Source organism: Lontra canadensis, unplaced genomic scaffold (genome assembly GCF_010015895.1).
Source record: "Lontra canadensis isolate GAN:19392208 unplaced genomic scaffold, GSC_riverotter_1.0 scaffold66, whole genome shotgun sequence".
Taxonomy (NCBI): Eukaryota; Metazoa; Chordata; class Mammalia; order Carnivora; family Mustelidae; genus Lontra; species Lontra canadensis.
This window is the reverse complement of record NW_022631060.1, coordinates 10,468,951-10,537,909: the sequence shown is the minus strand read 5'-3', so window position 1 is coordinate 10,537,909 and position 68,959 is coordinate 10,468,951. Positions and strand designations below refer to the sequence as shown.

At 61.4% G+C, this 68,959-nt stretch overlaps 2 protein-coding genes across 2 annotated transcripts; both read right to left on the bottom strand.

Moving 5' to 3' along the window:
• Positions 1 to 20,619: 20,619 nt before the first annotated feature.
• IFITM10 (interferon induced transmembrane protein 10) lies at positions 20,620 to 31,742 on the bottom strand. The gene is made up of 4 exons (XM_032879924.1): positions 31,658 to 31,742; positions 28,238 to 28,449; positions 26,923 to 27,375; positions 20,620 to 21,246 (listed from the first exon to the last, which is right to left on the bottom strand). The coding sequence occupies exons 1-4, from the start codon at positions 31,740 to 31,742 to the stop codon at positions 21,097 to 21,099; spliced, it is 900 nt and encodes a 299-aa protein (XP_032735815.1). The 3' UTR covers positions 20,620 to 21,096.
• An 842-nt stretch (positions 31,743 to 32,584) lies between these two features.
• CTSD (cathepsin D) lies at positions 32,585 to 41,754 on the bottom strand. The gene is given in 10 exon segments (XM_032879788.1): positions 32,585 to 33,001; positions 33,080 to 33,178; positions 33,260 to 33,404; positions 33,768 to 33,890; positions 35,515 to 35,741; positions 36,936 to 37,054; positions 37,497 to 37,620; positions 39,499 to 39,609; positions 39,611 to 39,659; positions 41,589 to 41,754. Coding segments are annotated over 10 exon segments (1,233 nt in total). The 5' UTR covers positions 41,657 to 41,754; the 3' UTR covers positions 32,585 to 32,833.
• Positions 41,755 to 68,959: the final 27,205 nt, after the last annotated feature.

Sequence of the window (68,959 nt, the reverse complement as noted above, 5' to 3'; positions counted from 1 at the left end):
GGCTGTCTGTCGGCGGCCGTCGGTAACACTAAGGCTCGTCTGTGTCAAGAACCGGTGGCTTCCTCCCAGAGAAAGTTCTAGAGGAAAAGCAATGCTCGGGCGGGCGGGAAACTGTGATTCTGGATGTGTAGGGCCGATGGCTGCTGCCGGGCTGGAAGCCCTGTGCGACCCCCCCTCCCATGGCCCCCGCCCTGCCGTGGCCCAAGAGCAAACTGCCAATCAGCTCGGGACATCGTGACCACCTCTAGGTCCTGGCCTGGTGTCCCCCCTCCTTGGTGGCCCCAGCCCGGCTCTAGGCCTGCCGAGGAGTGGAGCTGGCTAAGGCCCGAGGGTGGAGAATCTGACACTGCCTTCCCATGCCCACGGTGCCCAGGCCCAGGTGTGCCTGTCCTGGGCTGTGGTTGCCGGGCTTCCAAGGGTCCTGACCCCAGGGCTGAATCGGGCCCTCAGGGCACAGTGTGCGTAGGCGTTTGGAGCAGAGACTTTGTCCCCTGGCTTTGGCCACAGAGATCATGTCCATCGACCTTGTCCCTCTGCTGTTCACCCACTCCTCACATCTAGCATTTATGTGGCACCAACTGTGTGCAGAGCCCGGGATGGGGGCTGCAGAGAAACATGGTTTCCACCCTGGCAGAGGGGCGTGTTGCACGCCGGGGAGTGAGGGGCTGGCCCCAGCTCTCGGGCATAGTCTGGGACCCTGCTGCCTGGGACCCTGCTGCCTGCCCCCCTGGGGCCTGATCTGCCGGGGGCTCGCTCTGGACGGAACCGTGTCGTCTGCAATCACCCACAGGGTGTTGGGATGTGGGGCCTCTGGGAGGTGATTTGGGCTAATGAGGTCAGGAGGGTGGGCCCTGCCATAGAATTAGTGTCCTTGCAGAAGCAGAGACCACCGCCTCTCCTCAGGGAGGACCCTAGAAGTAGGAGGGGGCCCCCTCCGGAGCCTCCCTCTACTGACACCCTGACCTCGGGCTTCGACCTCCAGGACTGTGAGCAGTGGACAGAGGGTAGGGCCTGTCTGTGGCATCTCAGCCGGGAGAGCTGCTGGGACCACGTAGCCGGCGCCAAAGGTGCTGTCCGGGGAGGGAGAGCTGCAGCGGGCCTTGTGAGGGACCAGGGCCCGGGAGGCAGGGGTGCACAGCAGCAGCGGACGTCACGCGGCCGCCATCTTACGAAGAGCCTCTGTGTGGCCGGCAGGTGTCTTCGTGACTGTGACTCCCCACGGCAGCCCCGAGAGGAGGCCGTCCATCCTGGGTCGTCCATCAGCAACCGAAGCCAGAGGCTCGGGCCCTCGTCAGCGTCACCCAGCTTGGAAAGGGCCCTTTCTCCATCCGAGCAGGCCGCCAGGCGCCCACGGGGTCTGACTCCATGTTTGTTGGCCCTCGGAAAGAGTAAATTCTCCAGTCCGTGGGAAAGCTCGGGAGGGAGAGAGGAGATGGGGAGGGAAACCCCTCCTCCCCAGGGCCTTTCTCCAAGTCGGCCGTGGCCCACTAAGTTGATGGTGGAGGAATGCCAGAGAGGAGGGGACAGACACCCATGCCCTTAGCAGGCCGGACCCCGGCAAGGGAGCCCCCATGGCAGTGGGAAGCAGGGGAGCCCACCCCACGGGGTCAGGGGCTGGAGGGAGGCTCAGCGCTGAGATCTCAGCCAGCCCCACACAACCCCTACCCGGGAGGCCACGGACACCCTGTCCCACCACCATCGGGGTCCTCGAGGTCCCACCTCTCACGCAGCCCACTGCCTCCCACACTGAGCAACCCCGAAGGGCGGGTGAGGCCCACACTTGCCCGCAGTCATCCTCGCTGACCTCGACCAGACCTCTGGCTGCGCCGGCTCATGGGTGGCCCCAGGAAGCGGAGCCGCAGAAACCACATTTTAAGGATGTGCTTTTAGTTCCCAAGCAGCCTCAAAGGCGCTGAGATCGGGAAGATCAAAACCTCCCAGCACCCATCTGAGCGGTTTTGGTTCCTTGTGTCTTGCCTGGGTCGGCCAGCAGAGGAGAGCCTCCAGGCACGTCCGTCGTCCCTCCTGGCCACCCGGGGACGCGGCTTCTTGGGAGGCAGGGGCACTCCCGCAGGCCCCAGACCCCAGAGGTCACCCTCTCCAGCCAGAGCCGGTGCAGGGAGAGGAGCTGCCGTCTGCCTCCGGGACCGCGCATGTGCAGGTGCTGCCACCAGGTGGCGCCCTCCGGAGCGCGCGAAGCCCGCCCTGCACCTGCCGGGAGATGCGCACATTCACGGCGTGGGGGGCGGGGCGCGAGGCTAAGGTGACTTTAGAGTGGAGAAAAGGAGGCACAGAGAGCGTCGGTCACTTGGCGACAGTCACGGTGGGGACCAGAGTCTACCCAGGACACAGCCCCCGAGTGATGGGGATGGGGAGCTTGGGTGTGGGCACCCGGCCCAAGAGGGCAGGGACGGGGCTGGGGGGGCACCCAGAGACGGGTGAAGGCCTGTACCAGGGGCCCGCGGCCAGTGCCCGGGGAACCCAGGGTAGCCCCAGAGGGGTGGCGGGTGCTGTGGTGACCCAGAGGGCAGACAGCCCCCCCGACAGCCCAGGGCGCCTGCACAAGGAGCTGGCTGCCTGACCCGCAGTGGGGGCTTTGCTCTCCCCACACTCCCCTGCCCCATCCCTGCCTGGGGGAGCACAGTCAGCCCTGGGGGAGCACGGCAAGGTCAGCAGGCCTCAACACCCAGCTTGGCAGGAAAGGGGACGGACCCAGTGGGGCTACCCCAAGCCCTCTCCTGGACGGGGGATGGGCAGCTCCGGGCTGTCCTAGTCTCTGAGCCCCTGGCAGGCCTGCTCCCCCTCCCTGAGTGTGCCCAGGCCCGTCCTCACGGGCACCAGGGGGCCAGCATGGGGCTCGCACGCCTTCTGCTCCCACCACTTCTTCCCACCCGCCGTGTTCCTCCAAGCCCCCCGCCCTCAACCCTCAGGCCTGCTGAGGATTCGGGGGGAGTGGGGGGCAGCTGTGCCAGGGGAGCGTGGTGGGCACTGGGGACTGGACAGTGCTCTAGGGGGGCGTTGGAGGATGGGTTGTGCTCTGGGGGATGCAGGTTGCGCTGGGGGGGGACAGGGACCATGCCAGAACGCGGACCCCAGAGTCCACGGAGAGCAAGGGTAAGCGGACACCTGCGCTCCTGCTGGGAGTCTGGGGCTGGCGGCTTTATTTTCGTCTCATTCACTGGCACCTGGCAAACTCCCCTTACCTCACCTAGTCCCACCTTACGGACAGAGGCCCAGAGAGGGTCCAGGATTGCTCAGGTCTTATGGCTAGAAGGAGTGGAGATAGAGATTTTACTGTCTGTGGTTCTACAAGGGACTGCGGTTCCAGCCATGAGGCCTGTCGCCCCCATAGGACATCCTGTAGCTCCTGGCCCATCCTGAGAGGCTGTGGGCAGGGGTGGGGCACGGGCAGGGCTTGCAGACACCTCTGCTGGGGGCGGGTGGACGCACAGGTGGTCAGATGGATGAGGCCTTGGTCTCAGCTCTCCTGCACCCCTTGGATTCTGCATTTCTCTGTCTCACCGACCCCTCCCCCCACATGGAAGTGAAACCATGAGGTGTTTGTCTTCCTCTGGCTCATCTCAGCACAATGTCCTCCCAGTTTATCCGCGTTATAACATGGGCCAGAATTCCTTCCTTCTTTAAAGGCGAGTGACCTTCCCTTGCGTGCACATCACACTTCCTTTACTTCCATCCACCAACGGGCACGTCGGTGTGTCCGAGTCTTGGCTACTGTGAACCATGCTGCAGTGAAGGGTGCCGCAGACCTCGCTGTGAGAGGGAGGAGGTTTCCCTCCCTGCGGGTGCACACCCAGAAGAGGACCCGGGGTCCTAGGGCCGTCCTGGGCTTGCCAGGCCGCACCGGTTTGCATCCCCACCAGCCACACCCCTGAGCCCGTCTCCTGCACACCCTCGCCAGCACGGGTCGTCTCTTGGCTTTTGGACGGCGGCCGTCCCGACAGGTGTGAGGTGACCGCCGCTCCTGACTTCTTTAAAGATTTTATTCATTTGACAGAGACGCAGCGAGAGCAGGAACACAAGCAGGGGGAGGGGCAGAGGGGGAAGCAGACTCCCCGCCGAGCAGGGAGCCCAATGCGGGGCTTGATCCTAGGACCCCAGGATCACGACCCGAGCCAAAGGCAGATGCCCGACGATGGAGCCCCCCGGGGACCCCATCTGCTCTTGAATTTCCTCACTGTTTTCGGATCAGGGGCTCTGCAGTTCCCTTTCGCAGAGGTCCCGCGAATTTGGAAACTGGTCCTGAGTCTGTGCCCCCATCGGTGCGGGGACCCTCCACGTCTGCCCTCTGCCCTTCTCGCCTATCGCTGGTCTCCAAGGACACCTCACTGGCACGCCTCTGCCCCCCAGCATCTGAAGGACGCCGTCAGCGACAGCATGTCTGGCAGTCATGTTGGGCTGCCCAGGGTGGTGTTCCTGGGCTCATGGCCGCCGTCCTGCACCTGGGGTGGGGGCAGGGCCTCGTCCACAGTGTGGGCCCCGCTTGCCAATCCAGCCTGATGGAGCAGGGGCCCGTCAGCGGCTGGGCGCCGTGGCATGCTGCCGTGGCTTCCCCACTCTACGGGCCCACGTGCAGCATGTCCGATCTTGCAAGAGGTGAACAAAATACCACCTCCAAGCCCTAAACAAGAGATTCCTGAGTCGGCCAGTCCTGCCGCAGTCCTGGGCCCTGTCCTGACCCTGAGCCCTAGCCTGATTCTGAATTCTGTCCTGATCCTGACTCTTTTCCTAGTCTTGGGTCCTGTTCTTCCCAGAAGTGACAGGCAGGGTGGGACTGACCGTTCCAGAGTATTTCCCTGGACTCCATCCCCCTGTGCCTTCTGTGGACACTCCCTGGGCTTTCACGGTCAGGGCAGCACCAGGGGCGACGTCAGGAACGTGATGAGACAGTGCAGGGGTGGAACCGTGTCCTCCTGGGACTTCAGAATACGCCCTTACTGGGAAATCAGGTCTTTGCAGGCGGAGCCAAGCTGAGGTTGTCCCGGACCAGGTGACGACCTAACTGAAGGCCGGTGTCCCAGTGAGAGCAAAGAGGAGAGGTGAGGTGCAGACACACGGGGAGAAAGGCCACGTGAAGAGGGGTCAGGCTCCAGCACGATGCAGGGAGCATCAAGGATGCCAGCAGCCCCAGGAGCCGCAGGAGGCAGCAACGATCCTCCCCCAGAGCCTTCAGGGAGCCCACGACCCTGCTGACTCCATCGCGGACCTCCAGCCTCAGGCTGCGGGAGCAGGAATGTCTGCTGTCAAGCCTCCACCTGTGGCCGCCTGCTCTGGAGCCACAGGAGACCAGTACAGGTCGCTGAGATGAGCACGGCCTCAAAGCCAAGAGCCCTGCTCCCAACACCTTCCGCGGACACAGAGACGGACGGCTTTCTTGTCTGTCAGGGAGCACATGAGGGGAAACGGTGGACTGAAGGAAAAGTGCAAAACTATGAGAGCACTGAGGTTATTTTAAGACTAAAAACAAACAAACAAATACGATTTCCCTGGGGGAGTGGCACAACAGGGACCAGGAAGTGACTGTGTGTCCAGCATCTCACCTGACCCTGGGCAGGTGTATAAAGGGCTCCCGGCCCAGGAGGCCCCACACCTGAGCACCTGTCCTCTGTACCTGCTCCTCTGACCTGCTCCACTCTCAACCCACCAGAACCATGGGCTGCTGTGGCTGTTCCGGGGGCTGTGGCTCCGGCTGTGGGGGCTGTGGCTCTGGCTGTGGGGGCTGTGGCTCCGGCTGTGGGGGCTGTGGCTCCGGCTGTGGGGGCTGCGGCTCCGGCTGTGGGGGCTGTGGCTCCGGCTGCTGTGTCCCCGTCTGCTGCTGCAAGCCCGTGTGCTGCTGTGTGCCAGCCTGTTCCTGCTCCAGCTGTGGCTCGTGTGGGGGCTCCAAGGGCGGCTGTGGCTCGTGTGGGGGCTCCAAGGGCGGCTGTGGCTCCTGTGGGGGCTCCAAGGGGGGCTGTGGCTCCTGTGGGTGCTCCAAGGGGGGCTGTGGCTCCTGTGGGGGCTCCAAGGGGGGCTGTGGCTCGTGTGGCTGCTCCCAGTCCAGCTGTTGCAAACCCTGTTGCTGCTCTTCAGGCTGTGGGTCATCCTGCTGCCAGTCCTGCTGCTGTGTCCCCTGCTGCTCCCAGTCTTGCTGCTGTGTCCCCTGCTGCTCTCAGTCCAGCTGCTGCAAGCCCTGCTGCTCCCAGTCCAGCTGCTGTGTCCCCGTCTGCTGCCAGTGCAAAATCTGAGATGCTGACCACAGACTCAGGTGAGCTCAGGGTCCCCAGGAAGACTTCCGTCCTCATTTCCGCTCTGGACTGCTCTCAACCCAGGGACAGTTTTCTCTGAGTCCTAAGGATGGAAATGACCCTGTCATAGTCTTTGGTTTGTCCTGTGACCCCCTTTGCAGTTACTTATCAGGAGGACCTCGTCCTCCTCACCCCATCCCTCCTGGCACCCAACACCTACACCCTGAAATTTCCTCCATGAGCACTTACCTCCGTGTCCCTGGCTCCTGGTGACCCTCACTCTTTGTCCCTTCCCGTCGTGGCCCCATGGAGCCAGTCCTGCAGCCAAAATCAGAACTAGGGGTGCAAACTCTAGCTGAGACTCTTAGGGTCCAATTGGGTCTTCAATCCCTTTAAATAAAATGTTCTGCACCTGCCAACCTTGTTCTCATCGTGGTTCTTTCCCTAATGTCTTCATCATTGGACTCTGCTTGTCCATTGTCTTGCACCTGCTGTGTCTCAGGCTCTCTACTCCGCCCGAGGTGCACAGCAGACAGGGAAACAAAGACCCTCGGCCCCACTCCCTGCTCAGGGAGGGGGTGGCCCACTGTTCTCCAGCAAGGTTGGTGCTGTTTCCACATTTCCAGGGCTGAGCACGGCGTGGAGCTGGCACACACCTGGGGGAGACCCAGGGCGCAGGTGGCACAGCTTCACTGCTAACCCCTCCCTCTGGCGGTACATCCTGCTCGTGACCAGGACAGAAGCTCTGGCTGGTGCCAAGGGCTTCAATTTATACAAGACGGCGGGAGGGCAGAGGTGTCATGGCAAGGGCGCGTCCTCCGTGCTGGAAGGCGACAGCTGCCCATGTCTCGAGGACCAGCCTTGGGTATCAGAAACGACGCATCTTTCTGCCTGGCTGTCCTCGGCCGGGCGTGCTCTGTGCAGGCCAGAGGTGCCCGCTTCATCTGGACACGATGCAGCATCTCCCTTCACTGAGAACCGCGGTCAACCAACACGTAGCCGACTTCTGAGTGTCCTGCGCTGGGCCGCACGTGAACAGTGAGAGCTGACTTATTGAGCGTCACGTGCCGAGCCGGAGGGAAATGTTTGCATACTGTGTCCCAAATGTATCATTAAAACAACAGGCAACCAGGACGTAAAGGAATTTTCCTGAAGCTGCAGAGCCAGTAAGCCTGTAGCTGGCTTCTAAGGTGTGTCACTCTGTCCCCAAGGCCTGATGCTGGCCTGACTTGCTGGGGTGCTAGCGGAGGCACCCAGAGGGTGCAGATTATCTCAGACGGTCTGCAAGAGTATGACCCCCAAAGGAAAGAAAGGCCAGAGAGCTCCAGGATGTCATGGTCCCGGGTCCAGCGAGACGATGGTCGAGGAGCCCGGTTTTTGCTGTGATCTCCCCAGCAACCAACAGGTGCCACGCAGGCCTTATCGCCGAGGAGAGGGAGCAGAGAGGTTCACAGGGCATCAACCTCATGACATGTCGGAGTGAGGAGTCACACGGGGTGATGCGCCCCAGAGTAGAGGGCACCCTACAGGGCATGGGGTCCCCAGGCCGGCTTCAGCGAGACTCGGAGGACCAAGTCACAGGCCTGATTCGGAAGAGGAGCACTTCTGCAAGGCTAAAGCTGGATGGTTCACACGCAGGACAGTGGACTTGAAGTCAATGTCCCCGCAGTGTGTGACTGGTCAGACACAGAGCAAGGATGTGACTTACACATTCCCGAGTGTGATGCTTAATTTTATGTGTCTGCTTGGCTGGGCCATGGCGCCCAGATATTTTGGTCAAACATTATTCCTGAAGCGTCCATGAGAGTGTTTTGGGATGAGATGCTATTTCAGTCTGTGGACTTTGAGTAAAGCAGGCGATGGGCCTTGGTGTGGGTGGACCTTGTCTAATCAGTTGAAGGCTCGCATAGAACAAAAGGCAGACTTCTCCAAGCAACGGGGAATTCTGCCAGTGGGCAGTCTCTGGGTTCCATCAGCAGTTTTGGCTCCTACTGGTTTGCCAGCAGAATGCCTTCGTGCTCGTACCCCACTTCCCACCTGAGTCTCTGGGGCTGGTCTTCCCGCCTAGACTTTGGGCTCGCCCCGCCTCCACAGCGCCATGAGCCAATTCCTTAGAATAAGCGTCTTTCTCTATCCATACATCCTGTTGGCTCCATCGCTCTGGAGAACACTGGCCAGCACACTGCCCGGTGGCCTCAGGGATGCTGCCCGCAGACAGGTGTGGCCAGCCCGAGCCTCTTCCACGGGACGCCATCCAGGACAGGGAGGCCAGAGTTCAACTAGCCCGAGCTGGGAAGGATGCCCGTCCCATGGGAAGACTCGGACACTTCCCCTCAGCAGGTGTACCCGCCTGGCGGGACCACGCTGGCCTCCTGGGGTGCTCGGCCAGGGGAAGATGTCCGTGAGCTTCAGAGAGCCCGCGGGAGAGGCGTCAGCCTCAACATCAAAGTCTCCGCGGGGGCGTGGGAAAGGGCAGGTCCACTGCCTCCCAGCCCTCGGTCTTCCTTGCCCTGCCCCCCGGGCGAGAGGGCGCAGCCTGGGAAGTCTGCGGAGGAGAGCAGGGGGGCGGGGAAGGGGGACCTGCCGCCCTCACGGGGAAGACCTGGTTCTTGCAGGCTGCGCCCCAGAAACACCAGAAGGCGCACAACCTGAAAAATCCTGGATCCTTAAATCTTTAAAGAAATGTAGCTGTGGGGTAATAAGCAAAATCCTTTTCAGTCCTCAGCTGGACGTATTAAAGTGGGGCGGTCACAGTGAAGCAAACGCGGGGTACGGAGAAGAGTGACCACCTGGTCCCGGACATGCGCAGGCGCTCCTGGGGACCCGAACATGTTTGCTTCTTGCTGCTGTGCACCGTGTGGAAGTGAAGCCACGGGAGACAGGGCCCCGGGCAGTAGAGCTCACTGGGCTTTCCCAAGCCCTCCTAGAGCCGCCCTCCAATCAGGAACATTCCGGCACCGCAGGAGTCACTGCCCTCAGCCCCGGAGGACGGCCCCCTGACTTTCCTAGGTGCTTGTGGGCGCTGCCCGTTTGCTACTGAAGGTCAGTGCAGCCGCAGGGGGCCGCGGGCGCTCCCCGGTGACCCCCACGGGCTCGCACCCCAGACTTTGGAAGGAGGGCCGGAGGCAATGGCCCTACACGGTGGGCTCCTACGGGCTGCTGGCACTCCCAGGGGCAGGTGGGCTAGGACCCCCACCCACTGTCCAAAGGAGAGAGCGGGAAACATCTCTGCAGTGAGTCTGAGGTCCGGGTGTGAGAACGTGTCCCCTATCCTCCCCCTTCTCTCCCCACCAAAGGGACATCTCAGGTCCTACAGGTGAGACCTGAGGAGGAGGGGGTGCCCCCAGCTCTCAGGCACACTCACCTAGAAGGCAGCCTTGAAAACCAGGGGCTGGGGGCAGGATGAGGGGTGCGGATAAAGTGTGGAGGGCGACCCGAGTTCACTGCCACGGGGCAGGGTCCAGAGCGGAGCTGAGCCGGGACGGGGAGGGAGGGCACCCGTCTTGGTTCAAACACCCCAGACTCACAGTTTGTACCAGCTTTTAGTAGATTTTTATTGAACAAACGTCACTTCATTTGAGATGACAATTGAGCCATTGCCAAAGACTGAGTGACCGTTGATATTTTCTGTTTCCCCCCAGGGGCGATCTGTGGCGCTCCAGGGATGTCCTGCTGAGGGCAGAGTCCTGTCCCTTTATTACTAAGTGACCTTTTAAGATCACCATGAGCTCCCCAAAGGCTAGACATTTGGTGAAGAAGTTGAAGAAGACAAACATCCGTTGCAAAGGGACAGGTCATGTGACACCCCAGGCTTTCCATCCTGCCTTCGGCGAGAACGAAAGGACGGATGGACGGATGGACGGAGTTACCTTCCCCCGTGTGTCCGGACGCAGCGACTCCCGCCGGCTCCTTGGTTCTCGTGCGCGCTGCGCTTCCGACTCGGGGTCACAGAAGCGTCTGCGGCTCCGCTCCCAACGCGCCGCCCCTGCACGCGCTGCGCATTTGGGTCCATGAGGGACCGAGCTTTCATTTCGTACAAACGTGAGATTCCAGTCTCTGCGGTGCGGCTGCGAGCTGTTCCCGTCCCCCAGCGGGCTGCCTTTGTGCCTCCGTCGGAGCTCGGGCGACTTCAGGGGTGTCCGGACCCTGCGCCCCCGCCCCGCACCGCCCTGCACAGGACCGGCCAGGGCCCGTGTAGCTAACGCGGCTTAAAGGCGGGGAACACCTTCCTCCCACTTCATTACCATTTTCAGAGTTGTTTTGGCTTCCCACCACACGTGTCACCAACAGACTTCATTCTGTCTTTATCCACCAGAGAGTTCTGCTAAGGTTTTTACTGGAATCCCACTAAATCTGCCCACGAGGGTGGGGCACGTGGACTCGTTTCTGGTGTTGGATCTTCCCACCCGCACCCTCGACCCTGCAGCCACTTCGTGGGGGCGTCTTTGGTTTCCTTCATGTCACATATAGCAGACGGATTCTGAGTGCGTTTAACTGGGTTTATACCTAAATATTTCATTTGGGGGGCTATTTTTCTTAAGATTTTATTTATTTATTTGATAGAGATCACAAGTAGGCAGAGAGGCAGGCAGAGAGAGGGGAAGCAGGTTCCCCGCTGAGCAGGGAGCCCAATACGGGGCTTGATCCCAGGACCCTGGGATCATGACCTGAGCCGAAGGCAGAGGCTTGACCCACTGAGCCACCCAGGCGCCCTGAGGGGAGCTATTTTTAAAGATAGACGTTATTTATTTTAAAGTAGACTTTCTTTTTTAGAGTAGTGTTTGGTTCGCAGCAAAATTGGGAGGAAAGTGGACACGGGGCCATGTACCCTTCTTCCCGCACAAGCCCCCCACTTCCCACGCCCCCACCACGAGGTATGCCCGCGAACCTGCACGGACACGGCGTCCTCACTGGAAGCCCACGGTTTGCACCAGGGTTCACTCTCGGGGTTGCATGGGGGGTTTTTTGTGGGGAAAAAAAAGAGTCAAATTTTAACTCTAACTGACCCAACTGCATCCAGGAACATCTCCAAACCACGAGATGACAGGAACATGAAGAAATGCTCCTGGTAAAGGAACAAGCCTGTACCAGCCCCGGTGCTGCTGAGGGTCAGGCTGGGAGCAGCCCGTCCGCCAGGCTGGTTCTGTCTCCCACGCGGGGCTCTCATCCCAAGGGGACGGCTGGGCGTGTGCCCCCAATGCAGGGGACTCTTGGGAAGTCACTGATGGGGAAACCGTTGTGGACTGGGCTGTGTGTGTCCCCCAAATTCACGTGTTGAAGCTCTAATCCCATGGCCTCAGAATGTGACCTCATTTGAGAGATAATCAGGTGAAAACGGTCACTGGGATGGCCCTGATCCCATGTGACTGGAGTCCTTATAGGAAGAGGGGATCAGGACACAGACACGCACGAAGGGATGACCCTGTAAGGACCCGGGGGAGCACGGCCGTCCGCACACGAGGAGAGAGGCCTCGGGGGACCCCGCCCTGCCCGCCCTGCATCCCAGGCGTCCGCCTCCGGGACCAGAGGGATAACCCACGGTGCTGGGGCGGCCCCCATGACAGGGAGCTGCCTGGCCCGCAGCATCACAGCGCCAAGGCCAGGACAGCACGCGGGGAGGCAGGGTAGCCCGAACGGAGGGTCTGAGGACGGGCTCCCAGACGAAAGGACAGCGGACAGTGTTCTCAGCAGAAGGTGTGGGCGGAGGGTGGTCCACGTGCGAACGAGGGCTTGGAGGCACGTCCTGAGCCATATGCAGAAATCCCTTCCACGCGGGTCCCGGGTCGGAATGCATAGTGTGGAAGAAAATCTTCATGACCCAGGGTTGGGCAAAACATCTCCGATACGGTGTCCGCCAACGGAAAACGGGAACCGGGCCGCCTCAGAACGCAGTCCGGGCTGGGAAGGCACCGCCGGGAGAAGGAGACGCGAGAAGACGCCTGAGAATGGACGCCTCCGCGCCCCGACAACATGAGTTCTCAACCGTCGGCAAGAAGGAAGCAACGGTATGAAAGCGTGGGCTGAGGACGTAAAGGGGCCCCTCCCCAAAGGGGCCACGTGGACGGCCAGACGCGGAGGGGGCCCGACGCGGCCAGTGAGGAGGGACACGCACGTGAGAGCTGCGGGAGGGGACGTGCTGCGGACTTCGCAGAGTGGCCGGAATGAAAGCAGCCCACGCCGGCTTGAGAGAGGACAGAGCCGCTGGCTGGGGCGCAGCGGGGACTGTGCCTTGCGGGATGCCCTGGGCGGATCCTTCTAGAATGAACACACACGCATCGTGACTCAGTCCTGCTCACAGACACTGATCCGAGGGGAGAAGAAGTCCATGTCCACTCAAAACCTGCGTGCAGGTGTTGATCTGTGATCGCCGATGGGCAGGGGCGGTGGGACGGTCCCTCCGCCTGGGGGTGGACACATGGCGGGGCAGCCGCATGGGGACACCACTTTGTGGCACCTGCCACAGTGGGAGGGGCTCAGGGGCATTATCGAGACCGAGAGCAGACAGACTAGAAAGGGTATGGGTTGCATGATGCCATTTTGATGGTGTTTTGGAAAAAGCAAGGTTTTGGGGACAGAAAAGTCATCAGTGGTTGCTAGGGCCTGGGGTGGGGGACGCCCTGGGGTGGGGGATGTCTCTGGGGTGGGGGACGCCCGACCACAAAATGGCACAGGGGGATATTTTTGTGATGTGGATCTGCTCTGTATCTTGGTTCTGGTAGGAGTTCTCGGTCCATAGATGTGTCAAAACTCAAAGAACGGTGGATTTTACTGTATGTAAATCATACATTAATTTTTTTATGGAAAAAGAAGTCTGATCCCAAGACAACCCCCCGGGCCCCACCAGGATGTCTGCTTGTTGGGTGATTCTACAGGGGTACGGTGTCCCCTGCCTTATCAGTCCCCACACATCCCTGACAGCATTACATGAGAATCGGCCCCTGTCACCTGGCGGCCAGGTGACAAGATGAGGACACGTTTGCGGGGACAGGCATTGCCCAGTGTGGGAGGGACCTCGACGGCATCCTCCAGGGTCCGGGAGGGCTGGCTCCTACCTGAGAGGGAGTCCGCCTCCGAGGTGGCCGCCGAGTCTCCGTCCTCGGATGCATCCATCCGTGTGTCCCCGTCTCTCTTCTCAGGATCCCTCACATCCTGGTTCTTTGTCACTGGATGGGACGTAGCCGGCCGACTCTGCTGTCTCTGGGACCCTGTGCCCTGAGCTCCCCAAACACCTGCGTCGTCACACCTGCCCTGGGCTCTCCTCCAGCTCGACTTCTGCCCATCGTCACCCGTGAAACCCTTAACAACGGGTGCCCGTCCATGCCCATCCAGCAACCGGAATGGGGGCGCCTCAGTCATCGCCCTCCCCGCCCCCCATCCTCTCGGACCCTCTGAGTGCCCTCCTGTGAGTCTGGGTCTTCCAGGGAACGGACCTCAGGGGGGATCCCCCCAGAGGACGTCCCCGGGGAAACGGCTGTGAGAGAGAAGGTGGGAAGGAGCCCTGGGACGAGACAGCGCGGGACGGGCGCGCTCCTGACCCTGAAGGAGTGGAGGGCGCCGGCGACACCGGGCTGCGGACACAGAGGGGCTGAGCACGGTCTTTGGGGCGCGGAAGCCGGCGTCTCCGGCAGAGGAGGACGCCCGGGAAGGACCTGCCCCGCCAGACCCTCAGCGGCGTCAGGGCCAACAGGGTGAGGCTTCAAGGCGCAGCTGCCTCTGGCCAACCGCTGCCCCTTCGCGAAGCCCGCGGGCGCACGGAAGACCCAAATCCGACCCGCAGGTCGTGCCGCAAGCCCGACTCTGACGCGGCGAAAGTGCATGTTCTGAAGGACGTTCCACACAGAAGCAGGAGGGCGGCGGTGAAGGACACAACGATTCCGAGGACTGAAACCCTGTGCCCTCGCGCTCGGCTCCCGGAGAACTTGGTTCTAGAACATTCCCCGGCATGGACAAGCACGCAGCGCCATCCCGGGGCTGCAGCTGCTGACGCCCAGTCCAGTCTGAGGCTGAAGGTGGGACCTTTGGCTCCTTCTACCCACAAAACAGCCGTTTCAAATGCTTCCATCAAATGCAGCGAGAACACGCCGAGGCCGGGGAGTGAGGTTCACGAGAGCCGCAAAAACCCCGGCTCGAACGCGCACCTGACCCCGAGACGACTCGGCCGTCCGGCGAAAACCCTGCCGTTGGCGACGAACCGGAAGACAAAGTCGTCGTCCCAAACACCAAAACTGCTTTAACAGACAGGAACTTGGAACTCGCAGCTCGGAGACAGGGCGGGACGGCGGGGCGGACGCGGCGCGCCGGGCAGTTCCGAGCTCTGCCACGGGTGGGACGGAGGCGGGGAGCCGGCCCTGTCGCCCTGCCGCGTGGCGCGTCCCCGTGTGGCGTCCAGGTCACAGTGTATGACATCACACACTCTGACCCCACACGGTCGTGCTGAACAAGGAACATGCGTCTCTGAACCCCTAACGACGAAATACCCTTTCTCATATTTATTCGTTCAGCGCATCGGAGGGTGAGGAGTGCAACGGAAGTGGTTGCACTAACGGTGGCAGGAACGGTCAGCGGCCTTCAGGGGCCGAGTCCCAGATCGGACGGTGGCTGGTGTCTAGGCAGAAGTGAGGGACCATGGGCGTGAATGACTTAGGGATTTGCGGTGAGAGACCAGAGGTGGGAATGAGGAAACGGGGCACCAAGTAAAACAGGAACTACTGAAGACACTGAAACTAACTCAGACCTCCCGACGCAGAAGACAGGGCCCCATGGCTTCACCGGCTCATGCACCGGATACGAAATAGAAATAAAACCCCTTGATGGAAATCCAGACTAGCGTCACCTTGACGCCCAGACTGACCAGGACGGTGTGGGGCAGGGAAGCGGCGAGTCCGCCGCACTCCCGGGCCCAGAGGCAAAGAAGAAAAATCATGACACACAGAGCAGTGTTTTTAAAATGCGACCACAAAAGGAGCGTTTTAGATTTATTTCAGGCCTGCCAGGTTGTTTGAATATTGGGGAGAATCAAATGATGTACCTTGTGAGTGAACTTATTAAAAGTAGGAAGTCACGCAATGAAATGAAAAGGCACAGAAAACGACTCGATCGTATGCGGGACTCGCTTAATAAAATCAAGCCATTTCTGCTAAGATGCGTGCGCACAAGATGTGAGTTGGCCCCGAAGCGATGGGTAAGTAAAGAGCTTTTGGTCAGGAGCAAGGACCCCAAGTGTGCAGACCCGCTTTCCCCCAGCATCTCAACGACGTCAGATTATCGAGGTTACCATGGTCACGGCAAGAGAGGAGGTCTTGGGGGCCATGAAGACCGTCAGGGGAGCCTGGGGCGTCCTGTGCGGGAGACGCCCTGGTGCGGGTGGGAAAGCGGAGAAGACACTGCCCTCGTGCTCAGGAAGTCTGGAAAGGGCTCTGCTCTGGGTCGGGTGATTCAACTGGGTGAAATCTGGAGCGACGCCCTTAAGGACAGGTGGAAATAAGCGGCCGTGGGGAGGGGCGCCGCTGGGGGCGCTGGCCGCCCGCCCTGGGGGACCGTGGGCAGCTGCTGCCTGCTGTGGGCCGGTTGCAGAGGTCCACGGGGTTTGAGCCGTCTGCCCCCAAACCCGTGTTCCTGTCGCTCTCTCACTCGTAGTCCATGCTTTTGCAGAATTTGCAAGGTTTCTCCTGTCTGTGGCATTACGGCAGAAATGCCAATATTAGCATGTTGTGGACAGTCCTTACTGTCGTAGCGGCGGCCGACAAACGCCTAGAGCAAATGTCATCCCGAGCCGTGCAGCCTGGAACGGTTTATCTGCGAGGCAAGGACGGCCTCTGTTTCACGGCGGGATGCAAGTCCCAGGGAAGTAAGGAGAGCGACGCGGCGTCTGCGGATTAGAAGGGAGCGGTGGGAGCTGCACGTCTGCAGGCGAGCAGACGCCGGGTCTGGGTGCGTGGGAAATGCAGAAGTTCCAAAAATATGTCCTGAAAACAAAGATCGTCTTAGGAAGGACGCCCAATACGGGATCGAGCCTTTTACACCGGCAGCAGACGCCTGGGAGGGGGACCATGTCACGCGGTAGCCCGTAGGACGGCATCAAAGTCAAATATCTGCACACAAATCTGACAAATTCTGTGGAAGCCCTCCATGCGGGAGACTGGAGTGTCCTGGGGAGAGCGTCCAAAGGGCTCGAGTGGGGCGGCCCGGAGACTCGGGCTGGGGTGGGCCCCTGGGCGGGCTCCTCGCTTAACGGAGTCGGTTAAGCGTCCGACTTGGTTTGGGCTCAGATCTTGATTTCGGGGTCGTGGGATGGAGCCTGCGTCAGGCTCTACGCTCAGCTGGGAGCCTGCTTGACTTTCTCTCCGTCTGCACGTCCCCCGCCTTCTCTCCTGAATAAATACATAAACAAATCAATCTTATTTTTTTAAAGGACTTAAATGCAAGAGACTTGATGACACGCTTCCAGATTTGAAAAACCCAGGCTTATAAAAATGTCAGTTCCTCCCAAATGTGTCTCTGGACTTGATCAGAATCCCAGTGCGGCTTCCCCCCGCTTGATAAGCTGATTCTACAATTCCGGGACTACGAGAAGCAGAATTGCCAGGAAGTTCTGCAGACGTCCGCTGTAGGAGCCCCGGGGGTTGTGGACTCACGACGAAGCTACAGTAATTCGGGTTCCAAGGTCTCAGCGCAGCCCGGAGACGGTCCCCGGCAAGAGGGACACCTGCTAGGTGGCAAGAACCAAGGAGTGGCTCTCGAAACCTGGGAGGGAGCGGTGAACGGGGAGGGCGGGCAGCAGCAGGGGTTGGGGTCCCTGGGGGGCTGGTCTCCGCGACGACGAGACTGGGTTAGAAGCCTACGTGGAGGTCGAGCGTCCAGGCAGGAGAGCCTGGCGAGGCTTGGGGAGCCGGGGCCCGGCCCCCTTCCGCACACCCGGGCCTGGGCGTGTCCTGCATCTGGTGCTGGTCCATGTGCCCTGTCGTGTCCTTCTGTCACAGGAGCTGGTACGCGCCAAGTGCACGCTTTCCCAGAGTCCTGTGAGCGTCTCCCAGGCCCCATGGCTTGTCGCCGTCAGGCTCCTGCCCAACCCGTGCCCCCATCTGAGCCGGGGTCTCTGGTCTGTGGGATCAGGAGGGGAGCTGAGAGCTCATGGTGAAGAGAGCTTGTGGGTTCCGTGTCCGGAGAAGAGGGTCAGGCTGGGTAAGAGGGGCTGGGGGCGAACCGCACAACACCCCCTCAGCACACATGATCACACGCGCGCACACACACCCGTGCACACACCCGTGCACACGCACGCTCACCCGTGCACACGCATGCACACACCTGTGCACACGCACACCCTCACGCACACCCGTGCACACTTGTCGACACACATGCGCACACATCTGTGCACGCGCATGCACACCCTCACACACACCCGTCCACGCACACACCTGTGCACACGCACACCCTCACGCACACCCGTGCACACTTGTCGACACACATGCGCACACATCTGTGCACGCGCATGCACACCCTCACACACCTGTCCACGCACACACCTGTGCACACGCACACCCATGCACACACACCTGTGCACATGCACGCTCACCCTCACGCACACCCGTGCACACCCACCTGTGCACACGCATGCACACCTGTCCACACACCTGTGCACACGCACGCACACCCTCACGCACATGGCCTGTCTCGGCCTTTAGACACACTTTCCATTCAGCCACTTGGTCTCGACCCTTTGAAGCTGGACAGTGGGCTGGAGGTCACGAGGTCAGTGGCAGGCCCGTCAGGGCAGCGTGGGGGAGGGGGAGGGCAGGGAAAGGTGCCCCCAAAGACGCAGGGACTACGGGCACGTGGAGGACAGGAAGCTCACTCGTTCCTACAAGTATTTTCTAAGCGGACACTGCTGGCCCAACGTTGAGCAAAACTGGATGAAAGCAGGGAGGGGAGTTGTGGGGAGGGGTGGGGTGGGGGAGGGCACAGGGAGGGCTGGAAGCTCAGGGGGGAGCCCCGAGGGGCAAAGACACAGACCTGGAGGCCAGAGACCGAGGCCAGACCCCGTGCCCGCCCGCCTGCTGGGGTGAGGGGCCACCAGACCCTGCCAGAGAAACCCCCCAAGCGAGGGCCAGCCCCTCTCCTGAGCCCACGGGTTGGGGAGACGGCACCTCTGGGCTTCGGCCCTGAGCTGCCTGCGAGGCCACTGGGCCGTTTTGGCAACAAGAGGCCCAAAGCCTTGCTGGGTGGGGCACGGCCCAGGGAAAAGCCAGCAGAGGCCTCCTTCCCCGGGGTGCATTTCCTCCAGGGACCGTCCCAGAGGGTCAGCCCGCCGGTGGCGGCAAAGGCTTAGGGAAAACGAGCAAAGAACATTTTACCTCTATGTTCCCGGCCCCACCAGGCATAATAAAGCCCCCAGGACCGCAGGGTAGGGCCTAGGTTCATGTAGTCGCCAGCTTCCCAGGTGCCCTCTGCATGGCATTCTGACCCTACGTCCTCCAGAAAGCTGCTGGGCAGTGATGGGAGCCCACCTGGGGGTGACCTTGGAGGCTCTGGAAGACCCCGCCCCAGCCACCCTCCTGGGGACCATCTGGAAGGCTCCCTACTCCCCTCCACGGGGTGGCCACATGTAACTCCATGCAGGGGTCCTAGCTCCGCACCCCCTAACCTGCCGCTGCCTGGGGTCAGGGGTCATGCCATGGTATTCCCTCCTCACCCCTCCTCCTGGGCTTCTGGGTCAGGCCAGGGGCTGGAGTCCTGCCCACTCACCCACGCACCTCCCTACCACCCAGGTCCTCTCACCTGGGAACCATGTCTCCAGACCGGATCTGCTGCTCCCGGGACCCCTGCCAGACTGGCCCTCACAGAAACACCAGCCTCTCTGCGCAGCCTGACTCGGCGCTCGGAGCTGTGGACCCACCAGGACTCAAGTCCCAGAAGCCCGGCCTTTTGGGGATTGTCCGGCACCCTGCCGTCCTCACTGGAGGCTCAGCCTGGTGTCCTGCTCTCCAGCCCTGTTGATGCCTTCCTCCTGGTGAGTCTGCCACAGCAGGACACCACGTGAGAAAACTACGGGGCCCCGGGATGCACGCATCAGCTGACCCTTGCCCAATCCAGAGACCAAGGTCACAGGGCCCCTGCCCAGTTCCTTTGCCCAGAAAAGACCCCAAACATCTCACTACCCACTGAGCCCTGCCTTGCTCCTGGCTGGCCCCCTTCTCCCAGGGAGATCGGAGAGGAACCCCAATTCTTGGTCCCACAGCGCCTCTGCCTCTGTCCTGGGGGAAGGGGTCACTCTCCTGTTGTCTGGATGCCGCCAGACAGGGCCCCATCTGCACCCTCTGAACTCCGACACCTGGGACCTCATGACTGCCGTGGTCACCAGGCCTGCTCCCAGTGGCTCTCCGTCACCAGCAACCCCGAGCTTGGCACCCTAGGCTTGGCACCCCTCGGCCTCTCTTCTCCCTTCATGGACACTCACTGCTACGTCCTCACTGTTGCTTCCTCCCCCAACACAGGCCCCTCAACCCAGCTGGCACCTCTGGCCTTTCCATCCTCAGCGCCCCACACTCTCACCTTTCCCCGGGGATGCCCGTCTTCCTGCCAGCCGTCCTACAAGTGGCGGTGTTCCTCGGGCTCCGCGCTGGCTGGCACTACTCAGGCCGCCTGGGCTCCCTGCAGAGCCTCCAAACCCATGGCTTCAGCCCAGATGGCTTTTCTGCTCCCACAGGGCCCTCCTGGGGTCCCCATATTAGTGTAGTCTGACCTGCAGGGATCCCCCATCTCCTCCCTGCCCGCCTCACCTGCACACCCAGCCTGTCCCCAGAATCCCTCAACCTCGCCTCTGAGACATAGTAAAGACCCTCCCCCAACACCCCCAGCCCTGGCCCACATGCCACGGGCCGTGCACCCCGCCTTGTCCCCCCCCAAGAGGTCCTGACGCTCCCAAAGCACCATCCTCAAAACCCACAAATCACGCCTGATCCCCGCCCTGCTGAGCATGCCCGTAGGCCGGGGGTCAGGTCTGCAGACCGCCCTCCTTCCTGCTCGGCACCTGAGCTGCCTGGAGCACGACCTCGTTCCCCAGACCAGCCCGACCCCGTGCCACAGAGGCCTGTCCCCTCCGGGGGGAGGCGCTGTTTTTCTTTGTTCTAACTTACGGCCAGATGGGCAGCTGTGCTCGTGCTGCCAAACCCTCCGGGGGGCTCGTCTTTGGGGCTCCCGCTGCCAACGCCCAGCTCAGTCCGCTGGCCTCATGGGCAGAAGACTGCCAGGTCACGGAGCAAAACTTCCTCGGCAGGTTCAGCCCTGGGGGCCTGGACCACCAGGCAGCGCCAGAGTGGGGTTCCCAAAGCCGTCAATTCCCCGTGCCCGCTCGGCTGTGGGACAGAGGCTGGGCTGGGGCCAGACAGGTACTTTATTGACAGTTCACAGACACAGAGCTCGAGCGGGGTCACAGCTCAGAGAGGTGGGGTCAGGGAAGACAGAATGAGTCCCCAGAGGCTGGCAGTACCCCCCAAACTGGGAAGCTCCCACAGAAGCCCTTCTTGCTAGGTGTCAGGTCAGAGGGGCCCCAGGAGCCTTGGGGGGGCACAGGAGGCCAGAGAGGGCAGCCAGTGGAAGCCAGGGTGCAGCCGCACAGACCCCAGACACGGGCAGAGGCGGAGGGTCAGGAGGCAGAGAGGGTGGGCTGGCCCCGAGCTCCTGCCCCCGTAGTGCGCAGAGCTTCTGACAGCCTCGATGCCCAGGTCACAGCTTTAGGGGGGCTCCAGGGCACGTGCCCTGAACTGCCCCAACCACACAGCATCCCGTATCACGGCAGGCATGACAACGAACATGTCTCAGTGCTTTGTCTCCACGGCCGGCGGGGCCCGGCGGGGCCCTAGTAGTCGGAGAGCGGGTACCGCAGGAAGATGAGGACAAGGATGATGCAGGACGCCGCCAGGGCGGAGCTGGTGATGTTGAACAGTCGGGCCGTCTTGGCGTCTTCCACTGCTCCGTTCAGGTCGTTGAGAAGCTTCTTGTCCCGGACCTGAGGCCAGAGGGAGGAGGTGAGGCCAGTGGCCAGAGAGAAGGAAAAGGCTAGTACCGGGGACTTCTGTGCAAAGGACACACAGGAATTCCTTGTATTTCTTTTTGCAACTTTTCGGTAGGTCTGAAATTATTTAAAATATAATGGGATTGTCAACAATGCTCTATGACTTGACTGAGTGTTGCTGAGAGTGCATCTGAAGTGTTCTTACCACCAAAAACCTACAGACCTCAAAAACAGTAATTGCGTGTGGTGATGGACGTGCTAACGAGCCGCCTCACTGCAGTCATCACGCGGCAGGTGCGCGTGTCAAATCGCCACGCCGTAGACATCATCGGACTCACGCAGTGCCGCATATCAGCTGTATCCCAATAAAGCTGGAATCCATAAGTGAACACATAAGATACAGAAGGAAGCTGGTCTCAGAGTTTTATGAGCAGACAATGGAGGATGTAAGTGTGCTCTATTCTGAACGAGGCCCCTAATCTAAAATTAATAGGGATTACCTGAAAATAGGCACTACGCACAGACAGAATAAGTGGTAGTCCCTACAGTCTCTAGGAAGGGATGTTAAGATACAGGGAGTAAGCTGGAGCCCAGGAAGTCCTGGGAAGACAGTGACTGTGGGCAGAGCTGGACCCACTTCCAAGATTCTCTGGTTAGGAAGAGAAGTTCCTGAAGAGGAGGCCACCCTCACCCAGGATAAAGCTTAGGATTTCCTTCTCTTCGGCACTTTTTTCTTCCACAAAGTCCAAAGAAGTGTAGCTGGGTATGTGGATAGATGAGAAGGAGGGAGAATAGAGAAAAAATAGTGCATGGATCTCATGGATGGAGGAGACGACTTAAGGGGTAAAGAGTGCAAGTGAGCAAGGATGAGTGTGAAGACAGGTACATGATGACGGATGCGCATGGCTCAGCTATAGGAGCAGAAGGGATGGCAGAGGGCGGGAAGGATGAGTGGGTGTATTGATGTGTTAGGTCAGAGGATGGACGGATGGATGGCTGACAGGTAGAGCTGGTAAGTAAGATGGAGAAAGTTACTTAGAAGTTGAGGTTAGATTAATAGTTACGTGCATTGATACGTAAAATGGTGGGATGAGATGGGGAGAAGTAGGGAAGGGAGGAGGAAGCATAATGAACTTATATAAACACAGATGAATGGAGGGCTCAGTGATTATATGGTTGGGTTGAAGACAATAAAAGATGGTGGATCGATGTATAAGGGATCGTGGGTGGATTGATGGATGGATGGATGCATGGACGGACGGGTGGGTGGCTGGGTGGATGGGTGAATGGGTGGATGATTCGATGGGTGTTGGATGGGTGGGTGGATGGGTGGATCGTTGAATGACTGGATGGGTGGGTGGCTGAGTGGCTGGGTGGGTGGATAGTTGGGTGGATGGGTGGATGGAGGGATGGGCGGGCAGATGGATGGATGGGTGGATGGGTGGTGGGTGGATGGTTTGGATGGTGGTTGGATTGTTGGATGGGTGGATGGGTGAGTAGATGAATGGATGGTTGGATGGGTGGATGGTTGGGTGGGTGGGTGGATGGATGGATGGATGGTTGAGTGGGTGGTTGGATAGTTGGATGAGTGAATAGATAGGTGGGTGGGTTGGTGAATGGAAGGGCAGGTGGATGGATGGATGGGTGGATGGCTAGATGAGTGGATGTCTGGATGGGTGGGTGGACAGATGGTTGAGTGAATGGATGGTTGGATGGGTAGGTGGATGGATGGGTGGGAAGATGGATGGATGGGTGGATGGGTGGTGGGTAGATGGTTTGATGGTTGGATTGTTGGATGGGTGGATGGGTGAGTAGATGAATGGATGGTTGGATGGGTGGGTGGCTGGGTGGRTGGGTGGATGGTTCGGTGGATGGGTGGATGGATGGATGGTTGAGTGGTTGGATGGGTGGATGGGTGGATGTGTGGGTGGGTGGATGGGTGGGTGGATGCATGGATGGATAGGTGTAGGATGGGTGGGTGGATGGGTGGTTGAGTGGTTGGATGGGTGGATGGGTGTATGGATGGGTGGGTGTGGGGGTAGGTGGATGGGTGGATGGTTGGATGGCTGGATGGGTGGGTGGCTGGGTGGGTGGGTGAATGGATAGATGGATGGTTGGTTGGATGGACGGTTGGATGGTTGGATGGATGGATGGATGGGTAGATGGGTGGGTAGATGGGTGGGTAGATGAATGGATGGTGGGATTGTTGGATGGGCAGGTGGATGGGTGGGTGGGTGGATAGATGGGCAGGTGGATGGTTGGATGGGTGGGTATGGGTGGGTGGGTGGATGGATGGTGGGGTAGTTGGATAGGCAGGTGGCTGGGTAGGTGGGTGGGTAGTTAGATGGGTGGGTGGGTGGATGGACGATGTTGATATTCAGAAAGCAAGTAATGGGGAAATATGTATATACAAAAATTGGCACGGTACTGCCCCTCCTAACCAACCTCTTTTACTTTCCTGTTACCGGGAAGTCCATAATCTCTTAGGCCAGATTGAGCAGACACCATGTCATTGTATCTGCTCCTCCTCTCCTGCCCCCCATCCTTCCCCTAACTCATGCCATGCACTCCTTTCCTGGCCACCACACTGGGACCCTATCTGTGCTCTGCCCCTGGGCTTCTCTTGTCCCTTTCCTCCACACTCATTGCAGGTTTTATAGCTCTGGCCATATCTTTCCCTTCTGTGTCTTCCACACAATGAAATCCAAATTCCTCACATAATTTTTCAAATCCTCCCTGCATGGCCATGTCCGGCTTTCCAGGACCATCTTCTTGTCCCCCACAGAAGATGGGGGCCCTGCACCCCTCCCAGATCGCCCCACCCTCATGTCCTGGAACACCTGTCTCCTTATCCCCCTTGCCCGGTGAAAATGATGCCCCCTCCCGTCCGTCTCCCACACCCGGCTCCAAATTCGTCCCAAATCAGGAATGAAATATTCTTTTTCTGAAACACGGGGGCACTTCTTCCGTCTCGGAGGGGTCCTCCATCCCTCCGCCCGTTCATACGGCACCCTCTGACCCCTGCCGTGGCCAACCCTGCCTTGGCACCCGCGACAGCACGATGAAAGGATGGCTGTGGTTGGGTCGGTGGCCATCCCTGCGGCGGGGGATTCTCTGCTGGGAAGCGGGGGCTCGGCCAGAGTGAGTCAGTAGAGCCTTTGCGGATGGAAAGCCCTGGGGCTGCGGGAGCGGCCCGGGCTGACTGAGGTGTGCTCCGGGGGGCTGGGGCAGGGCACGGGCAGCGAGGGTGAGCTATGGCGGAGGATGGATCTTGAAGAGCCTTGAGTGGTGAGATGAGGACTCTGGGCTAACGGGGCGGGGGCGGACCGGGGTCATTAGGAGCCGCTCGTGCCGACTGGACTGCAAGCGCAGAGCTGACATCCTGTGTCTCTGCCTTCCCCGGACACGGGGCTCCGCAACACGAGGCTTCACAGTCCGCGCGCTGCACGCCCAGCTGCCCCGAACCGCCCCGGCCCGTGTGGTTGGAGAGGGCGGACAGACAGCGTGATGGGTGGATGGACAGTCACAGGCAGACAGGGACACAGGGTTTTTCACAGCCACCAAACGCCAGCCTCAGCCCTGCCCAGGTGTGCTTACTCGAACGCTGCTCCTTTTCGGTTTGGTTTGTGAGCGGATGAGGGAAGCCGCTCAGGTGAGGCGCCTGTCAAGAGCCCACCGCCCGCAGGGACCCGGCTGGCACTCGGGCCCAGGCCTTCCCACCCCAAGCCCGTCAGGCGCCCTCGGAAGTGGCCCTGCCTGGCTACACATGGGGTGGGGTGCAGCGGGCTGGGGGACATGCAGCGGGCTGGACAGAGGACGCGTTCCCAGGGGCAGGAGTTGGAGCCAGCCCGCCCCGTCCCCACCCCCCACCCCCCACCCCCCGCCACTCAGGCCAGAGACAACTCACCTTGCACCCCCTTCCCTGCAAGCCTCAAGCTTTTCCTGCCCTGGCTGTCCCCCAGGAAGGACGTGGGGGAGCAGCCCCGGGGGGGAGTCATTGTGGGCTCCCGTCTGCCCCTCAGAAGCACTAATTCCTACCCACCCCCACCCCAGTGCAAATCCGGCACCATTCAGAAATCTGTGACCTACCTACAACCTGCACCAGATGGGCCGGCCTCATGCCAGCCGGAGCCCACAGCCAAGCCAAGACGGGGAGGGGACAGCTTCCGGACAGGAGCCCATGCCGCCAGACCCGTGTCTACAGGCCGCTGTCAGGGCCTGGCAAGGGACCTCCGGGGTAAGCAGAGCCCTGCCAGCTGCCCCCACAATGCTGCCCCCATGGAGCCAGAGCTGAGGGCGGTCTGGGGCCTCCACCCCCCAATCTCTAGGGCCCCCCTCCCTTTGCGGCCTCCACAGCACACACAGGCACACACACTCGTGCACGCACACGCACACACACAGTCACACATACACCCACACATGCACACATACTCACACACACAGCTGCACCTAACACGCACACATGTTCACACATGCAACTATACTTCCACGTCCACACCCGTACACACTCACGCTACAGGGGCACACACGCTCGTGAATAATGCACACTCACACTCACTTGGGCCCCGCACGGCAGAGCCCAGAGCCCAGTGCACAGGCCTGGAGGCGAAGGTGCGCCTGGCGGCGGGTGACCCTGACGGTGAGTCAGGAGGTGGGGAGAGCCAGGTGGCTGGGGCGCAGGAGGCTGGGGGTGGGGGCGCTCAAGGATGCACAGAGGCAGAGCCGGCCAGGCTTCTGCCCTTCTTCCTGGGCCAGCCTCCCTGGCCTAGACCCTCCCCTCCCTCCGGTCCCCCATTCCGCCCCCACCTCACTGGGCGTCTGCCATCGGTGACGTGCACCTGGGCTTGGACCCGCAACCTGGGGACAGTGACAATCTGGCCAGACATGAGCCGGTCCCTTCCGGAGTGACAGGGAGATGGGTCCTGGCTGTGGGGCCCTTCAGTCCTTACACATTTGCACAGAGCTCCCCACTTCAAATGTGAGTGGGTCACAGCCTCTCTCCTGCAATCTTGGTCCATTGCTTTTTGCCTTGCCCTGGGGACATGAGGCCCGTCTTCCTGGCACCCTGCTTGGCTCCCAGCCAGCTCCTCTCACAGCGGTGAGGGGCTTTTGGAAATTGTACCCACTCCAGGTTGGGCGTCAGGGGTGTATGGGACATGCTTGTGGCTCTCTGTCCCTGGCACTCCGGCCACCAGGAGAGACTATCTAGAAACCGTGTGGGAGAGGGAAGGCAAAAAGCAGTGACTTGATCGAGACCCTGTGTACCGTGGGCTCTTTCTGAACGCCTGCCTGATTTCAGGGCCCCAGGGAGGGTCTTGGAGAGGAAGGTCTCCATGCTGTCCTCCTGTCAACGGGGAAGGGCTCCAAGGGTCTTCATCAGGGAGCTGGCTACATCCCCGCCTCCCCAGGGACAGCTCGGCGACCCCCACCCAGAGGATAGGACATTGAGCCCTGGGTCTACTCTGCAAGGAGGAAGCTGGCTGGGTAGAGAATGCAGGCCCGGGGCCCCCAAGCCTGGCAAGGCAGCCTGGAAGCTTCCGCAGCTCAGGACTGGGAAGGGCAGCCCCTCCCTGCCGGCTCAGAGCTAGCCAACAGCTATGTGTCTCTGGATCCCACGAGGTGCCCCCGCCTGCCCCCCATTCCTCCGGCCCCTTCCCCTGCCCCACTCACTTTGAGGGAGTAGGCAAGCGCGATGAAGCCCAGGCAGCAGAAGTTGAGGTAGACGAAGTTGAAGATGGACCACAGGTAGTAATCGTTGACCTCGGTGGTGTCTGGGTAGACTTCGATGACCGTGGTGGGGTTTGTCATGGTCTTCTTCTCGGCGAGGTGCTTGCAGGCCTGGGGGGCGCCCGAGGCCCGCACGCTGTCCGCCTTGCTGCTCTTGGACTCCATGGGGAACAGGGTGGGTGCCATGGGGGGCGACGCTGAGGGCTCAGGGGCTGGGGCCGCAGGAGCCTGCAGGGCTGGGGGCTTGGACACGCAGGCAAAACAACCCTTGGGTGAGCCTGCCGGGGGCCTTGGAATCCAGAAGGCCCCGTCCAGGGGGACTCGGGCTTCCTGGGCGCCGTCCGTGGTGCTGGCCGGGGCTCCCAGCGGGGCTGGGCACTGGCCGGGGCCCTGGGCCTGGAGGGAGGGGGAGAGGAAGAACGTGCTGGGTCCTGCCCGCCCTGCAGGGCTTGCCCCGGTGTCCTGCAGCATCTCCTCTGCAGACTCACAAGCGGCGCCAAAGGAGACGGAAATCCCCACTGAGGCAGCCAGCTGCCCGCCTGCCACCTGCCTCACCCACCCGCCCCAGCCACCCCGATGCCAAAGCCCTTCCCAGCAGCCTTGGCAGGAGCACCGGGGGCTTTTCCTCACTTTGCCGTCTGCGCACAAACACTCACCCACTGACACACAACAGCAACACCCCCCTATGCCCAGCAATGCCCCAGCCGACAGGCTGTGCAACAAACAGAGCACACAGAGCCCCGGCACACACAGGACATGCAAACCCACAATGACAGCGTCTCAGCCACGGTCTGGCAGGATGAGCAGAGCTCTCCCAGCACCGGCAGGCACAGCTGACACGTTGGACCCCAAGGCTCTCCAGACCCCGGGGCACACCCCTGCGCTCAGATGCTTCCAGGTAAACAGCTCTGCACTGTGACACGCAGCGTGGACACACACAGCCACACAGGCTCGGACGCAATCGCCGGGGGATGGAAATGGCCACTGCGGGAGCCCCAAACCCGTGTGCTTTGTCCCCGCCCCCAACCGCTGGCCCAGAGCGGCTGCTGGGACCCCAAACGCTTGCTCGCAGGGAGCCCCCAAGCCCGCGCCACAGACAGACGCACAAGGACACTCAGCAAAACGCACACTTCTCCAGGCAGGCACCAAGGCACCCCAGCGCCCTGCGCCCTCCCCCCACCCCGGGGGGTCTGCGGTCACCTGGCTACCCGGCCCAGGGCTGCTGAGGCCGCATAGACGGTGCGCCCTGCGCCCTCACCTGCTGGTGACTCCTTGGCGGCTGGGCCAACCCCTGCGCCGCGGTCTGCGCGTCCTTCCGCCGGCCCGCGGCTCGCTGTCTGCCCCGGCGCTCCGCGTCCCGGCAGCCCAGCCTCGGCGGGGGGAGCGCTCCTGGCTGGCGGCGCCGCTGTCCCCGCTCCTGCGCTCTCTCCGCAGCGCCAGGCCGGCCGCGCCGCTGCAGCCGGAGCCTGACTCACGGTGCCGGCGGGCGCAGCCACCTCCCCGCCTCCTCCCGCCCGCAGGGTGGGGGCCGCGGGCACCCGAAGGAAGCCGGACCCTCGGGGGCTACAGAGCCGGGCGGGGATGGGTCCTCCTACAGTGCCACCCGGTGTCCCCATGCTGAGCCTCCCCTGCCTCCCTCCCCCTCCCTCTTGTTGGCCCCCCAGCCTCTCTCCCCACTGTCTCTCCAGGAGGAAGACCCTTCATCCTCCCGCTGTCCTCCCCGCCCCACCCGCATCCACCAAGACGGCTGTCTGAACCCCTTCCCTTCCGCTGCCCCTTCTCCCAATGCCCAGTCCCTCCCCTCCCCACGTCTCAGTCCTCATCCCTCTTCAAGAACTAGTGCTGGCCTGGCGGGGCCCCCACCCTACACAGAGCCCAGGGACCCCAACCTGTACTCCTCCCCAGCACATCCGGGCACCTAGCCCAGCCCCCATCTGCTCTCCTGTGCCTGTGCACTCCCATCCCCAGCCCACCCTGCAGGCTCCAGGCCCCCAAATGGAGCATCTCTCTGAGCCCCACTCCACACCCAGCTCTGCACAGCCCGGCCCCTAACAGAGGCCCTAGCCCCAGAGGCTATCAAATCCAGCCGTCCCTGAACCTTGGTGGCCCCCAAGCAGCCCCATCCTTTCTGACCCCACAAAAACTCCTGATCCCCTTTTTCCGGATCTGACCCTACGCACCCCAGGTCAGACCCCTCAGCCTGACCTCCTGAATTTGCAGCCCTCACGAGTCCAGTCTTGAAGGCCCTGATCTCTCACTGGTTGGCCCCCTCTGCCCATGGAGCCAGATGTTCTCCAAGCTCCTAATGGCACTTGTCTCTGTGGGGACAAGTCCACTCACCTTCCCATGTCTCTCTGCCAGTCCTGCCTGTCCCACCTGGGCCGCAACCCTGGCAGATGCCCCTTCCTCCAGCCAACGCCCCCCGCCCAGCCGCAGCCCCAGCCCCCTCTGGGAGCCTCCAGTCACTCTACACCCTCCTGCTCTCTCACACTTGTCCCGAGATGACCTCTCCTTCCCGCAAAAGTCCCAGTGAGTCCCATCAGCAAGGGAAAAGGAAGCTCTAACCTTCTCCGCCTCTCCCGAAGCCCCTCCCCTCCCCGTGCAAGGGCCCTCTTCACCAGCCCACCAGCCTCCACAGACCCCAGACCCTCCAAAGCCCCCCAGAAGCTGCGCCTGTGTGTGGTAGCCCTACACTTCCTTCCCCTGCTTCCCCAAAGCCCCTGTCCCCTCAGAGGCCCTGGCTGCTCCCTGACCAGTCGACCTGCCTCTTCCATCTCCAGGAGCCTCTCCTCCAAGCCCGGGTCTTCTCAGGGGCAGTGCTCACCCGCCTATGCCCGGGCCTCTGCCGAGCCCTGCTCTCCCCAAACCTCTGAGTCTGAGGCCTTCTGGGAACCCCCTCGCTGGACAGGCCCCAGCTCCTCCCAGAGTCCTCCCCTGCCAGCCCCGCCCCCAGCCACCCTGGTCCAGCCTCCTCCATGGCTGTCTGGAACCCCAGGGACCTCCAGGAGGTTGATGAAAGCCCCGTGAGCGGGAGAGGTCCCTAGAACCAGGGCCGCACCCCCATCCTGGCCATACCCTCGGCAGGGCCTGGCCCGGCCCTGTCCAAGAGCCCACAGGCATGAGCAAGGATGGGGACGGTGGTGGGGACGAGGATTCAGTTCTCCCTCACACCGCACCCACCGGCCCCTTCCCAAGGGCCACACATGGCCCGCACCCCGGGGAGGTCTCAGATGGCGCCAGACGTGAGGAGCTCGCACCACGCCCCCAGCTCACCGGCAGCTGGCCCAGCCCCACCTGCACGGGCTCAGCCCAGGCTGCTGCAGGCAGTGGCCAGCAGGGCTGGTGGGCACAGGAGTCCGCTAATCCTCAGACAGCAGGGGAGGGATGCCTGCCCCAGGGGCCTGCCCCAGGTCCCAGGGTGGGGTCGGGGCCCTCTGCTCCATACAGCCTTGAGGCTGCCTCTCAGGGCCCCAGAACCCAGAGCGGCAGGAGTGAGGGGAGGGAGCCTTAGCTCCCGCTGGCCAGGGTGAGGGAAGGCGCTCTACTCATGCCGGGCGTCCTCCGGGCAAGGGTAGAGGCAGGAAATGCCCACCGGGGCCTGCTGGACTGGTGCAGAGCACAGCCAGCCGGCCGGGAGTGGGGCCGGGTGTTGAGCTCCCCGTGGGGATGGGCCAGCGCCCTGGCGTGGAGCGTCCTATCATCACCCACCTTCTCGAGTCAGACTAGAGGCCTGCGGTTGGGTCACAGAGCTGGATCTGAGCCGGGAGTCAGACACTAGGGTCCAGAGGATCCCAGCCAGCAGCCCAGGGCAGTTGTCCTGGCCCTGGGCTCGAGCATGGGCACCCGGATCCGTGGCCGGCTGGGGGCTGGAGGCTCAGCCTGGGCACAGGGCCACCCTGCTGTGCTCGCCCCCACGTTCCAGAGAGGGGGTGGAGGTGGCCCCGAGCTGAGGGTCACAATGTCAGGGCCAGCAGCGTGGGAGCTGCCCTCCAAGGCCCTGGCAGGCAGAGGCAGGTCGCAGGGCAGCCAGCAGGGACTGGAGGTGGGGGTGGGGCGGGGCTGTCTCCTTCCTGGCCGGCTCTGACTCCAGGTGTCCCAGGGCACAAAGGCTTGGAGGACAGCGTCTCCCCAGCAGCCCTGCCGGCTCCCTGCTCATGTTTCCAGTGCAGGGAACACAGGGCACGTGTTTATAAGCCTCCTTGCAAATCTGGTCGAATGTCTGTTGAAGGTGCCAGCTAGGGCTTGGCTCTCGGGTGCAGTCCCTGCCCCTCCTAGGGCCAGGCCAGTGACAGCCAGGCCAGTGACAGCCGGGAAGGCCCCAGAACGTTGACATCTGTCGTAGTTGCCATTTCCCTTACACCTGCGGGGCTGGCGGGGTGGGGGTCTCCAGGCAAGTGTCCAGAGTCGCTGATCCCAGTGGGAATCGTCCCAGTGGCTCACAAACTCCTGTTCATCCCTTCAAACCTCCTGGCTGTGCGGCTGCCTCTGGGCTGATGAGCCCAAGCCCCCCTCAGATCCGCGGGGAGGTCACTGCAGCCTGAGGGGATTCCCAACTGGGACCCCTGAACCCCGAGACTCGGGCCCCCAGGCTGGCCTGCTCCACATCGGCTTGCTTTGCACAGAGACGGCGTCCAGATGCGGCCAGGAGGCCCAGAAGGGAGGCAGGTTGTCCACTCGCCATCAGCCCTGCGCCGGCTCGTGTCCTGGGCTCTCATGGGGGTCAGGGGGCTGGGGAAGACCGGGGTCCCGCTGCTGATGGACATGTCCGGGGAAGCATGGCAGACACGTACCTGGGCCACTCCCCTCGACCCGTGCCCAGAGCAGAGCAGGCCCTGGCAACCTCGCCCGGCCCCACCCTAACCCTCCTGCCAAGGCCACATCCTGCGGCTCCAGGCCCCAGCCCTCAGGACGCGCCAGGCCTCCGCCGGCGACGCTGGGCAGCAAGCTCGTGCCTCCAGGATCCTCCATGCAGGGCAGGGGGGCTGGGGGCTGGGAGCCAGGCACCTCCAAAGATTCCCCCTGCCCCCCCGCCTGGCTGTGAGTCAGCCCTCGGGAACCACGGCCTCACACCAGCCACTCCAGCTCCTTCCCACGGCCAGACTTAGAACCGCCCTTCCCACCCAACAAAACACGCCAACACAGAAAAGAGAGGCCCAGACAACTGTATTTCCACGTTCACTTTGGCTCCTGGTCACGCAAGAGGGGAAAAGCTCACAGAAGGTGGCACCAGCCCCCCTCCTCCCCTTCTTCCCCAACCCGGCACCAGCAAACGCCCTCCTAGATGGGGTCGAGCCCCAGGACCCCAAAGGCATCACAAGGCTGCCTTCTGTCCCTGAGTCCTGACCCTTCCAACCCCTTCCTGCTTGTCCTTAGGCCTCGGCATGCCCCTTCCACGATGGGCCACGTGGGAAGACGGGCCAGCAGCTCCCCGCTCTGGACCCCAGGCCAGGCGGGTGAAAAGCCCAGAGAACAGCCTGGCCCGGGGTGGGGGCTCAGTCCAGAAGTCCTGCCTGAGCAGCCAGGCCCCCGAGGCACGGGCTGGGGGCAGGTGGGGGGGGGTCCCAGGTGCAGGACGACAGGCAGCCAAGCCAGACTGGGGCTTCCCAGTTAGTGACGTGGCTCGACTCGGGGTCAGCCTAGTGGCTGCTGCCCCGCACCCCGCCCTCTACTAGACAGACAGAGACGCCAAGGCCAGGGAAACCACAGAACAAAACGGCAGCCCGAGAGCCTGGTGCCTGCAGAGCTGGGCTGTGAGTGTGAGTCTGAGCGTGAGTGTGTGCGGCAGGGGTGGCCGGGAGGGCGGGGGCGGCCGGCCTCCTCCTGCCAGACCCCTTCCTCCCCAGCGGGCGGGCAGCTAGAGCCTGGTGGCCTCGGCCAGGCCCACACGGTTCTGGTCCCGGTCGAACACGGTGTAGTAGCAGCCGATGAAGACGTCCCCCAGGATCCAGAGCGGCCCGCCGGGCGGGGGGATGTCCATGCCCATGAAGCCACTCAAGCAGATGGTCTTCCCGCCCTGCGACACCTGGGCCGGCCGCTGTGGTCAGCGCCCGGCCCGCAGCCCCAAAGGCCTCCGCCCCGCCCCGCCCCGGCCCCCGCTGACCTTGAGCGTGTAGTCCTCGGACGACAGCTTGTAGGGTTTGCCGCCCAGCTTCAGGGTGACCTCGGGCAGGGTGGACACCTTCTCACAGGGGATCATGTACTGAGGGAGAGAAGATGGAGCAGCTCGGGAGCGCTGAGGGGGCGGCGGGGGCACCCCGTCCCCGCGGCCCGGCCTGCTCACCTCGCCCTGGATCAGCGGCACAGCCCCGATGGCCTTCTGCAGCTCTCGTACCTCGTCCACAGGGCCCACGATGAGGGACGTGCCCGTGTCCACAATGGCCTCGCAGCCCCCCTTGCACAAGGTCAGGCTGCTGCCCACATCCACCCTGCAGGGGAGGGGCGTGAGCACGCCGGCCTGGGCTCGGGCTCAGGGCGGGCCTTGGGGGACAGTCCTACCTCCAGGGCTGCAGCCCTGCTGGGACCCTGCCTTCCCCTCTCTGGCTGTGCGCAGTGGCGGCACGGACTCAAGAGGTCAAGGGCGGGTTAACTGCCGGCCTCGAGATCGCAAGCGCAGGGTCAGAGCCAGGGGCCAGGAGCACAGGTGGGCACCAGGAGGTGGGAACGGACACCCAGGGCCAGGGGCCCGAGGGCTGTAGCTACCCGCAGGCCAGCTGAGCGGGCAGCTGGGCAGGGCCCCGCACACCAGGCTCCCCACGGATCCGAGCTCCGGCCCCCCGCCCAGCACTCACTGTTCCATGTGGACCTGCCAGTACGCCTTGCGGGTCACATTGAGGTAGGACAGGGGACCCTTGTAGTACTTGGAGTCTGTGCCGCCCAGCATGAGCTCACCCCCGGGCTGCGCGCCGGGGTCCCTGGGGGAAGAGAGGATCGAGTCAGCGGCACTTGCTCCTGGGTGCGGGCTGCCCACCCCCGCCCTGTGGGTCCAGCCTGACTGCTGGCAGGACAGGCACACACGGGGTCAAGCCAGCAGGAACAGGTGGAGCTGCAGAGACGGGAAAACCCGGAGGGAGCAGAGAAGGGAAAGGGCTCCCTTCTGTGGGGGCAGGGCTGCGATCCCACACCCGGTGAGGCCTGCAGAGGTGCCCGGCCCGCCGGTGAGGAAGGCCGAGGTCAGGCGAGCAGGCAGGGGGAGTGAAAGCTAGGAGCCAAGGAAGGGGACTGCAGCTGCCTGAGAAAAACCAACCAGGGAAGGCTTCTGGGGGAGGCACGGGACAGCACGGAGAGTCGAGCCCACTCATTCCTGCCCCAGGGCCTTTGTACCTACTGTCCGCAAGGATGCCCTTGCCCTCACACAACCGTTCCTGCTCCCCTTCACCTCTCAGCTTTCCCGCACACAGCCTGCACTGCCGGCCCTGCTCCCACCTCCACACTGCTCTAGACTCAGCGCTGGAACGCACCACCTTCCTCCCGGCCGGGCCCCACTCAGAAACACCAGGTCAAACCCTGTCTTCCCGCCCTCCCCCAGGCTTCACCCCTGAAATCCCAGCATGGAAACCACACGGCTGGCTCCCATCTGCTCCCCACCTGCTGCCCTGCCCCTCTACGCCTCACCCAGGGAGGCCTGAGCCTGGGCCCGAGGGCTCATGGGAAAGACCCCACCCCATTCAGCAGCGTGGGGTCTGGCAGGGGGCTCTGCCTCACGTGGCTGCTGAATTACCCCTGAGGGTGGCCCCCACGCTGAGGGCAGGAGCCGGGCAAGAGGGGAGGCTTCTGGGTGGGCACTCGGCCGGAGTGCGTGGGGCTAGACCCCGAGGGTGAGGAGGGGGTGTGCGGCGCAGTGACCACCAGCGGTCAGTGGGCTACCCACATCCGTCCTTGGCACACCCTCATCGGAACCTGTGGCACTGCCGCGAGGGAGACCGGGGGCCCCTTCTCGAGGGCACAGCACACAGGTCACCCACCCTTCCGTGTAGGGCCAAGGCCACTGGGACACTCGGCTCGGCTGCCAAGCGGCGGCTGGTGGGGGCCGCTCCCCACCATCAACCCCAGGCCGTGGTTCCCTCTAGCAGCATCTGGCACTGAGGGCCCCACCGGGGTCACCTCCTCTGGGAAGCCCCTCACCTCTGGAGGTCTGGCCACAGACTGGAGCTTGTGGCTCTGTTCCCTCTGGGCCGTCAGTGACTCTGGGGCCACATCGCCCACCATCAGACCCAGGGAAGCCCGGGCTGACTGACCATGAGCCCTGACCAGGGTCTGGCTCTCTGGGAGGGAGGCCCACGGAGCGAGACCCTGGGCCCACAGCCCGAGCCGCTCCTGACAGGAAGCCCCAGCCCCACAGCCTGTCCAGAGGGCTCCCCGCTCGTCTGTAAAGGAGTGGCCAGTTCCCTTCCTGATCAGAGGCTGCACGTCAGGAGCCGCAGCCTGGTGCCTAGAGGGGAGGCAGGCAGCCCAAGCCCCCAGCGTTGAGCCCCGCAGAGGTGGGAGGAGGGGTGAGGCATGGGGAGGAGACAGGGGCCCGAGCCCCTCCCACGCCACCTGTTCAGGTAGAAGGAGAAGATGTTCTTCTCTACCAGCTTCTGCTGCATCAGGTTATCAAAGACGGGAAGCACGTTGTTGACCGAGATGCGGGGGTACGCCATGCCCAGGATGCCGTCGAACTTGGCCGCGATGAAGGTGATGCCCGGCTGCTTGGTGGCTTCCCCGAACGTCTGCCTCTCCACCTTGACACCAGCCAGGCTCGACAGACCCGACTTACAGGGCACCTGTGGGCCGAGGGGGATGGTCAGTGGGCCATGCGAACCTCGGAGCCCAACCCCCGGGGCCCCGCGTGTGCATGCGTACAAGCCCCAGTCATCACCTGCGACCTCGCACAAAGCCCAGAAAGAAAGGCTGGCAACAGTGGGTGGGGACACAGCTGAGAAAAGGGACACAGGATTCCAAGGTCTTCAGCACAGAGTTTCCATCAGAGTTAACAGATGGCTGGGCTCTGGGCTCTGGGTTCAGCTCTGACCTTCTGGCTCCAGGCCAGCCCCACCCAGGCCGGCTCCTGACCTTGGGCTACTGGAACCCCATGACCCAACCCTACGACCCAACTCAGCAGACTCAAGGCCACACCACCCCTCCCCCACCACAGGCCAGGCAGCAGCTGACAAACACAGAGCAGGATGTGGGGACAAACGGCTGTTTGGGGCCGACACCCTGACAGCGGGAACAGGGCAGTGTACTAGCCAACATCCTCTTTTGGGCCACAGAGATCAGGAGGAGACCCAACAGGGCAGGTGGGTCCGGGGAGGGGCAGTGTCGCTGCAGGAGGGGCCGCAGCCACCACGCCCCGTCGCCTTCCAGTCCTGCTGGGGCCGGGGGCCAGAGGCTGCGGGGCCGGGGCCTGTGCCGTGTTCCGCTCTGCTCCTCTGCCCCCAGAACTCTCAGTCCTGACCCTTCTGGTGGCTGCACGCTAAGAGGTCTCACAGAGGCGCGGGCACATCCATCCAGGGCCTGCCCACCTGCTTCACCCCAAAGATACTCTGAGGCAGGCACGGTACCCAGAGGGACCTCCAGTGTCCTCTATGGGGACTCCCGGCACATCTCTGCCCTCCCTTCCCAGTGGCCAAGGCATTGGAACAGAAGTCAGTCCCTTGTAACCGGCCCCCCCACCCGGCTGTCGGCCGTGACCCAAGGAGGAGCCTCATCTGAATCACTTCTGGGTCCTGATCCCAGACCGGCCCACGGCTCTCGCACCCACGGCCTCGTGGCCCCACTTTCCCTACAGCCCTCCAGGCTGTCACGGTGCACGTACCCCCAGAAACGCACGGGACCAGGTCTGCTGCCTGAGCCCAGCCCAGCCAACCGCCGCCCCCCAACGCTCCTGCTCACGCCTCAGAGGCCCTGCCCTGGGGGGCTGTCACCACGCCTTCGGAGCGCCCTGGGGCCCAGGGCGGGCATCAGCAGGGACTCACCGACACGGTGTCCTGGCTCAGGTACCCGGAGAGGCTGCCGGAACCGTAGTGGATGTCGAAGCTGGTGCCGTTCTTCACGTAGGTGCTGGACTTGCCGCTGTTGTACTTGTGGTGCACCCCTGCGCCGGCCGAGAAGCCCGTCAGCCCGCCGCCCGGCCCCCGCCGTGGAGCCCCCCACCAGGCCATCCACCCGGATCGGGCCAGACCCGTGACCCCAGGCTTGGTGTTGGCCGGCAGTGGTCGGGCCTGGCCTGCCCCATCCTCTGCCACCACAGTCCCAGAGACTCAAAGCTAGGCTGGCGTGAACGGGTTCCCCTGGAAAGTGGGGTGCCCTGGGGCAGGGCGGCGGGGCCAGGCCTGCCCAGTGTGGCCGAAAGGCGTCAGCAGCCGACAGGGGCCGAGGCAGGGCCACCGAAGGCCCAGGGCCGGCCGGCTGGCGCCAGCTCCAGCTGCCATCCCCGACCGTAGCCCGGGGTGGGGGGGGTGGGGGGCGTGCTTCCCTGCGAGGCGGCGGCTGGGCCCCGCCCCCACCCCCGCTGCAGAGGCCGCGCGGAGACTCACAGCAGGCGATGTCCAGCAGCTTGCAGTGGATCGACGGGACCCACAGGTTGGAGGAGCCCGTGTCGAAGACGACCGTGAAGCACTGCGGGGGCGTCCCGATGCCGATCTCCCCGTAGTACTGCGCCTGCGCGGGGGCGGGGTCCGTCAGGGCCGCGGGCACCGGCGCCCCTGGTTAGCCTGCGGCCAGACCCCGCGAGGCCCAGGCCAGAGGACGGACACCCGGGCTCCGCTTCCGCCCCTCCGCCGCCCTTGGTCCTCACACCCCTGGGCGCTGCGGGTTCCTGCCTGACCACGTGAGGGTGGGGGACGACCACCCCATTTAAAAGGTGAGACCAGCAGTCACAGCGGCTCGGCGGGCCCCGGGGCCCCGGAGGACTTGCCAGGAAGACACCTCTGCCCCAGGCCCCCAGCAAAGGTGACTACCTCCCCACAACAGGGGGGCACGTCAGGGCTTGCCTCTGGGACCTCATTCCCATCCTGCCCTTGCTCCACCAGACCAAGCCTGGTGGGCTCCTAGGCAGAGGCATGAGGACAGCCAGAGGAGGTACACCCTGGAGGCCAGAGTGTTGGCTCAGATCTCTCCCTGCCAAGACACCCTGCCTTCGCACCCAGGGCCTCAGTTTCTTCATCGGTACACGGGGGAGGAGGGCAGCCTGTGGGAAGCCCGGGGCGGCTGAGCCATGGCCCAGGTGAGCATGAAGAGGGCACATGCCCCTCGGACCCTCAAAGGGAAACCCGGTCACTGGGGCTCTCCCAGGTCAGAGGACACGGTGGCTTGGATGGGAGACGTGGGCTTGGGGTCCCCTGGGCCCTACTTGTCTGGGCGCCCCTTCTCCGGGGACGGAGGCTGGGCCCTGGGTCACTAAGGGATTCCGGCTCCAGTCCCTGCAGGACTGTGTCTCCTGCCACTTGGCTCCAGGGAGAAGCAGCAGCTACTGCCTCATGACCCGGAATAAGTGTCCAGATTTGGGGGGGCTGGGGATGACTCAGCAAATCCCCGTGTGTGTGTGTTTGTGTGTGTGTGTGTGTACACAAGAGCTTGCACTAGGGGATCAGGAACTGGTTGGTCAGGCCCTGAGAGAGATGCCCCCCCCAGCCCAGTCACATGCCTGTGAGGCCACAGCTTCCTGGCACGGCGGGTGCTCCGGCCAGACAGGACAGAGGGCATGGCCACATGTCCCAACCCCAGGTGGACCAGTGTCTGGACAGCAGCAAGGACCTAGGTCCACCACACGGGGGCGGGCCACACAGGAAGACGCCACCTGGGCCACCCCAGAGGTGCAGGCGGGGTCCCAGGACCTGACCCCGAGCTGGGACCAGGCCGACCCGGCCCTGGCTCGGTATGGGGCTTACAGCATGTCCGGACTCCAAGCCTGTCTGCCCCTCGAGGAGCACTGGGTGCGATCAGCACTGGCTGCTGACCAATGAGGAAGGAGGGATGGAGGCAGGAGAGGGTCACGGGGAGCACCAGGCCTTCCAGCAGGACAGGCAGAAACAAAAGAACTCCAGAGCCATTAATTAGGCCTGGACAGGGAGGCCCGGGTGACCCGAGCACAAGGACCCCGCAGCCCCTTGGGGCCTGAGTCTGATTTGGGCTCCTCCATACCCAGCTGATGGCCGTGGGCCCAGCTCACTTATCTGTAGCCCGTGACCCTGTCCCCCACGCCCACAGGCTGGCCTCAAGAACAAGACAGCTCCTGATGCCCTTGACAGTCAGTGGGACGCAGAGGGAGAGATCACAGAGAAGCCAAGGGCACCCCCACCTCCCTGCATGCCCCGCCCCCCAGGGCCAGGCCCCTCATGGGAGTCCTCATGGGGCAGGGGTAGTGGGAGGAGCACCCAGCTGGGCAGAAGCCCCTCCCCCCACGAAGCAGGTGACTCCTGCAAAACCACAAGGTGCTGAGGAGAGGGACTTCCTGCCCACTCACTCAGAGCTTTCCGTCCTCACCGGGGCTTGCTGTCCACCCAGCCCGCGCCCCGAGAGGACAAGCCCCATACTCACGTCCATGTAGTTCTTGAGCACCTCCGGAACGGGACCGCCCACCACACTGGGCACCCCCTGGGCGTATTTTGAAATGGGGCCTCTGGCGATCAGATCCTCCACGGGGCCCCCCCAACTCCGACATGGTCCGGCGCACAGAGGTGAACTTGTGCAGCGGGATTCTGTCAAGAGGAGGAAGAGGGGCTCATCAGGGCTTGCCTCCCTCTCCCACCGGACTGCTCCGTACCCTCCCCCATCCCTTGTCCCCAGTCTGTGCCTCCTCCAGTCCCTCCTGGGACAGCGGCCCGTGGGGTCCGTTAGGACATGGGTGCCCATCCGTCACACCTGCCCCGTGCTCTCTGAGGGAACCCATTCACCTGCGCTCCAAATATGCGTGGATATCCAAATATCCACGGAGCCCCCATGCAGAGGTGCTGCCCACTTCCCTGCCTGGCCTCCGGGGCAGGCTATGCCTGGTCATCAGATGGGACTTCGATGCCACCACCTCTGAGAAGCCCTCCTTGGCCATCCTTCAGTGTGACCCTGTTTCCCTCAAGGGCCCTCGCAGTAGTGAATTCATTTCCTGCCAGTGCGTCTTCTGTCCTCATCGCGGTGCAGACCCCAGGAAGGCAAGGCCTGCCCTGGGGTGGTGGAGGTTTCTGCCTCTGGGTCTGCCTTCCCCTGAGATGCCCACGGCTCCCCCAGTGCCAGCCCCTCCCAGTCTTGGCGGTCTGCCTGGGCAGAGAGCACGGGGTTGAGGTCAGGTGGCCGGTTCTTTTGCATGTGGGTCCCTCCCTGGCCTGGGATCTTGCTCCTGGGTTTCAGCTTGCTCCCAGCTCTGACGGTGCAGGGGACAGGAAAGCACCCCTGAGCACACTCCAACCCTTGGACGGCAGGCCCTCCCAGCCCAGGCGATTTGGGAGTTCAAGGTCACAGCTGGCCCTTCCTGGCACACCAAGGGCGTGCTTCAGGAAGATGGGACTCTTGCCCAAGACCTGGTAGGCTGTTAGAGTCCACAGTTCTCGCCTGGAGGAAGCGGACACGCCCTCCAGTAACCCAGGAAACAGGTGCCATCAGTCCCACAGGACCGGGAAGAGGTGTGAGGGGCTCTGGTCCAGCTGCCCAGCCCGCACAGCCGCAGCCTCCACTCCCCATGGCCGTGCATCCCCGGCGGGGAGGCCTGTGGGTGGCACCAGGATAGGCGCAGCCCTACAGCTGCCTCCTGACAAAGACTCCATTTGGGGCTACGTGCCCCCAAGCCACAGCCCGTGGTGAAGCCCACGCCGAGTGGCCTCCTGGCAAGGGTGACTCCCACTTGGCCCCCAGCCAGCTCCCACAGCTCTGTGACCTCACCCACCTGCCCACGGGCAAAAGGACCACGGCAAAGGTACAAGGATGCCTTCCCAGGCCTGGCACCAAGGCCCCGGGGGGAAGGGTGGGTGCGGGACCAGAAGGGGCTGGCCCTCTGCCCCCCCCCATCTGGGAAAGCAGGCTGCCTGGCAAGAGTGGGAGGGTGGGCGGTGGCCGTGCTGGTCCTCCGCCTGGCTCAGCCGCATCCAGGCCCGGTGGTGGATGGACTCCCCTGGTACCGGGGACAGGGCCCTGGGCCTGAGGAAGGTGTGGTCCTCACGAAGGCAGGGACCGGTGGGGAAGGCTGCTGCAGCCCGGCCACTCACCCAGACCCTCCCCTTAGGCTACCTCCCTTCTGTCTCTGAGACGCTGGGCGGGGGGGCTCCCCGCGCCACAGGGTCCCCCGCCCCAGAGCCCCCGGCACGGACCGAGGCAACCACGCCCAGTTCACAGCCGGCAAAGGAGGCGGCCAAGCGGGCGCTGGGGCTGTGCGGGCCGCACGCGGGGGTCCTGGCTTCCGCACGCGGCCGCGAGCGCAGGGACCGCGATGCACCTGTCCTGGGGACGCTCGGTCGGCCCGGGCCCCAGCAGCCCTCGCTCGCGCAGCCGCCCGCCCCCCACGGCAGACCGCACGGCAGCAGGTCGAGAAGGGGCGCGGGCGCGCGGGGGCGCGGGGGAGGCCCCGCAGGAGGCGGCGCGGGCGCACGGCCGCATTCCGGAGCCGAGGCGCGCGGAGGGCGCCGGGGCGCGCGGGGCCTCACCGGACGAGCGCGGCGGCAGGCGCAGCGAGCAGCCCGAGGACGAGCAGCAGCAGGCTTGGGGGCTGCATGGTGGCGGCGGCGGGGTCGGAGCCGAGCGCCGGGAGGCCGCGCGCTTATAGCCGGGATGACGGCGCACTCCGCCGAGTCAGCTGACCGCTCTGTTTGCACCCGGCGGGTCACGCGGGCCGCGGCCGGCGTGCGCGGGGCGGGGCCGGGGCGGGGCCGGGGCGGGGCGGGGCCATCCGGGCCGGGCCCCCGCGCGGGGCCGCGCACGCCGCTCGAGGGCGCGCACGCAGGCCGGCTGGTTCCCGGATGGCCGCAGCCCGAGGGGTGCGCGGGCGCGGCGGCGGTGGACGCTGGCAGAGGCCGCCGGGGACCGGGCTTGGGACTCTGGGGACCGGCAGCCGGGCAGCCCCCGAGCCCGCGGCTCCGTCGCCGCCCCAGACCCGCTGGCTGTGCACCGCGAGAGGCCGCGCCGTCCTTCCCAGGCCCCCCCCACTGCACCTGCTGCAGCGCAGGCCTCCGCCCAGGCCTCCTCTTCCACCTCCGCCAGCCACTCTTCTACCCAGCGTCCTGCAGACCTCATCCTGTCTCCAAGTGTTCCTAGGCGCCCCCTTCCAGCTCCCCAGAGCAGCACCCGCCTGACCCTATCCGGGGTCCTCCGTCCTCTGGGGGCCCACGGTCCCCTCCAGGCCCATCTCCAAGGATGCTGGGCGGCGGGATCACATAAGGAGCAGGGTCTCTCACCTTGAGCGATTGGGGTCGTCTTCACCAGCCTCGGGAGAGTCCCTCCCTGGGGCCAGTGCTCAGTCCTACTGAGGCCACAGTGACCCTGGGCCCTCCAGGACCTCCCACCTCCGCCAGTCACTAAGGCATGCCAGCTTGCTGTCGGAGGGGAGGGCCCTGTCCACTTCTCCAGGCAGAGGCCAGGCGGGCATGAAAGAGGAAGGGAGTTTGGGTAGGTGACTTTGGAGAGGGTCCATGCTGAGAATGTGCTAGAAGGTGACCCTTGCTGGGAGCAGGCCCCTCTGGGAAGATGACGTTTGAGCAGAATGTGAACAATGAGGAAATTTCCTCAAGGGACTCGCCTATAGGGCACTTTTTCTCAAGTGGTCCTGTGGGCTACCCCACTTAAAGGCGGGCAAACGTGTTCTGTGGCCCATGGCAGGCAGGACTGGAATCCCCATCTTTTCTGTGACCACCAAATCAATCAGGACCCTGACTCAGCCATCACCCTCCCACCCCCGTCAGCCTGATGGCCACAGATGAAGGACCACGGCCTCGCCCTGCCTCCACACCGGCCGTTGCCCACATTTGTACTGGATTCACCTGGTTCGGTTCCAGCTATGAGGACTGGAGCCAGGAGGGAAGCCGGCAAACACCCCTACCTTCAGAATCTGCCCCCAGGTGTGCAGGTCCATGCCCACGCACCGCGCAGGCCCCAGAGTGGGGCCCTCACTCGGGGCATTATCACCTCCCTGCTGGTGGGCCGCTATCTCAGACGGGGCAGCTGGGCTCTGATGGGCTGGACACCACATGCGCTCAAAGGTGGTCCCAGCTGGTGTCCCCCTGGGTCCCCACTGCCCACAAGACTACATGTGTCGTGATGTTCAGATATAGATGTGAGAAAACAGCCTCGGAGGGGGCTATCTGCTTTGTCCACAGGGGCACTTACAAAGCCAGCCGCAGTGTGGACAGCGAGAGGGCTCAGTAGTGTGACATGGCCACCGGTTGTGTCTGGCTGGGGCAGGTGCCAGCCAGGCGGAGACCCTGGGCTTTCCCTGAGCAGGGAAGGGACCGCTGGTGGCCTAAAGCCTGGAGAGACCGAGTGTCCAGCTACTCCATACAGAGGGAGGACATTGTCTCTGTGCTGTTCCCGTGACCCCCCCCCAGTACCCAGAGCAGGGCCTGCATGGGGTGGGGGGGCACTCCTGGACAGTGATATGTGGGAGAGATACACAGGCCCCCTAGACCCAGTCTTGTGCCCACCAAAATGTGTCGGTCCAGAGTGGTCTTCAGGGTTCCTGGCTGACTTCTGTGCTCCTTCTCTCCTAGACTTTCCACGATGCCCTGATTCCTTACCTCACCAATACCCAGGAGAGGTTTGGGGCGGAAAGGGAGTGGGAGGGGCCGCCCCTGGGCCTTGCAGCTGCTCCCCAGAAGGTAACTCGGGGCTCCCTCCCTGGGGGGCATATCTGGGCCCTGCTGGGCCTCCTCCAGCCAGCTCCAGACAAAGCCATGTGCCACCTTCCACAGCTGCTCTGGCCTGGGGCCCGAATCCCTCTAGCCTCAGTCAGGTGCAAAGGTCCCAAAAGGCCCCTGCCCCTGCCAAATGTGAGGCCAGGCCAAGGAGACATGCTCTCCTGATGGACCAAAGGCAGTGGGCCCAGCACAGAACTACAGGGCTTAAGGGCATTCCAGTGCCCACTGACCAGGTACCCCAGGGCAAACCTGGGAGGAACGGGACTCCCAAGTCCGTTCAGCAGGTGCAGAGTGTCCTGGAAAGCTGAACCCAGTGAGGAGCCCAGAGTATGGCTCCGGTGTCGCTGGCTCCTGGTAGGTGGGGGCCAGGGTCTAGAGACTGTCCTGCCCAACCCTGGACTCTCTAGCAGGGAGAGCCAAGGCCCCGATGGGTAGGGTAGGCCTGGGTGAGTCAGAGGATGAGAGTGGGTTAGAGGCCACATCCGTCTGACCTCCACTCCCACGCGTCACATGTCAGGCCCCCGGGACCCCGTGCACCCACTTGTCTCTCTCCTGGGCAACCGTGCAGCACCGTCGTGTGCCAGGCACTGCTCTGGGCACCAAGGAAATGTCGGAGACAGCGCAGCGGACTTGGGGCACAGGGAGGACGAGAGGGACGAGGAGGAACACATTGCATGAGAGAAGCTTATGTGAGCCGACTCAGCAGGTGATGGGTCAGCAGACTGGGGAAGAGGCAGCTGAGTGCACCGGGCAAGGGGTCAGAGGCGGGCCGGCCCGTTGGGGCGCTCAGACTTGCAGCCACTGGGAGGACCCTGGTTTGCCTCTGAGGGTGATGAGCTGAGGGTCCTGAGCTGATGCAGACTGATGCAGACAGACCAGCATCTCCCTGCCACTGTTCTGAGATGGGGGGGGCTAGTGGGGGAGGGGCGGGAGGGAGGCAGTGCCTGGGTCAGGGCGGTGGTGGAGGAGGCAGGGAGAAGCGTTTCAGGATCCATTTCTGAGGCCAGGCAGTAGGATTTCCCGATGGGCTGGACAAGTGGCGTGTGATAGAGGGGTCAACGCTGACTTGGGTTCTGGGCAAAACATCCAGGGGGGTAGCGTGTTATTGGCAGAGCCAGGAAGGGAGGCGGGAGCAGGGACCTGGGAAGAGGACTGGGAGCTCTGTTTTGGATGCGTCCGGTTGAGCTCGTGCCCCTTTGGACATGCAAGGGGCGCTGTTGACGGGCAGCAGCTGCGGGAGCTGGGGAGGTTGGAGGCGGCCGCGGCAAAGTGTAGACACAGACGCGGAAGGCCCCCAGGCCGCTCAAGTCTGAGAGGTGAGGGAATCGAGAGGGAGCAGCAAGGAAGACTGAGCCTGAGCAGCTGGGACAGGAGAGACCAGGAGGGGGTGCCTGGAAGCCAGCGGAGAGCCATCGGAGGACACTGTGGCCCGCCGTGCCACGTGCCTCCGTCGCGGAGCGGGCGAGGATGGGACCATTCGCCGGCCCCTGGATTTCGCAATCTGACCTTGAGGAGAGCAGTGTCAGGCCGGGATGTAGACCCCGTGATGAAGACAGTGTGGTGTTGACCCAGAGGAAACAAGTAGACATCTGGGACAGGGGAGAGTCGCACCTGCGGAGAAGGACAATCTTCTCCATGAACGGATGGGTGGACCGGAGGATGTCAAGCCCGCCCTCACACCATACACGGCCATCCACTCCAGGGGTGTCAGAGACCCGAACGGCAGCGGGAAATCCTCTCGGGGGAAGAAGACGCAGGAGAATGTCTTCTTGATCTTGGAATCATGAATTTAACCAACGAAGATTTGTTTAAGGAGGAAACGCAAAAAATGCCAAACCTGCCAAAGACGTCGTCAAGATAACAAGACGACCTTCACGTAGAAGAACGCCGCAGTGAGGTACACATCTGGTACAGGACCGATCTCCACAGTATGTGAGGAACTCTCCAAACTCGGGGATAAGAAAACGAACAACCCACTCAAAAACAGGCCAAAGGCCTGAACGGGCACGTGGCCTCAGAAAAATCCAGAGGGTACATTCGCACACAAGAAGACGCTCCTGCCACGTAGGAAACGCACCTCAAACTACACTACACGCCTCCTAGGAAGGCCACAGTCCAGTCCCGGACAGCACGAAATGCTGGTGAGGACTCAAGCAACCGGACACGGCCGTCCACTGCTGTTGGGGACGCGAGATGCTGCAGTGGCTCAGGGAGGCACAGCCCTGAACATCTGCGTCCGTGCGACGGGCCACCGTGCTCCATGGCACACACCCAAAGGAGTCGAGGACTGATGTCCACACGGAAACCTGCACGTGGATGTTTCTAGAAGGTGTCCTCGTGATTGCCAGCACTTGGAAGCAGCCGAGAGGCCCTTCGGCAGGTGGGTGGGTGAACCGTGGTCCGTTCGGCACAGGAAAGGAGTGAGCTAGGAAGCCATGAAATTTCACGGAGGCAACTTACGTGTCTCTCACCACGTGAAGGAAACCCCTTGCTGTGTGATTCGAATGCGGGGACATCCTGGAAGAGGCAAACTGTGGAGACAGTAGCGAGACCCCTGGTTGCTGAGGGTTCGGAAGGGAAGGGGAGAGAGGAATAGGAGGAGGACAGAACCTCGCGGCCGGGAAACTACACGGTGCGGGACTGGAAGGGCAGACGCGGGTCTCCCTACACTTGTCAAAACCCACCCAAGGTGCAATGGGGCGTGAGCCCGGCCATCAGAGATGGACCTCGGTGAACAGGGGAGCAGCGCCGGCAGGTCGACCTCGACAACCCCCGAAGAGGACGTCCACAGCGTGGAAACCGTGTGTGTAGGAAGGATGGGTTTGGGACACGTCGGCCATCAGCCAGTCTTTCTGTAAATGTAAACCCGATCTAGAAATTAAAGTCTCCTAATGGCAAAAGAGGAGCGTCAGTGTCTCTTAGGGGGGAAAGGATCCATTAGACTACACGAAAATTCGCAACTTCTGGTCCTTAAAATACACCCTGTGAAGAGCCAAGCCACAGCGCGAGGAAACGGACCCTCACTGCACTTGTGTGGCGGCCGCTAGTGCCTGAGACACAGGGACCGTGAGCCTAGAAGGCGGGCCACCCAGCAGAGAAGGAAATGTTCCCCGTGACGACAGGCACTTTGCACCCACACAGAGGAAACCCATGACCCCGTGCTTGTCCTCACGCCTGGCAGCAAAGTGCAGACGCGAGCCCAGGTCTGCACCCTGCATGCCTGCGGGGACGGCTACGGAGGAGACACCGGAGAACCCCAGCTGGGGTCGGGACGGCGGGGCACTTGGCCCTCGCCAGCTTGCGGGATGGCACTCGGTACCTGCACCGTGTGGCCTGTCCCCTAAAGCCGGTCCCGAGTTGTCCTTGGCCAGTGGCATGTTTTCTAGGCACACACCCCCTGAAATGCCCCCAGCCACCCGGTCAGGGACAGGAACGCACATGCGCACGGTCGACAAGAGCCCCAAACGGGAAAGCTCCCCAAAGCTGGGAGAAGCTTGTCCCCAAGACCCTAGAAGGGATAAAGGATTTGGGACACAAGAGTAGGCTCGCAGCCTTGAGAATGAATGAATTAGCCCCTGGCACCCCACCAGGAACCCCGCAAACACGGAGCTGGGCGTCGCGCCTGAGGCCCTTCTCTCCCCGCAACCTCAGTTCAAGGGGGAGGAGGGCGGGGGCTTCTAGCTGGCCCTGCGCTACCCTGGTCTCCCTGCCCCAGGCCTGGGTGTCGCTGGGAGGCTGAGACCCCGACAGCCCCCAGTGGGAAGCTGCCCTGCCTGTCACTCCCTCTCCTGGCACGCTGCACCTGCGGCTTCCCGGGTGCTCCAGACGGAGAAGGGGGGTCTGCAGGTCCTGAGCGCGGAGCTCAGAGGGGGACCCGGAGCTGAGGGGGACTCGCCAAAGGGCAGAACCCCAGGGAGAGGATGAGGCAGGAAGTGGTTTCTCGCCAGGCCCTCCCACGGGGCAAGAGAGCAACTGAGATGCTGAGTCATGCCTGCCCCCGCTGTCCTCCCGCCCCGCCCTCCTCCTGGGCCTGAGTCACCCCAGCCCTCAGAGGGAAGGTGCTGGTGCAGTGCCCCGGGGCCCCAGCCACAGGCCCAGCCTATTAGCTCTGCTAGGGTGCGCAGGAGGCCAGGAGAGGGAATTAGCTTCAGGTCAGCTGACCTGGGACAGCTGGTGGGGGAGGCCGGGAGCGGCTGGCACTGTGAGGGTGGGGGAGGGGATGCCCAGGCACAGGTGGAAGCAGTGGGGGTGGGGGCGCCGGGCCCCGGAAGAAGGACGGGGCGTGCCTGGGCACCGTTAGGGTCCCAATGGCTCACAAGCCCGTTGTAGTAGACACTCCAGCCCCAGGGTTGAGGCCGAGTCATGGTCTTCCTCCGTCATGACCGCCTTGGGGAAGTGGGTGCTGGGCTGGCAGCCACATGAGACCCTAGGGGTCCCCAGGGGCCCACGGGTCTGGGACCTTCCTCGGGAACCCACTACAGGGCTTGTGTCCCTGACCTGGAATGACTGTGTGCTGACTCTCTGGTCCCCAAGCTTGGCTGGGGACCCCTCTCTTTATTCTTTATCAAAAGCCACCAAACCAGAGGGCACCAGACACTACGCTACACAAGGGCTGAGCAGGACAGCCACAGACCTGCCTTCTTGGGGCAGCTAGACCCAAACCAAGTCCTTAACCAACAGAGGGCCTAGTTATGGACTAGGGCATGGGGTGCATGACCGTTGGGGCCACTGCTCCAGTGTGAGGGGGGCTGTCTTCACAGCAGGTACTGGTTGATGGACAGGAGCCACCCCAGGAACAGCGGTGGGCTGGGGGTTGGAGGCTGGGGAACGTAGGAGAGCCTTTTAGGCTTGGGGACAGCATGTGCAAAGACCCCAAGATGGGACCGAGCCCAGCAAGTTCCAAAGATGGAGAGAAGCCCCCTGTGGCTGGGGGAGGCAGGAAGGATGCGTGAGGTGGGGCCAGAGGGATGACAGGGACCCAGTCAGCTGGTGTGCCCAAGGAGGCGTGTGCTGTGGCCAGGCCCCAGGAGGACACGGCTGGCCCAGCTCTGACTCGCCAGGGAGACGAGCTGCATCCCCACGGAAGGACGGGGGTCTGAAGGTGTTGAACTCCCCCTGAGAACCCAGCTCCCGGACGGGCCTTGTGGAGGGGGGAGGGGGTGTGTGCTGGGGTGCAGGGACATGTGGGGCCATGGTGGCGACCCGGGTGTGGGAGATCTGAGATGTTCAAGTGGGGGTGTGGGTTTGGGCTTCCATATGGTGGAGCTGCCTGGGCTCATCCAGGGCTTTGCCTGTAGGCGTGGAGATGAGGCAGCCTGCCCTTGCGACCTGCCTGCCAGGTTGGCTGTCCGTGTCCTGCGCTCTCTGAGCTCCACTTGGCGACAAGCTGGGGTGCGAATCTGGGAGCGTGAGGATGGAGACCGTCCTGCCCTTTGCAGACCTGCTACCCACAGAAGGAGACCAGGGGCCGGATGTCAGGGCAGCCTGGAGAGCCTCTGTTGGCACAGGCAGAGGAGATAGGCCTGCCCTCGATGGGGCAGTGGAAGGGGTGACTCGGTATCCACTTGGCCGTGTCATGGTGCCCAGAGCTTTGGTCCACAACATTTCACATGTTCCCGTGAAGGTATTTTTGGGAGGTGATTCCGGTTTCCAGTCAGACATTTGGTAAAGCAGATCACCCTCCTCGATATGGGTGGGCCGCATCCAATCAGTTGAAGGCCCTCAGAACCCAGGCTGAGCACCCCCTCCCAGGAGGAGAGAATTCTGGCTGCAGATGACCTCCGTCTGGAGCAGCATTGTGGGCTCTTCCCTGGTCTCCAGCCTGTGCAGGCCAAAGACTCAGCCCTGTGACAGTGAGAGAAACACGTCCTCTTGGTTTTGTTTCTCTGGAGAGCGGGGTTCAGGCAAACCTTCCTGGGGACAGGCCCCTGAGATGCTTAGTGAGCCAGGCTGCGTGTGACCGGGCTGCATGTGCAGGGGGAGCCCCCCCGCGCAGGGGCGGAGGTGATGGGAAGTCTGGTCCACAGTCTCCGGGCAAGGGCCCATCAAGAGCAGCGGGTGACGTGGAAGGAGGCAGTGATCGGCCTGCGTTGCGGCAGCGGCGGGGGGGCTCTCGGGGGGCAGGTCGGGGTCCCCAGTCAAGTGCTAGGAGGTGAGGAAGAGGAGGAGGACAGGGTTCACTGTTTCCCCGTCTGGCCCTCCTGAAAATAAGGAAGTCATCCTGGCTGAGGCATGAGTCACGGGAGAAACAGAGCTGCCTGTCGTGGCCCGTGGCCTGCTGCAAGGTACCACGGCATGCGTGACTTCCGACAGTGCCGAGAGTTCCCTTCCAGCTCCCGAGGCCCCGGAATCTGAAGCCAGCCTCGCCGCATTGACAAGGAGGGGAGGTGCGGCAGGGCTAGTCCTGCGAATGCCGGGGACAGGAGGGGGAGGCGCATTCCTTGGCTCTGCCTCCACCCTCCCTTCCCGGAGCCTCTCCAGGAGCCTCGCAGGTTCCCTGTGCCCCGTGACCCTCCCACCTTCCCCTGAGAAGCACCCGCCCAGGTGATGCAAGATAGTCCTGGTCTCAAGGTCACCGACCCCTTTGCCCTGTAAGGTCCTGCGTGCACAGGCTCGGGGGACTGGGACGAGATGGCTTTAGGGGGGCCTTATTCCCTCCCACATACGGACACCTGTCAAAATGGGGAACCCCACGGTGCAGAGAGTGTATGCTGCTGGTGGGCTGGGCCTGTGGGGAGCAGTGTCCCTGAGGTACTTGGGCGTGAGGGGCAAGGTCAGCTTGGGCAGGGGAGGGACAGTTGTGGGGGCAGGCTGACAGGGGTAGGGGGCTGGTAGGGGCACAGGCATGAAAGGTAGGGCAAAGGTGCAGGTAAGAGGAGGGACAGGGCCTGAATCCTAGAGCTCCTGCGTCTGAGTGGTCCGTGACGGAGCCTGGGGCAAGAGGATGGACACTAGAGGGAGGCTGAGCTGAGGGGTGGGGATGGGACGGGTGGGGGGCTGGACTTGGGGAGGTGGAGCAGGGCTGTGAGAAGGTGGGCCGTGGGGCTGGGCTGGGTGGGATGGGGCCTCAGAGATTAGGTTGGATGGGATGGGCCGGGGCTAGGTTGGGTGGGTTGGGGCCATGGGGCTGGGTTGGGACGGAACAGATCACGGGGGCTGCATTGGTGGGTGGGTTGAGGCCATGGGGCCGGGCTAGGTGGGATGGGGCCATGGGGCATGGGTTGGGTGGGTTGAGGCCATGGGGTCTGGGTTGGGGCGGAAGGGCTTCATGGGGGCTGGGCTGTGTGGGATGGGCAGGCTGGCTGAGCTGGGATGGCCGCGGTGGCTGGACGGTCTGCTGCAACTTGGCTGCGCTGGGTTGGGTGGGTGGCTTGTTTGTGGGTGCGGGCTTTGTGAGTGTCAGGAAGAACCTGGCAATGCCTGTGGCTTCCCCTAAGTATCCTTGGCCTCTAAGTGTCCCACAGAACAAAGGTGTGACTTGTGCCCCGGCAGCTGGAGGCTGATGCCCTGGGGGGAGGGGGGCACTGCCGAAACACCGCAGCCAGCCCCACCCCATGGGACCAGAGACTACCTTCCAGCAGTTGGCTGCTGCTGACCTCTCTCTGGAGGAGGTCACACTGGGCCAGCTGTCTGGGGGGAGGGGGTGGCCCTCCCAGGGATGTCCTTGCAGCAGAGCACTGGGGCGGGGGGTGTCCACAGGGGACCACCTCCTGGTGGGTGCACAGGTGGGTGGGGGCCGGAGCCCAGCTCGCTTCCACGGCCAGGAGAACCTGCTCTGCCCCCGCCTGGACGGGAAACAGACGGTATCACCGCAGCAGCCCTCCGCCCTCTGCCCACGGCCAGCAGGGCCGCCCGGCTCCTTCCCAGGGCTGGCTGTCAATTCCTGCCTGCTCCGGGGGATGCCGGCTGCCCTGCGGCACCCAGCCCTTCCCAGGCAGCCGGACAGACGGGTCTGGGGCTGCAGCGCCCCGTCCCTGTGGAGCAGTGACTCAGAAGGGCAGGGAGGGTGGGCGGGGGCAGGTGGCCCCCGTGTCCCGTGAACAATGGCCCAATTCTTCCTCCATGAACCCCCAGCCGGGGCGCGGGCACAGTGTTCTGGAGACTGGCCCAAAAGGTCCGTGAGCTGCTGGGCCGAGAGGATGGGCCCCTGCCACCATGGTCAGTGCTGGAGGGACAGGGACGCGAACCCCCACCCTGCAGGGGACGACCCTCTGCTTCGCTAAGCCTTGGCCTCCCATCTGGGAAATGGGACCGTGACACAGGCTGCCCCCAGCACCAGGCGCGGCCCACCCCCCCGTGTCCGAACGAGGACGGGGACCCTCCCTTCCCACCCCATTGGGTACTTTCTCGCTGATGAAGCTCCTCATTCTGGCTCCTCTTGGAAGACGGGCAGAGACCCCCGGGGAAGCGTGCCCTGATGGGGACCACAATGCGCCCTCCAGCACAAGGACGGCACCAGTCGATGGGACGCCCATGCGACTGCCCCCGAGGCTGCAACCGCCCTCGACTGCCCACCTGCACAGACCACCAGCTTCGCCCCACGTTCTCCCCACGTGAAACTGCCAGTGTTTTCAGCGCTCTAGAGGGCTGGAGGGGCTGGTCTGCGGTCCTCCCGGGAGGGGCCTCGCGGGAATAGAGCCCCGTCTTGTGTCACTGCCGCTCGTCTGTTTGCCTCTGGGTTCTGTGAGGGGTGAGCCGCTGACCCACGCACTTCGGAGGGCCTGGAGCCGGGGCCTCTGCAGCCCGCATCCCGGCTTCTCGTCCGCTCTGGCCGCAGGCTGAAGGGAGGACCCAGAGCGTGAAAGAAATGTGGGGACCACACTCGGGGGCTCAGAGGCCCGGGAGGTTGGCATCCAGGGAAGGGCAGCAGGGGTGGAAGGGGTATTGCTGGTGAGAGGAGGCCCTGAAGGGGGCACACCTGGTCGGGGGGCCGCGAGGGCAGGCAGGTGAATTCCGTGCGGCTCCTGCTGGCTGGGCTGGGACGGAGGGTGCACGGAGGGAGGGGGGCCGCCTATATGGAGGCTGGATGGGCAGGTCACGTGGCACTGCGAGGCGCCTCGAGGGCCGAAGTCAGGGGCTGAGTCAGTTTACAGGCGATGCCGGCAGGAAGCAGACCCCCTCTCCTGGCCCCAGCCCACCACTCACCAGTCTGCCCTGAGGTTCCCAGGATTGTGACCCTCCCTGGGGTGCTCTCAGAGGAGGCTCAGGCCCTGGACAGAGGCCTCCGGGGGTCCCCGGGGAGCATCTGCTCCTCCTCCCTCTGGCTGGGCTGTGGGGGCCCCCACGGTAGTGCCCTCGGGAAGACCTGGGACCCGAGAAGCTCTGCAGGGGTGGCCACAGAGGGGAGATGGCCTGCGGCATCCACGCGGGGGCTGGGGACGCACCCTCCCTGCGGGGATGGCCTGGGCCGGGGCAGGGGCAAGAGGGATGAATGTCTGAGTCGGGAGGGGACAGCGACTTCAGGAACCATGGAGGGAGGGCACGGGGCTCCGGCCGGGGCCTGTCCCAACTTATACGGGAGGTCAGGGTGATGACCAGGGAGAAAGTGAGCCTCCTGAGCCCTGGGAACAAGCGTCCTGGCCAAGGGACATGGCAGCAAGCGGGAAGGCCCACAATGTTGGGGGGGCAGAGGCCCCCCACCATGGAGACTGGGAGCCGCCCTGAGGTGCTGGGGTTGCTCCTGGTGCGGCAGGGATGGGACGAGGAGGGGGAAGGCGCCAACCCCAGGGAGGGTGGCAAAGAGGGGACAGAGGAGGGGCAGTGGCGCCGGCTCGCTTGTGGCCCCTGGAAGGACGCAGCCCACAGGGACGTGAGTGTGAGGCCAGGGACATGGGAGAAGTGTCCCCAGTGAGAGCCCTACAGGGGACGAGAGAGTCAGAGAGAAGGAGGCAGGTCACCAGGGCGACCCGGGGTCCCTGGGTGCCTGGCACGGGGCCGCTGGAAAGGCCCTGGGCCCTGCTGACCTCTGAGCTCGTGACGAGAGGCCTTCATGCCGTCAGCAGGCTCAGCCAGCAACTTCCTTCCCTTTCCCAGGCGGCGTCTGCTCTCGGGGCGTGTGTCTGGGGGGTGGGGGGCCGTCGTGGGAGACCAGTCTGGGCCCCAGGGCCCCCTTTGCCCTGCCTGATCCATGGCCGTGTGGCACCGCCTGGGGGAGGCAGCCGGTGCCCTGACCCCAGGGGCCTGTGACTTTCCGCCGGACAGAGGCTCCCAAGGGCCCTTCAAAGAGGCTGCGGCCCATGAGCCCTGCGGCTCCCGTCTGGGCCTGCAGTTCCCCCCAACAGGCCACGGCCCCCGCCTGTCCTCCCACCTGCTGGGACCTCGGACATCTGCCTGCCCAGCCCCCACCACCAAAGGTCTCAGGACCTGCCCGACAGCACGCAGAGTCCAGCCCTGTATCCCCGGGGGACAGAGCAAGAGCGCTGCCTCGCCCCGTCCCTGAGCCTCCCTCCGTGCACCCTGCTTTGCCCCTTCCTGCTGCCCAGTCCCTGTGTCCTTGTGCTGGGCTGACGAGTGCTCCTGACCCCCATCAAGACATGCCCACGTCTGGAAGGGTCGGGTATGTGGGTCAACTGGGCTGGGCGCCGGGGAGCCCAGCCATTGGGTCCAACGTGATTCTGGGTGTGTCTGTGCAGGTGTTTCTGGATGAGATTCACATGTGGTGGGTGGACTGAGGGAAGCAGATGTGTTGGCCACAGGGTGGGTGGGCCCTGTCCAATCAGTTGAAGGTGTGACCAGGTCAAAAGGCGGACCGTCCCCTGAGTAAGAGGGAACTCCTGCCTGATGGCTTTCCCCTGCCTTCGGACTGGAACTGCAACGCTGGCTCTCCTGGGGCACCGGCTTGGTGACTTGGAGTTCTTGGGACTCAGCAGCCTCTGTAATCATGGGACCCAATTCCTTGTAAGATGGTGGATAGGTAGATGGGCAGATAGACGGGGAGACAGACATCCTGTTGGTGGTCTCGCTGGAGAGCCCTGACTGGCACACCCCACTCATCCCCAGAACGAGAGCATGTGTTTCCCGGGGCAGAGGACCTTGGCAGGTGAGCCCGAGGGAGGACCGTCCCGGACGGCTTCAGCAGCAGGTCCTTGCCGCAGTCCCAAGGGTCCCGACGAGAGGGAGGCAGGAAGGCCAGAGATAGGGAGAGTCGGAGGACACTGGCCACTGCCCTGTGGTTGGGGGACAGGGCCACGTGGCACCGAGTGCGGCGCCCCCAGAAGCTGGCCAAGGCTGGGAACGGGTTGCGGCCCGAGCCTGCGGGCGAGCCAGCCCTGGGGCCACCCATTTCACTCCAGTGAGACCCACGTCGGACTCCCCGCCCCCAGACCGTCCGGGGTGGCTGCAGTGGTGTTGAGCCTGGACGTTGGCCGAGGGAAGGGGACACGGTCCTGCTTGAGGCGACCCCCCCCAGCTGGCCCGGGGTTCCCCGTTCCCACAGTGATAGTCCTCTCATCCACACGGCAGCCAGGGAGGCGGGTCAGGCTCCTCGTACCTCTGGCGTGCTAACCCCTGACTCGCTGCGGAGAGACGCGGGTGCCCACGCGCCCTTGCACAACAGCCGATCCCGTCGTCCCCGGAGAGCGGCCCACTGGACGGGGAGGACACCCAGGCATGGACGGGTCAGGCAGCCCCTCAGCAGCAGAGTCAGGGGTCTTGCCTGGGGAGCCCGCCGCCGAGCCTGAGCCCCACGACCACCGAGGGGGCCCACGGAGAGAAGCCTGCCCTCCAGACAGTGTCCCCCCAGCCCCCCGACACTGCCGGGCCCCCTGCCTCACGTCCTGCTGACCTTGCTCGGTCACCAGGCGCAGCCCCGGGGGAGACACGGGGGGCCTCTGGGGGTCGGTGGCGGGGCACCCAGTCCCCGCCAGCGGCAGGTGGACCCAGGCAGGGGAGGTGTGACAGCAGCCTGCTCCGCCCTCCTCCTGCCCTCCCCCTCCCCTGCAGGCCAGTAACGAAGGGTGAGGCACTGTGGCCTCGCGCCCTGTGAAGCAGCCCCCAGCATCGGCCTGCCCCCCCCCGCCTCCTCCGGAGCCCGCCTCTGCTGTGTCAGTGAACCCTCCTCCTGCGGCGGGTGAGCGGCTCTCGGACCCTTGTGCAGAAGGTCTGTGCCCGCGTTTGCTCAGAGCCACGTCTGCAAACGCCAGGTGTGGGGCTCACAGGACAGACGCTCAGTGTGCCTCCGTGCCCCCCGCGCTGTCCTGGAGGTGGACGCTCGGGATGCAGTCGTGGGCAGGGCAGGGTCCCCCCGAGGACTCTCTCCTCAAGTGCAGACGGCCCTGCTCCCTCTGTGTCCTCACGGGGTCGTCCCTCTCTTCCTGGGTCCTGATCCTCTCTTCCCGTGAGGACCCCGGTCACAGGAACAGGGCCACCGCAGGGACCCTGCATCCTCTTAAACACTGTAAAGACATGATCTCCACGTGTGGTCATGCTCTGAAGTACTGGGGGCCAGGACTCCAACACACGAACTTGGGGGACACAATCCGGCTGCCCCGGGCACCCCCTGCTCCCCACCTCCTCGAGTACTTCCTGTGGGCACCTACCCCTCCGTACCCCCACTGCACGGTGCAGAGCCGCAGCCTTCTCCGGTCACGCCCAGTGTCCCCAGCTTCCTACGTGTGTGCGTAGGGTCAGAAATACAGCTGAGGTTTGCGGGTGACCTTCTACGCTACCACCTGCTAGATTCACGCGTGGGTTCCTGCAACTCAGACATCTTGCAGGGTCTCTGCAAAGACGAGTGCGTCTTCCTCAAGTAAGGGAGACACCATTTACTTCCTTTCTGTTCGGATGCATTGTTTTCCTTTCCCGGCTTGCCCTGGCGAAGCCTCAGGTGCCCTGTGGGAAAGCAGGGGTGGGGGCAGGCGCCCGCTGCCTCTCCACTCCCTCCCGCCATACTCAGGACATCAGCAGGGCTTTTTCCTACACTCGGGTCATCAGGGTGTGGGGCTTCCCTGTTACGCACCATCTTCCGGGAACGAGGAATTGAGGGCAAGTCTTACTAAAATGCTTTTTCTGGGAGTGCCTGGGTGGCTCAGTGGGTTAGGCCTCTGCCTTCGACTCAGGTCATGATCTCAGGGTCCTGGGATCGAGCCCCACACTGGGCTCTCTGCTCAGCAGGGAGCCTGCTTCCCCCTCTCTCTGCCTGCCTCTCTGCCTGCTTGTGATCTCTGTCTGTCACATAAATAAAAAAAATAAAATGCTTTTTCTGCACTTTTGGAGATGATCACATGCTTTTTCTTCTTTTAGTCTGTTTCTTAATATGATGAGCTAAATTCACTAATTTTCAAATGTTAAAATAACCTGCCATTCCTGGGAGAAGCCCCACTGGCCCTGTATTATCTATTTTATGCATTTTGGGACTGATTTGCTAAATGTTTGTTAAGAACTTTTGCATTTCTGCTTGTGGCGTTTCTTATCTGTGCCCAGTTATGGGCCTGGAGCAGTGCTGGCCTCAGAGAATGAGCAGAAAACGCTTCGTCCTCTCCAAACCCCTGTATACGAAGATGTCGCTCCGGGAACGTCCTTCGCCACGAGGCTTTTCTCAGCAGCAATCTCATTTCCGCAGCTGGCTGGAGGTTGGTGGGCCTCATCCGGCGGGCTGTGGGGTCTGTCCGTCTCGGCAGGAAGGCGGCCACCACCGTCCCTCCTCTGCGCTGCTTTAGCCGTATCTGCAGTGCGGGCCACTGTCTCGCTCCCGATGCGGACGGCCTGGGTCCTGCCCCCGCTGTTTTCGGATCAGTCCCACGCTCTGGAATTGGATTAGTTTGTTCGATTTCTACAAAAATGGCGTTGGCTTCACAGATTTTCTGTTCCGTACACTTCTGCTCTTGTGATGCTTACCCCCTTTCTTCTGCGGACCATACATTTCATTTTTCTTTTTTTCTGGTTTCTTCAAGTGGAGGCTGAGGTCATTGATTTGGGACCTCTCTTCTTTTCTCACGTCACGTAGCCAAATCTGATGAATTTTTTAAAAACAATTTATTTTTCGAAGTCCGGTGCAGTTAACAAACGGTGCTTATTAGCCTCTGGTGTGCAACATGGTGATTTGCTAACTCCCTGCGAAGCTTCTCAGCGCCCGTCACACCCTCATTCCTGCCCCCCATCCCCTCCCATCTCTTGTTTCTTTGCTGGTTTTGTTTCTAGATTCTTAGATAAGAGTGAGATCACACGGTAGTTCCTCTCTGACTTAGATCACCCAATGCTACACCCTCTAGGTCCGGCCGCAAGGTTATTTTCAGGCGTTTCCCTGTTGTGTTTCCATTTTCACTCTGTTCAAAACACTTTCACATTTTCCTTTTGAGTTCTCTGATGCACGTCGCTTAATTTCTATAGTTTTCGTTTTCTGTTGCTTCACGAGCAAGTACACATGTGGTGGCTTCCGGCGACACCCCCTTCTCGTCACCAGTCCCAGGGGCCAGGATCCACAACACCAGCAGACACCCCTCTTGCTGAAACCAGGGGACTGGCGGCCGGCCCCCCATCTGGAGCCCAGGGTCCTCTCGGCTCATGCCTGTGGCTGGCCGAACTCAGGCCCTTGCAGTTGGAGGACTGACGTCCGAGCCTCCCAGTCCGCCTCCAGCGAGGCGTCACTCTCAGGTCCCCTCAGCCCTCTCAGGCCTGCGCTCCTCCTCCCTGCGATGACCAAGCTCCTCTCTCTCCTGCTTCAGATCTCTGACTGGGACGCTCGGAGGAGGTTGGGCCCCACCCTGAAAAATCTCCCTATCTTGAAGTCAGCAGAACAGTAACCCTCATCGCAGATGCCGAGCTCCCTTTGTCCGGTTGACATGAAACAGGTGAGGCCAGGAGGAAAGGCCAGGGGTCTGTCTGGAAACGGCTCACCGCGCACGGATTTGGGGATTTTCCACCTACTGTTCTCTTTGACGTTTGGAGTTCAGTGCTGTGGTGGCCTTGCTCTGTAGGATTTGAATCCTTTTAAATGTACTAAGAATAGTTTCATGGTCCCAAATATGGTTTACCTTGGTAAATGCTTCATGTATAGTTGAAAAGCATGTGAATTCTGCTGTTTTCAGGGTCGTTGATTGGATTGGTGGCGCTATGGGACTCTCCACAGCCTTCCTGACTTTCTGCTTACTTCTCTCCATGTCTGACAGAGAGTTGTTGAAATCCTCCCAGAATTGTGGATTTGGGGGCACCTGGGTGGCTCAGTCGGTTAAGTGAAGGCCTTTGGCTCGGGTCATGATCCTGGGGTCCTGGGATTAAGCCTCGGGTCAGGCTCGTTGGGGAGTTTGCTTCCCCCCCCCGCCCCTCTCCCCTGCTTGTGCACAAGGGTGCCCCCGCTTTTGAATAAATTAATAAGATCTTTAGAAAAGTAATTGTGGAGTTGTCTATTTCTCCTTCCAGTGACAACAATTTTTCTCTGTTGTAAAGCACTCTCATTAGGTGTGCTAACCCAATTGTTCCATTCTCCTGATGAACTGACCCTCTCATCATTATGAAATGACCTTTTCATGCCTGGGAGTCTACTTTGCTCAAAATGCACTTTGTCTAAAGTTCTGTTTTTATAATTTTTTAAAATATTTTATTTATTTATTTGAAAGAGAGAGAGAGAGCATGAGCAGGGGAAAGGGCAGAGGGGGAAAGAGAAGGAGCGAGAATCTCAGGCTCTCCGTGCTGAGCAGGGAGCCCCATGAGGGGCTTGATCTCGTGGTCTTGAGATTGTGACCTGAGCTGAAACCAAGAGTTGGATGCTTAATCGACAAAGCCACCCAGATGCACCTGCTTGAAGTTAATGTGAGCAGCTTTTTTCTTTTGATGAGCATTACCATAGTATATTTATTCCTATCCATTTACTTTTAACCTATTCATGTCTTCAGTTTTAAGCAACTTTATTAAATGTAGCAAAGATCTGAGACTTGCTTTCTTAAAAAAAAAAAATCCAATCTGACAATTTCTGCCTTTTTAATTGGGATTTTAGATCATTTACATTTAATGTGGTTATTGATAAGGTTGGATTTAAGTCCATCATCTTGCTATTGGTTTTCTCTTTGCCCCATAAGTTCTTTGTTCTTTTATTTTCTCTTCTTTTTCTTCTTCCAATTGAGTATTTTAATGATTCCACTTTGACGGCTTTTCCTTTGACGGCTTGTTAGCTGTAACTCTTTGTTTTGTTATTTTGCTGGTCAGCTCAGGACTTACACCGTGGCTCTTTAACTTACCACTCTACACCTTCAAGCAATAATGCGCTACTTCATGCACGGTGTGCAGAGCTCATAACAGCTCGTTCTACTTACCTTGCTTTCCTGGCCTCAGTGCTCGTGTCGTTGTACGTCTTACTTAGATCACATTATAAACCTCACAACACACTATTGTTATTTTTATTTTTTTTTAAAGATTTCATTTTTTTATTTGACAGACAGAGATCACAAGTAGGCAGAGAGGCAGGTGGGGGGTGGGGGGAAGCAGGCTCCCCGCTGAGCAGAGAGCCCGATGTGGGGCTCAATCCCAGGACCCTGAGATCATGACCTGAGCTGAAGGCAGAGGCTTAACCCACTGAGCCATGCAGGCGCCCTCGTAATTTTTTACTTTGAATAGCGAATCATCTTTTAAAGACATTTTTCTTTTCTTTTAAAATTTTTTTTTTAAATTTTACTTATTTGAGAGAGAAAGAGACCACAAGCAGGGGGAGCCGCAGAGGGAGAGGGAGAAGCAGACACCCCTCTGAGCAGGGAGCCTGACGTGGGGCTCAGTCCCAGGACCCTGAGATCATGACCTGAGCCGAAGGCAGATGCTTCACCACTGAGCCACCCAGGCGCCCCGTCTTTTATATTTTATTTTTATATTTTAGTCCACTTTCTTTCTGGGTGTCACAGGGCTAGCTCACTAACCTGCCAGTGTTCTCGTTTGCTGTAACTTTTGTCTCAGACTAAAATGTCCTTTCCTCCACCTCCAAAGAGGGGTCTTTGGGTCTTTTCGTGTCTTTCCTGTCACTTCCATATGTTTATGTTTTCCTTTACCTTCCTGAACAGATCGAAGACAAGTACGGTAAGTGTTTGAATATCCCGTGTACAAATTCTTTCACTTTGCCATTGATGTCTGTTTCTAGAGATTGATTTTTTCTCCTGATATCCTCCTGCTTGTTTGCATTCTGGTAGTTCTTGATTTGATGCCAGGTCTTGTGAGTTTTACGATGTTGGGTGCTGGGTTGTCCTGTGCTCTCACAAACAGTTGTGAGCTTTCTTCTGGGATACCATTGTGTTCGGTCCTCTTGGGTCCCAGTCAAAAGCCTTGTTAGACAGAACCACAGTGGCCTTAGTCTAGAGCTACTTCTGCCCTGCCATTGAGGCGGGACCTTTCTGGACACTCCACCCAGGTTCCTGCTGACCAAGGTGTTGATCCCGCTGCTCTGGCCGGGGAGGCACTAGCCGTTCCCTGTGCTGTGTGAGTGCCGAGGACGGTGCTTCCCTCATTGCTGCGTGGTTTCCCCAAGTACCACAACAACCGCCGCTGAGAACTTGGTCGCCCTCCTCCCGGGCTTTGCCGTGTACGCTCCAGGGGTCGTGACCCCATCGATTCCTGTGGCCAGGCTCCACCTGGGCCCCCACCACTCCCATGGCCTGAAGGCTGTCTCCAGGCCGGTGGCTGGTGCAACCCTCGTTCTCACCCGTCGGTTTCCTCTCTCAGGGACCCCTACCCTGTAACTGCATCCAATGCCCAAGACACATCCCCCATAGTTTTAGAAACTTTTGTTTGTTTCAGGATAGAGGGTGAACCTGGTCCCTGCCACTTCGTCTCAGCAGGGACAGTCTCCCAGATGGGCAGTTGCTCTGTTTCTGTTCTCATTTTTACTTCCTTAGAAGGGTCTGACATGTAGGCCACAACTATTTCTAGAGCCGTGAAGCCAGTTTTTGCTTGGGTCTGGGTTGGGATCTAATTGAGACTTGCAGCGAAAGAACACACAGAGATGAGATTTTGTGGATTCAACAGAAAGAAAATTGGTCCAGGAGATGATAGTGTGTCTCCGATAAGCAGGAAGGGGGGCACCGGGCGCTTCCTTTGTGCTCAGAGAGGTTTTAACCTACTGGTGGCCAGGCCTTGAAGCAAGTACTGCATTCCTGGGCCCCAAGTTCACCTCCTGATGTACAACCCCCAACATAAACCCAGGGCACCCTTGAGCCAACAGGAACACAAGCGTGAGGGGGTCACATCTCTGCCTTTGGGCACTAGATCTGAATTAATCTGAGAACCAGAGCAGGACTTCAAGGGCCCCTGCTCTCAGTGGAGGGGGGTTGGGGGCGCTGGGAGCTAGAAGCAGAACTGACCCGGTCATAATGACCCTCCTGTCTCTGGAATGTCACTCAATATGGACACTAGACTTACAGACAAAAGGAGTGAGGGCGTCAGCGAGGCCCAGCATGGGCTGGTGACAGGCTCCTAGCAGACCCTACTCAGACACCTGGAGGGGACTAAGGCACAGATCCCGATTCCTGTCTCGATAGAATCCGTGTGCTTCGAGTGCAAGCAGGTTTTGCTGATGGACGCAGAGTGGGGTAGGAAGCGGGGGGAGGGGCGGCTAGGGTGCGGGGCCTGAGCCCCGAGGGAACAGGGCTTCTTTTTGCCCAGCCGGGCACAGGAGAGGAAGGAGGAGCGGGAAGACAGCGGGCTTGAGGGGCTGCACCCAGGCTGTGAAGCTGAGGGTGGGATTCAGGAGTTCAGGCCGGAGGTCTGCACTGAGGGTCTCTGGACACACGGAGTTTAAGGCCACGGGGACCCGGTAAGTATTTATTTGACAGGCAGAGATCACAAGCAGGCAGAGAGGCAGGCAGAGAGGAGGGGAAGCAGGCTCCCCACCAAGCAGAGAGCCCAATGAGGGACTCGATCCCAGGACCCTGAGATCACGACTTGAGCCGAAGGCAGAAGCTTTAACTCACTGAGCCACCCAGGCGCCCTGATACTATTTTTTTAAATGAATATCATAGCCAATCAGAAACCAAGGGAATTTCTTTGACGTGATAACAATTAGCTACCAGGAATCTATGGCGAATACTATATGGTGAAATGTTAAGTGTCCCTTTCAAACCGAGAATATACCAAGAATGCGTGCGGCCACCCTGCGCTGGAGCACGGGCGGAGAGCCTGGCCAGCCTAGAGCCAGCCTAGAGCCTAACCAAATGGACAAGGAAGAGAGAAAAGGAGAAGGATGTGAAAGGCTGGAAGACCGTTCTGGTCATTCTCAGATGATGTCACTGCTAAAACCTAGAGAATCTACAGGAAGTAAAAAGAAATTTAGCAAGGCTCCTGGATAAAAAGATGAGCAGACAAAACCACAAAAATGAAATGCCTGTGTACAACGTATCAGAACGTGCACTTAAAAATTACACACGCCATTTACAATAGTAACAAAAAAGGTTCCTGACAAACACATTTATGACATTCTTCGTGGGGATAATTATAAACAATGTGTCAAACGACTGAAAGGAAACTGAGTTAGCGGAGGGACAGAGCTCTGCGCTAGGACGGCTTGACCCTCTGCAGACTCATCTGTAACCTGCCTAATTCTGTTCGGTTTTGGGACAGTTTCCCGCGAGACTAGAGAAGCTGGTTCTAAAATTTATAAGAAAGAGCAACGTTGTCCTAAGTACCTTGTACTTAGTAACAGGAGAGAGACAGAGACGGAGAGAGCGTGGGATTGGGATTGGGACCTGCTCCTTGGTTCTCTTTCCTCCTTACAGTGCGTTCTACGTCAGAATTCACGTCTTCCAAGCTACAGGTACGCTTGGGTTTTATTGCTCTTTAATTGGTTTAATGTTCTTTTTCTGGGAGCTTGTCCATCCCAAATACAACTTCAAATTACTTTGTATGCAGTTTTGACAGCATTCTCCTGTCATTCTGAAAAATTTTGGATGCACCCGTGTTTGTCTCCTTCTCACGTTGATATAGTAGGGCCATCGTCTCCCATCTCTCTCTCTCCATCTCTCCCCATTTCTCTCTTCATCTCTCCCATCTTTCTCTCTCCATCTTTCTCCCTCCATCTCTCTCTCTCCCTCTCTCCATCTCTCTCTCTCGGGCCTTGTGAGCACTTCTAATACGTCTTTGTTTTCAATGTCATTAATTCCTACTGCATTTTTGAAAATGTGTTTCTCTCGAATTCTGGGAGGGGCTTATTCCTGTCTTCTCCTTCACACGCACCATGACTACTCCTCTGACGGCAGCCCGGTGTCCTCTCCAGGGGAGAGACCTTGGTTTTCGGAGCCCAGCGCCGGCCACATTACCGAGGCTCTGCTCCCTAGCGTTTCCTGTTATCGTAACTGCTTTGTGCCAAGCTCGAGCTAATTTCTGTCATGAGTTTCTTTCTGCTCTCCGGCTATTTTAGAATGTCTATTTATTTCAGGCTCAAAAATGCATCTTAGATGCTCTCATTGCTTAATTTTCTAACTTCCTTGTCATATCATCAGAGCTGGGGTCAAGGAGATGAAATTCACTGAGAGCTGGGACGGACTCGGCAGACTCACCTGTCCCCTGTTGTCACAAACACGTGCCGGTGGGCCAGGGTGATTCTCTAACTGTCGGATACAGGGAACTACATCGGTCGGTTAGATGGGGCTTGTCAACTGTGGCGCTGAATCCTTCGTGCAGCCGGCACTCCAAGAATAGCAAGTAGCTTGAATCAGACCTGCTCTCCACAGAAAAAATACGTACCTTTCCAACTTCCTAAAGGAACCTGGCAGAGCCTGATGGGATTCAAGGCAAGGACAAAGCCTGGGGGCTCTGATCCTGAAGGTCTCCAGCCCCTGCAGCGGGGCGGCCCCAATGCCAGCGGCAGCTCCGTCCTGGTGGGCTCAAGCGTCAGAGGACGGGGTTTGGGGGGAGGGAGGAAACCCCAGGTAGGAAAGGGCCACAGAGATGGGAACAATCTGCATTACCTCACCCCGGATCCAGGGTTCCTGACCTCCTAACCTAAGCGTGTGGAGGAGGAAACCCAGGAGTCTGGGTGGAGGCGATGGCAGGGGCCCTGAATTAGCTGGGAGCTTTCAGAAGAGGCTCACCAAAGCGTCACCAGAGCCTGGAGTCTGAGCCCCAGCAAAGCAGGGATCTGGTACCCACCTAGGGCATTCATCACAACCCCAGAAGGGCCATGGCCTCAGAGCACAGACTGTGCCCCAAGATGAAGTCTCAGGACAAAGCAAGGTGTGAGTCAAAGGCTTTGCCCATTCCAGAAGCGTGGGCAGTAAGTAAAGGGTCTGCTCTAACCAAAGCTGTGCTAGAACACCGAGGGCCGCTTGGTACCCACAGACTTGACAGATGGGCAGAAATGGACCCGCTCCTAACAGCCACAGAATACTTGTATTTGGCCGAGACAGAATAGATCGTCTGAATGTCCCTAAAACCACTGGAATTGAAACTTATTTTACGAAGCCAATATTGTCTCGATATCAAAACCAAAGACAGTGCAAATCCGTTTCAAAACCTTCAGAAGGTTTTGAAAAAAAAAATTTCAGAAGAATTTTTTTTATTTGGACCTAAATGGAAATTAGAAAAAAAAATTAAAATACGTAGAAAAGCCTCCAGATATTTGATATTTACCCCCAACCGAAAAATAGGAGTTATAAGGGAAATTAGAAAACATGGGAGTTAAAGAAAAATGAAAATAAAAACACACCATCGTGGGGTGCGGTTACTGCTTAGAAGGAAATGAATCGCTTAGAGGGTCTATTGTAGCAAAGAACAAGGATTTAAAATACATTCCCACCTAACCGACTTCAGTAGGAAAGTCAAAACTGAGAGCAGATACCAGTGCAGTACAAGGCACGAAAGTAATAGAGAAAATTAGCAAGTGCACACAGAATCCTGGGCAGCATAACAAGGAAAAGAAGGACGCACAGCTCAGGGCCGTCTGCCGCTGGCGGCCCACATGGGACGGCCGCCGAGCTAGTGGCCGGAGAAGGTCTTTAAGGCCCCCGAGGGGCAGAGGGCAGACTGTTGGGAGCAGCGGGGACCACGTCTCCCTCCAGGTGGGTGGGCTTGCTGGCAGTCCCTTACCATGTATCAGGGTGTCCTAAATTGGGGAGGTGGGGTGCTCCGCTGGGATGCAAACCCCTGGCATCCAGGAGCCTGGGTCAGCCGTGGAGGAGGAGGGCGAAATCTGAAGAAAATAAAGACCAAAGGAAGTGGAGGGACTGATGCACTTTGGGGTTTAGGGCGCGGTTGGTGAGAGGGGCCGCCTCGCCGCAGGGGCACTGGGAGGCAGAGGAAGCGGGGAGCACAGGGAACCCGGGTGAGGCCGGAAGCAGCCCTTGTCTTCATCAGCAAATGCTGTAGACAGTCCCAGGAGCTTCAGTGTGGGAGCGGACAGCGCCCCGAGGTTCGTCCGCGGGCACCCACGCGAGCCGGCCGCCCACCCTGCGGCCCCGTGGGCGCATCTCGGTTTGGCGGTGTCAGGCCCACGGGGGAAGGCTGTTTCCCACCACGGTGGCACCACATCACGTCCCCAGCAGCCGGGCTCCAGGGCTCGCGCTGCCCCACCCCCTCCTCTGTGCAGTCCTCCTTCCTGACTGTAACCATCCTGGCAGGTGCCGTGTGTTCCTTCCTGAGGCTCCGACTTGCTGAGGGCGTGAGCTTGCTGGCCATGCCTGTGTCCTCTGTGGAGAAACGTGCAGGACGAGTTCAAGTTTAATCTGCATTTCCTGATCGCACGTGGGGAGAAGAGCTTCTTTATGCCTTTCCCGCTGTCTGAATTTCCGCGCTGGTCCAGGGTTCGCCCTTTCTCCAGCGCCTCTGTTCTGTTTTCTTCCTGGCTTTCTTACTGACTCTGTGCACCATGTCTTTGCTATTAAATAGGTTCCAAACCCATTGTCCAGTCTGCGGCTTTTCCTTGAACCCGTTTTTTTGGTGCCTTTTGACGAAGGGAACCTGCAGAGGTCACTAGATTTAAACGCGGTAAAATACATCAATTCTATTTGCCTTTCAGGTTCGGTTTCAGAGATCTTTTCCTGTCTTAGGTCATGAAAACACTCTCCTATGGTCTCTTAAATGTTTGGGACCCAGATGCACACGAGGGGCCATGCACGTTTCCTTCTGGCCACGCGGATATCCTCTAGTCCCTGCACCACGTTCTCGAGTGCCTGGGCTGTGGCCGTGTGGCCCCATGTCCCTTGTTCAAACAGTATGGCCTGGCCTCTGGAGTTCCACCCCCACCCCACCCCCGTCCTTATCAGTCACCCCGCATGCAAATCCCGTGCAGTCCTCGTTGCGACAGCTCTGTGTGCTCTCTCGTCCTCTTGGGGATGTCCTCCCGATGCCCTCCGCTCCCAAAGGGCTTTGCCCCTCCCATCCCTTTCTGTTGCTTCCCAGATTTCACAGTTGGTTTATCAATTCCCACCAAACACAGGTGCGAATTTTGATTCAAACTGCTTTTAGTCTCTTTGGGGAAGAACGGGCATCTCTAGGGCATGGAGGGCGCAAACAATAGAGGTGCCTCCATCCGGCCACGCGTCCGTCCGACCATTGCAGTGAACACAGCGCGGTGGAGGACGCGGCCCGCTGCCCGCGCTCAGGCCGAGTCACAGGCCGCGGCCTCGCGAGTCCCCGTCCCCGCACGCTGCAGCCTCTCCTTGCTTACCCAGTAGCCGCTCACCATAGATGTGGGTGATTCTGATACTCCCCGCGCTGGTTTGCCGCCATCCTGGTGAGCACGTATCACCCACTGGCACCAGAGCAGGTCATCACGTGCGGACGTTCCCGCGGTGAGGAGCGCGCGGCGATGAGCCTGCGGGACCAACAGAGACCCACGTCCGGAAGGTCGTGAGCAAGCATGCGAGGGCCCCGGCGGTGGCGTGCGGCGTGCACGCACGTGTGCAAGGACAGGACTCCACACCCGCTGTCCCCGTGTGTACACAGTGCCCGCCTGCAAGTGTCTCCTACTATTTTACTTGCAGTTTGCCTCCCCCCACCTGCCGATAAGCACCTTGTGTGAGTACTGGAGACTTGGAAATGCGGTTTTGTGCGGAGCGGGTTTCGGTCACTTGCTGACGTTCCGCAGAACCGCCCGCGCTCTCCTCGCCCAGCTCCGGGAGCCCCTTCGCTCAGGGCAGCAGGGGCTGTCCAGCGGCACATTCTCTTCTCACTGCGCGGGGCCGCTCCTCGTCAGCCGGAGCCCGGTAAAGTCGCGCACAGTCCCGCGCACAGACCTGCGGAGCGGTGCCGAGTGGCCGCCAGGCACCTCGCGGAAGCCCGACTGCCCTCCGGCAGGAAAGCTCTCCGCCCCTCCACCACGCCCACTCCGGTCCCTCTGCGGTTAAGGCACGCCAGGCCGCCTGCCCCGCGCTCCCACTGGTCCGTCCCAAGCCACCCCCATCCGAGTTCCGTCAACAGTAAGTGTAAACGAGTTTCGTTTGCTCTGAATTTCGCGGATGCTAATTTTCATCTGGCTTCGTCCACCCAAAATAACAATCCCCGGTGTCGGTGGGCGCTGCGGCCGGTGACCGATGGTCATCGTTGGAATCGAGGCGGCACAGTTTGTTCCATCAACAGCCGGGGGACGTCTGCGTTGTTTCCCACGTCCGGCCACTGGGACTCCGCTGCCCTGACTGTCCGCGGAGGAGGTCTTCTGAGGACGCGCGCGGACGCGTTTCTCCCGTAAGTTTCTAGAATATGCGGCCACGGGAGAGGTGAGTGGGTGACCTTACGGAGAAGGGCAAGACCGTTTTCCCGTCTGGTTGTACCCGGTCGTGAGTTCTTTACGCACTGATTTCCCCAGCTGCGTCCCGTGTGACGTTTCCGAAGCGGACAACACGGGCACCGAATGTCCTGGTTGAGCTCCTGGACCTGCTTAGGCACAGCTTTCCTCCCGCACACCAAGCTGCAGACTTTAAAAGCGTGTGGTTGGCTCACGTGCGACACACATCCGCGCGCGGTCCCCACACGGAACCTGCCCACCGGCCCCAGCATGTCTCTACGCCCTTGCGGCATCCGTTCCTCCCTCCCAGCCCGTCCCAAAGCGACACCCGGTCTTCATCGCGTGCACCGCGGAGGTTCTCTCTGAGGTCGTTTCCTCTCGTCCTCGAGGACCATCTGGTGTTTCTCCTCGTGCAGCTCTGTGGCCGGTAAGTCCTCCCAACCTTCATCCGAAAGCTCTTAGTTCACTCCCAGTTCCGAAGGCTGCTTTCGCCGGGCACAGCGTTCCGGTTGGCCGGCGTGTGTCTGTCAGAGACGTCCTCCAT

Bases quoted from the DNA above. Each gene is read 5' to 3' on its own strand.
- IFITM10 (XM_032879924.1), bottom strand. From the start codon at position 31,742: ATGTCCATCAGCAGCGGGACCCCGGTCTTCCCCAGCCCCCTGACCCCC. The intron at 27,376-28,237 runs GTGAGGGCGCAG...CCCTCCCTCCAG, and splicing joins CGCCAAGGAGTCACCAGCAG to GCCCAGGGCCCCGGCCAGTG. The intron at 21,247-26,922 runs GTGAGTGGGGCA...CTCTGGCCTCAG, and splicing joins CGCTTGCCTACTCCCTCAAA to GTCCGGGACAAGAAGCTTCT.